The sequence below is a fragment of the Lotus japonicus genome, chromosome 2 (genome assembly GCF_012489685.1).
Source record: "Lotus japonicus ecotype B-129 chromosome 2, LjGifu_v1.2".
NCBI classification, from domain to species: domain Eukaryota; kingdom Viridiplantae; phylum Streptophyta; class Magnoliopsida; order Fabales; family Fabaceae; genus Lotus; species Lotus japonicus.
In genome coordinates, this window is record NC_080042.1 from 317,362 (window position 1) to 378,309 (window position 60,948).

At 39.4% G+C, this 60,948-nt stretch overlaps 6 protein-coding genes across 6 annotated transcripts; 3 read left to right on the forward strand and 3 right to left on the reverse strand.

Moving 5' to 3' along the window:
• Positions 1-23,989: 23,989 nt before the first annotated feature.
• On the reverse strand, positions 23,990-25,552 carry LOC130735151 (uncharacterized). Its single transcript, XM_057587250.1, has 2 exons — positions 25,149-25,552; positions 23,990-25,063 (listed from the first exon to the last, which is right to left on the reverse strand). The coding sequence occupies exons 1-2, from the start codon at positions 25,287-25,289 to the stop codon at positions 24,629-24,631; spliced, it is 576 nt and encodes a 191-aa protein (XP_057443233.1). The 5' UTR covers positions 25,290-25,552; the 3' UTR covers positions 23,990-24,628.
• Positions 25,553-32,775: 7,223 nt separating this feature from the next.
• LOC130735122 (uncharacterized) lies at positions 32,776-34,653 on the forward strand. Its single transcript, XM_057587224.1, has one exon. The coding sequence runs from the start codon at positions 32,776-32,778 to the stop codon at positions 34,651-34,653; it is 1,878 nt and encodes a 625-aa protein (XP_057443207.1).
• A 7,410-nt stretch (positions 34,654-42,063) lies between these two features.
• Positions 42,064-42,800, forward strand: LOC130737355 (uncharacterized). The gene is made up of 2 exons (XM_057589099.1): positions 42,064-42,372; positions 42,467-42,800. The coding sequence occupies exons 1-2, from the start codon at positions 42,214-42,216 to the stop codon at positions 42,680-42,682; spliced, it is 375 nt and encodes a 124-aa protein (XP_057445082.1). The 5' UTR covers positions 42,064-42,213; the 3' UTR covers positions 42,683-42,800.
• A 460-nt stretch (positions 42,801-43,260) lies between these two features.
• LOC130737354 (uncharacterized) lies at positions 43,261-45,039 on the reverse strand. The gene is made up of 2 exons (XM_057589098.1): positions 43,582-45,039; positions 43,261-43,479 (listed from the first exon to the last, which is right to left on the reverse strand). The coding sequence occupies exon 1, from the start codon at positions 44,608-44,610 to the stop codon at positions 43,960-43,962; it is 651 nt and encodes a 216-aa protein (XP_057445081.1). The 5' UTR covers positions 44,611-45,039; the 3' UTR covers positions 43,261-43,479; positions 43,582-43,959.
• Positions 45,040-48,551: 3,512 nt separating this feature from the next.
• LOC130737353 (PKS-NRPS hybrid synthetase cheA-like) lies at positions 48,552-52,190 on the forward strand. The gene is made up of 6 exons (XM_057589097.1): positions 48,552-48,720; positions 48,984-49,126; positions 49,243-50,426; positions 50,530-50,837; positions 50,910-51,778; positions 51,873-52,190. Exons 2-6 carry the CDS (start codon positions 48,986-48,988, stop codon positions 52,065-52,067), a joined length of 2,697 nt encoding a protein of 898 aa, XP_057445080.1. The 5' UTR covers positions 48,552-48,720; positions 48,984-48,985; the 3' UTR covers positions 52,068-52,190.
• Positions 52,191-52,282: 92 nt separating this feature from the next.
• LOC130735152 (protein MAIN-LIKE 2-like) lies at positions 52,283-53,858 on the reverse strand. The gene is made up of 3 exons (XM_057587251.1): positions 53,649-53,858; positions 52,804-53,564; positions 52,283-52,712 (listed from the first exon to the last, which is right to left on the reverse strand). The coding sequence occupies exons 1-3, from the start codon at positions 53,818-53,820 to the stop codon at positions 52,374-52,376; spliced, it is 1,272 nt and encodes a 423-aa protein (XP_057443234.1). The 5' UTR covers positions 53,821-53,858; the 3' UTR covers positions 52,283-52,373.
• Positions 53,859-60,948: the final 7,090 nt, after the last annotated feature.

The window sequence follows — 60,948 nt, forward strand, 5'->3', positions numbered from 1 at the left end:
GATTGTAAGATATTAAGATGGTGATTAGCTTATAAGTCGCTGATGAATGGATGTTAAAAGGGATTGGGTCTAGCGATGCACAAGGTATTAAGACTCACGTCGAGTTTTACTTGAGTGATGACTAAGTAGAAGATTGATCTCATGGTGCGAATGAGGATAGTTACGAAGTTGGAATCGACGTTAATGGACTAGTAGATTCCAAGGGAATAGTTCGTCTATGAGTTATAGAGCGATCGAGTTAAGTTTTGAATCATGAGTGGAGATCACGAGGACAGGTTGAACATTCACTCTGGAATGCCAGAGGTGTACTGATTTTAAGCAGAATTTTTGGACGAACAAAAGTAAAGGATCAAGTGGTTAAGGTTGTGCAATTGCACGTAGCGTCAACCAATGTTATTTCCAACATAGAACCGACACGAGTGGTCGAGCAGGACGACATAGAGCTTAAAGTACTTGTTTGACCAGAAGGAGTTGAACATGAGACAACGACGCTGCATGGAATTTCTCAAGGATTACGATTTTACCTTACAATACCATCCTGGAAAGGCTAATGTCGTTACTGATGCATTGAGCAGGAAGATGCATATCTCATCAATGATGGTTAAGGAGCTGCAACTGCTGGAACAATTTTGAGATTTGAGCTTAGATGTGAGAGCATCTGAGGGAGAACTGAAGTTTGGGACGATCAAGATCACCAATGGATTGATGGAAGAAATCCGAGACCAACAGTTACAAGATGAATTTTTACTCGGAAAATAAGAATTTAGTAATTCAGGGTAAGGACCCGGAATTCAAGGTAGGGAGTGACAATATCCTGCGATGCAAGGATAGAGTGTGCGTACCTAACAACCCTGACTTAAGGAGGTTGATTATGGACGAAGGTCACAAAAGCAAGTTGAGCATTCACCCTGGAAGGAAAAAGATGTATCAGGACTTGAAGGTGAATTTTTGGTGGCCAGGGATGAAGAGACAAGTGGCAGGATATGTAGCTGCATGTTTAATCTGTCAGAAGGCGAAGGTGGAACATCAGAAATCTTCAGGTATGCTACAGAGCTTGGATGTACCTCAATGGAAATGGGATAGCATATCGATCGATTTTGTCGTAGCGTTGCCAAGAACTCAAAAGGGATATGATTCGATTTGGGTAGTCGTGGATCGATTGACTAAGTCGGCTCATTTCATACCTGTGAGAACTACGTACAACGTGGATAAGCTATCAGAGATTTATATAGCTGAGATTGTGCGACTTCATGGAGTGCCAACAAGTATCGTTTCCGATAGAGACCCGAAGTTTACTTCACATTTGTGGGGAGCTCTTCATAATGCTTTGGGAACGAGGCTGAGATTAAGTTCTGCTTATCATCCACAGACTGATGGGAAAACTGAGAGAACTATCCAATCATTGGAGGATTTGCTACGAGCTTGCGTGTTAGACAACAAGGGCAGTTGGGATACCCTATTGCCACTGATTGAGTTCACATATAACAACAGTTTTCATACGACCATAGGTATGGCACCGTATGAGGCTTTGTATGGCCGCAAGTGTAGAACACCTTTATGTTGGTATCAAGATGGAGAGAATTTGTTAGTAGGACCGGAACTTCTGCAACAGATGACTGAGAAGATTAAACAGATCAGAGAGAAGATGAAGGCTTCTCAGGGTAGACAGAAGAGCTATGCAGATCAAAGGCGCAGAACCCTGGAATTTGAAGAGGGAGATCATGTGTTTCTGCGAGTTACTCAGACTACAGGAGTTGGTCGAGCAATCAAATCAAGAAAGCTTACGCCAAAGTTCATTGGACCTTATCAGATTACTCGTCGTGTAGGACCGGTAGCTTACCAGATCGCACTACCGCCTTTTCTATCAAATGTTCACGATGTATTCCATGTGTCACAACTGCGGAAGTATATTGCTGATCCGACGCACGTCATCGAGCTGGATGACATTGAGTTGAAGGATAACTTGTCTTTCGAGACACCGCCAATCAGCATTGGTGACACAAGGATAAAGCAGTTGAGGGGAAAAGAGATCGAGTTAGTGAAGGTTATTTGGAACAAGGACACCGGCGATGCAACGTGGGAGCTGAAGGAAAAGATCAAGGAACAGTATCCAGAACTTTTTACTGACCCTTAAGTTTCGAGGTCGAAACTTTCTTTTTGGAGGGTAGTAATGTAAGGCCCAAGTTTTAACGCTTTGGATAAGTGAATAAAATAAAAGAGTTATTTGATTAAGATAAATTTGGGAAGGAAAGAGGTTCAGGAAAAGTCCAAGAATGTATCGAAAAACCGAAAGAGTTATAGCACGACTAACATACGCTTAATTCTAGGTCGAAGGTATTAGTGAATAGTTAATTTACGCTTTAGGACACGATGGAAACTAATTCCAAAAATCCTCAGAGAAATGTTAGAACTTCTCTTTTCCGTCCTTAAACAACCATTTCGATGCGAAATCCTGGAATGTACGAACGTCAAATTCCAATTCTCGGAAGTTTGCCGAAACGGAATCCCTGATAGTTCGAAAAACCTAAGATCGACAGACGATGAAGACTTTTTCTATCCGGAAGCTCAAACGAAGATTCCACCCGCGTTCTCCTACTTCTCTCATCATTCCTAATCTTTCTTCAGAAGGAAGTTTTCTCATCCGACGATCACTGCAAAAAGTAGTTTTTCGGGATAAACCGACTTACACCGACTTATGCCGATTTTGGATCTTTTGGTTTAATTCCAAGAATTCTATTTTGAGTTCTGGAATTCTGTCGCCAGAACCTATCTTAGAATGCGCAGAGGAACGCGCAGGAAAAATCGGAATCGCAAAAAAATCATTTTTCCGTTTTTTTCCAAAACCTATAAATAGTTGAAAAATTAGATTTTTTTTCACAAAAACCCATTTTCCCCACCCCAAAACCGCGAGTTCTTAGAGAGAGAGAGAGATCCGGATCTTCGTCGATTCTTGCCCGTTTGCTTCACCGTTCGTCACTAATCGAAGACCTCGAGGTAGGTAATCTATACTCTCCTTCGAATCGTCGTTTCTGTCCATTTCTCCTGCGACTTTCTGAGTTCAAAATTTTGAGGTTTTTGAAAAACTGTTCAAATCAGTTGATTTCAGCGTCTAAACTTCTTCCCTGCATGCTCCTGAGCGTGTTCTGCGGATTAGATTTTGTCAAATGTCGACGAAATGCCGCCGGGATCAATTTCTACCCTAAATACCCATTTTTCGGCAAAGTCGCAACCTTTACGCTCTAATCTATCGACTTGGCTTAGTGCTAGTAGGATTTGTCGTCATAAACGTCGTTGTGGACGTCCCCATCCAATTTGTTTTTCAAAAATCCAATTTTGAAATTCTGAGCTAAAAATAATGACCAAACTGCCCCTATATCAGTTTTCGATCCGAAAATTTTTCCGAGCCTAGAACCGTCTTAGTTACGGCTTATGTTAACCTAGGAACCAAGTTTGATCGAAGAAAAATCGACCCTCCCAATTAAGGAAAGTGGCCGAGAGCTATACCAAGGGGGGGAGGAAATCCGACTTTTTCGAAAACTTGTCTTAACGCGTTAGATTGTCGTACCACAGAGTTTGTAATGTACCGTGTAACCCTAGGACTTATTGCTTGCTGAGTTTCTGACTCAATGTGTTGATTTCTGTGATTTTGGCTTAAGGTTCTTTTGAGGAGTTTCCTGGAGATCAAGGCGAGGAACGTGAAGGAGGTTGTGAGGAAAACGCTGGAGGAGTTACAAGTGAGGGCTACTCTCTGAATTACTAGATAATGCTTTAGGTGTCGATGAAATTCGACTTGATTTATGTGTTATGCACCTAATTGCTAAATGTCTGAAATGATTTCTGAGGCTTCGGCCGAACTTGTTGAGTACTTGATGCCATGATATTGTGTGCTAAATGATTCACATGCTATGTGCTACATGGTTAACTTAGGATGTGTTGGAATATGCTGTTTATGCCTATTGGTTGAGCTGTTTCATTGATGTTATTCCACTCGTGCCTATGTTTCTGGAAAGTGAGGATTACGGGCAAGTCATGCCGAATTTTTATGAGATTTTGAGAGAGTTTTGAAAGGACGAACGAAGTTCGGACCTTGTTATATTTTAATGGATCGAGACCTTCTCAGAAATTAATTGGGATTATGGGATCCCTGAAACTCATAGGAAGTATCATAAGACTAAACGAAATCTATTTTCTCAAAGAAAATTCATAAGACATTAATCAATCTCTAAACCCCTTGAACAAATGATAACAACATTTAGATAAGAGCTTAGAGCCTGAATATTAGTCTTGAAGATATGAGAAGTGTCGTCGAGTCCAAGTCTTGAGGAAACTTACAAGTTTCCGAGTATGCTTATACTCTTTCGCTCGATGAGCAGTTTATTGTTTGGCTATCTAAAGTTTAGCCGGAGACTATAAGTTTCCAAGTACTTCGGTACCTTTTCGCTCGATGAGCAGTTTATTGATTGGCTATCTAAAGTTTAGCCGGGAACCATGAGTTCCCAAGTACATTCTTCTTCTTTTGATTAATTCATTTTGTCGCAGAATCGACGGTTGCCTTAGGGTAGGCTTTTTAGAGACAATAAGTTAGCTAGAACACGTGACGACGTGTCGAGTGAGGTCGGAGACGTTGTTTGGCTAATCACTTGCATTCATGCACTCATTTTGAGGTTAATACACGGCGGATTACCGGACCTCGGTGGATTCCAAAATGGTCATAAGACCCGGATTTCCATATTTAGGACACTACGGTGGTCCTCAGTAGCAGACGGAATGGCAGACCTACGGGTTCACTGCTGATCTGACTACTTTTGTGTGGTGTAAGAGACACGCGAGCAGGAAGGTACCCACCGTGGCTGGTGTTAGGGCCGTCTCGTTGATGTCCATCCTTCTTCCGGAATGCATTTTGTTACCCAGCATTGCATTTCATGCAACATACATGCTAACTTAGTTGCTGAGTGTGATTGGTAACTGTTTATCCTATTTTTGAGGCATGCTACTTGTTTTATGGCTCTTTATATTTATTGTGATACATGCAACCCTAGGAAGCTATCCCAAAACTTATAAGCCTGAGAGGCGAGTAATTATTATCCTATAATTATATCTGGTTTTATTAATTATATAATTCTTTGGAGTTGACCCTCGCGTCTGCTGTGTGTGTTTGGGCGGACTACGCCATTTGTCAGATGAGTATGGGGGATTGGTTTACCATGGTCAGCCCATCAGGGGGGACCAGGTACGAGATGCTTGACCAAGACGACCCAGGTGCATGGGTGGTCGATCCCGAGGGCCACCGTGCGACCTACACCGGTCGGATCATGGAGGACCGTGTCGACCGATTTGGACGCTTGACGGAGGGAGTGATGAGGAGGCACATCGTGAGCTTCAACCTGCCTCCAGGAGTACACTGTGGACCCGGCTTGGGAGTACCTCCACCGCCACCATCTCCTTCAGATGATGAGGACCCTTCTGAGGAGTTGCCAGTAGGTGGGGCTTCGACGGAGTCTAGTCCGTCTACTGCTGCTGCTGTCGTTGCGGATCTCGTTCCGGGCCCCGAGCCCGAGAGTCCAGTGCGGGAGCGCATTGGGGTGGACAGAGAGGGCAGTGTTGAGTACGTCGACCTAGTCGTCCTGGATGCAGATTCGGATGACGACCGCGCTAGCATGTAGGATCGAGTGCTAGTGTGGGCTCCTCGGGTAGGGATGGTGTAGGAGTTGTGTCGATGCTCTGACCGTCATGCTTCCGTTTTTGGGGACAGGGTAGTTTTCCTACCGGTAGCTTTTGTGTGGTTTCCTATGGAGATCACAGAGAGCTGGTTGGATTTAGGGGGTCTTTTTCTTAGGCCGCTGGGCCAACTTGCTCTCAGTTTTTGTAGGTTAGTGTTGCGGACACAGTATCTTCATCTTGGACTGTACATATTGCCTTCGGGCGTTACTCTTTTCTGTCACCCGACACGAGGCATGTATATATAGTTGTATAGTAGTTCCTTTTATCTTTTGTTGGGGAGTTTTATTGCTTTCTGTCTTCAGTTATATTGTCGAAAAAAAATAATTCACGTTTTTCCGCTTAAAGTATTTTCTTTTGGTTACTAAAGTGACGCCACCGAAATCGGGGTGTTACAATTGTCGACCCTTCCCGTTTTCCAAACCATTTTCACATCCTAAGTCTTTTCCAAGAAATTGTTATTACTATTTGAATATGTTCTACCTTTGGTTAATGCATTATGAATTTCATTTATGAAATCAAGTTTCGTTTCTCTTTTGTTCCAAACTCTATAAGTACAAAGATCCCAATGAACCCAAGTAATTTCCCCGGGAAGGTCGTGATTCCCTAAAGCAATAAAGGTTCGAACCTTGGTTCGACCTAACAACATCCCCAAAACAAACCCGTCATTGTCATGACAACGGTAAGTGTATTCTACACTCCGAAAGTCGTATCGAATGCACGAATATAATCAGCACAATTTAATCATAAAAGCAAATACATCAAGCTCTATCGAGCGATGAATCAATATTGTAATGCTGTAAACATAACCTTGTCATATCCACTAGAAAGCGATAAGACAGAAACTAGTAAACGGTCGAAGCCTCTCAGAAAACGGAGACACACGTCTCATATAAGTTCACTCGGCCGAAGCCTCCAGAAAACATTTTCCAGTTCAAAGCGATAAACAACATTCAATGCCATCTTCAATATCAAGCAATATTCAAGTCGAAGTTATCGACGCCTACAATACAAATAGCTAGTAAGTAAGTTGCCCTAACCTCGAGTTGTTCCAGTCTCGCGGTGTAGGTCTCCCTCACAAGCTTGTTCAGTCAATCCCAAGGTTTCCACAATTGAACCTTTGAGCAAACAAAGCAATAATGAATCAACACAAGTCTATACAGTCGAAACAATCCTAACTAATGTTCGACAAAGCTCGAGAAGCTTCAGAGTACAACATTTAGGCACGAATGGAAGGGCTTCCCCCGAATGGATGAGTTTTGACTCGATTCAAGTTTTGTACAAAAACACTTTATTCGCTGAAACATGCATAACTCGAGCTACAGAACTCGGAATGACACGAAACCGGCGCCAAAATTTCGGCAATTGAAAGAGCTACGCAATGGCTCAGGTTATAGAGACCCAAAAATTATTTTTGGACACGGTATCCAAGCAAATAGGTTTCGGCCACTATGGAAAATAGGGTTTTCGAACTTTTTCTTCGATCTAAAACAATTCCTAGGTATTCTTAGGCGATATCTAGGCTAGGGAAACTCTCAGAAAAATTATCGGGTCGAAAACTGTCGCAGGGGTATTTTGGTCATTATTTTTAGCTCGGAAACTCAAAATCAAGATTTCGAAAAACAAATTAGATGAGCTCGATCCTAACGACATTTATAACAACTAATCCTAGTAAAGCTAAGCTAAGTCGAGAGTTCTAAGCTAAAAGATTGAGACTTTGCCCCAAAAATGGGTATTTGAGGTAAAAATTGATTCCGGCGGAATTCCGGCGACATTACGGAAAAACTAATCCGACAGAAGTGCTCTTGGGCACGTAGGGAAGATGTTTAGACAGAGAAATCAAGCTATTTGGACAATTTTACAAAAAGCTCCAAACTTTGAGCTCAGAAAAACATAGAAAAAGTCGACAGATCTGACGATCAGAAGTGAGGGATAGTAACTATACCTCGATGTCTTAGATTAGCAACGAACGGCGAAACGATCGGGCAAGGAACGGCGACTATCTTCTTCTCCTCTCCTCCTCCACAAGCTCCCGGCCTCTTTCTCTCAAAGGTGGGAATTTTTTTTGTTTTTTTTCATTTTCCACCTATTTATAGGATTTGGAAAATGCGGAAAAATGATTATTTCGCGATTCCGATTTTTCCTACTGATTCCAACGTATTTTAGACACGATATTCTTCCCGCTGAATCTTCTAATTCTCCAAAGAAATATCAGTATGATTTTTGGTTTTCGAGGCTTGTTTTTAATGTGTAACGACTTAAAAATGCACTTTATGCACTTTATGGTTTTGACCTCGGATGCAGAAACTTCCTTCTGAAGAAAGATTCGGAACGTCGATTAGAGTGGGCGTGCGCGAATGAAATCTTCGTTTGAAGCTCGGAATAGAAAAAGTCTTCATCGTCCGTTGGTTTTAGGGTTTCTGAACTATCAGGGATTCGGTTTCGGCAATCTTCCGAGTATTGGAATTTGACGTTCGTACATTCCAGGGTTTCGTATCGAAACGCTTGTTATGGAAAGGAATAAGAGAAAGTCTTATATTCCTCTAGAAGATTTTGGAATTTATTCCTATAGTGTTCCAAGGGTGGAACATAGTTTTCTTTCCTAAGGTTCTTGTCCTAGGTTTAATGCGAATATTAGTCGTGCTATAACTTTTATCGACTTTGATACAATCCTTAGCTTTTCTTGAACTTTCTCCGTCACAAATTGATTCCAAACTTAAAAACTTGGGTCTCACAATGGAGAACGTATGTGTATAGTGGGTTTTTTGAAAATAACCGTTGTTGATTTAAAGGAAAAAGCAAAATCAACGGTTGAAAATTAAAGACATCATATCAGCAGTTAATACACCAATCACACACAGGAGAGAAGCACATCAACACTCATTACAACAGACTGTCACACGGGCACAAGGAACTATGCATCAGGGTTACTGACACATGTTTACTGTCTCCGCTTCAGAGTGAGCACCAAATGGGTACTTATACTCTAATGGAGTTACCTTCTGGACTAGACATCTTCTGATAAAGAAGTATCGTAGTCAGAGGTTCTGATCCATCTTCATGCTGGACAAAAGTCCATATTCAGATTTTTCAGAATAAAATTAAATCTATCATCTGCTAAGGGCTTTGTAAAGATATCTGCCCATTGATGGTCAGTATCAACAAACTTCAGAAGAAGTACGCCCTTTTGAACATAATCTCTAATAAAGTGATACTTTACCTCAATATGTTTTGCCCTTGAATGTAAGATTGGATTCTTACTCAATGAGATTGCAGCAGTGTTATTACAATAGATTGGGATATTGCTCTCAAGGATCTGATAATCCTCCAGCTGATGTTTCATCCAGAGCATCTGAGTGCTGCAAATTGTTGCTGAGATGTATTCTGCCTCTGCAGTGGATAGTGCAATGGTTGATTGCCTCTTGCTTTCCCATGAGACTAAGTTGCTTCCCAGAAATTGACAATTTCCAGCATAATCAGCATCACAATAACCTGAAAGCTTATACTCTGATGTTTTCTTATACATCAAGCCAATGTTAGTGGTGCCTTTCAAATACCTTAGGATCCTCTTAACAGCAGTTAAGTGGGTTTCCCTTGGATCTGATTGGAAACGAGCACATAAATGAACACTAAACAGAATATCTGGCCTAGATGCAGTTAAGTATAGAAGTGATCCTATCATACCACGATAGAGCTTCTGACAAACTTTACCACTTGCATCTTCCTTTTCCAGAATGCATGTAGGATGCATTGGAGTCTTGGCAATTGTTGATTCTGTCATATTGAACTTCTTCAGAAGTTCTTTAGTGTACTTGCTCTGATGGATATATGTTCCTTCTGGTGTTTGATCTACTTGTATTCCCAGAAAGTATTTGAGTTCTCCCATCATACTCATTTCAAATTCAGCCTGCATCATCTTAGAAAATTCTTTGCATATAGATTGATTAGCAGAACCAAATATGATATCATCAACATAGATTTGCACAATTAAAATATCATCTTTGTAAGTTTTGAAAAAGAGAGTTGTATCTACTTTACCCCTTACAAACTCGTTCTCCATAAGGAATGAGCTGAGTCTCTCATACCATGCTCTGGGAGCTTGCTTCAGACCATAGAGGGATTTCTTCACTTTGAACACATGGTCTGGGTTCTTCTCATCTTCAAAACCTGGGGGTTGATGAACGTAGACTTCCTCTGATATATAACCATTTAGGAAGGCACTCTTTACATCCATCTGATGAAGGACTATGTCGTGATTTACTGAGAAAGAGATCAGCAGTCTGATTGCTTCTAGTCTAGCTATTGGAGCAAATGTTTCAGTGTAGTCAATTCCTTCCTGCTGACTGTAGCCTTGAGCAACTAGCATTGCCTTGTTTCTCACTACATCTCCTTTCTCATTCAGCTTGTTTCTGAAAACCCATCTGGTTCCAATCACATGCACGCTTTGAGGTTTCTTCACTAAGCTCCAAACATCATTCTTGGAAAATTGATTCAGTTCTTCTTCCATAGCCAGAATCCAGTCCTTGTCCTGAAGAGCTTCATCTATGGACTTGGGTTCAATTAATGACATCAATCCTTTCAGACTGATCAAGGTCTCTTCAAAGGGTCTGAAAAATGATCTTATAAATGTTGTTCTTCCTCTTGCTGTTAAACAGAACAGAGCCATCGGTCTGACTTACAGCCCTGCAAGACTTTTGATTGAAAATTGACATCATAACCCTTATCATCTAATTGACTTATAGACAATAAGTTATGAGTTAAGCCGTCTACCAATAAGACATTGTCAATGCATGGACTACTATCTACACAAATAGTACCAGTACCAACAATTTTATCCTTTTCGTTTCCACCAAAGTCAACCTCGCCTCCAGGCTTAAGCTTTAGCTCTTGGAACATACGCCTTTCTCCCGTCATGTGACGCGAGCATCCACTGTCCAGATACCATGATTGGTGTCTCAGTGGAGCTATCAAGGATATCTACAACATAGATAATCTTGTCCTTAGGTACCCACTTTCTGGGTCCTTTCTTGTTAGTTACCCCAGAGGTTCTGATCACCTTGGGTTTCTCAACATGATAATGTAATGGAATTTTAGCATGATATTTAGACATGGAGAAAGTTCCCTTTTTTAGAGGGGTTTTAGCAACTTTAGTAGGTACAGATTCAGGCAATATGGCACCAGAGGGAACAAAGCATTCATATAAGGATTTAGCTTTAGACACAGTAGGCTCATTTCTATCAGGTCTAGAATAGCCAATGCCATGCATTCCATTTTTGCTTACGCCATAGATCATTGAAGCCATTAAGCTTCTATCTACGCTTTTAGCTAGGAATCTTTGAAAAGACTTTTCATACTTGGATTCATTTTTACAATCAGAGGCATCACAAGCAACTACTTCTTCTAACTTAGCAATCTGGTTCTTAAGCACAGAGTTAGAATTTACCAAAGCATGATTATCATTTTTCAACTCAGAAATAATCTTTTCATGTTCAGAAGGTGTAAGACCTGGATTTACAGGACAAGTTTATTTTCCGACTCACGCGTAGAATCAGTGTAAGCGTGACAGGAGATCGTCGTTTGAGAAAGGTTAATGAAGAAGAAAGTTCAGGAATTGCTTGAGGAATGTTTCATAGTTGTTTTAGGAGTTAGTACGAGTCGTCTGCACACCTGCCTTATGGCGAGAGTGTACAGAATAGGCTAATTTCGCTTTTAAAGCAACGTTTAAGTGAGATTTCAAATCCTTGGGAAAATAAGAAGTTCTCTTTATTTTTCCTTCGACCAGTGTTTTATTTCGGAACTCTGGACTGTACGCACGATGGGTTTCACTTCTCGGAAGTCCGACGACGCTAATTTCTTTGCTTCAAAACCCTAAATTCAATCACTGAATGAAGACTTTTTCTATTCGGAGCTTTTAACGAAGTTTCCGTCCGTGTTGCCAGATTTGTTTCGATGTTTCCAATCTTTCTTCAGAACGAAGTTTTGTCATCTGACCTTCACAGCAAAAAGTAGTTTTTCGGGACAGATTAACTTACACCGCTTTTGGGATTTTAGAGATCGTTTTTCCCTAATTCTAGTGATTGGTTTTGGGTTCTGGAATTCTGTCGCCAGAATCTCGCTTAGAATTCACCGATGAACGTGCTACAAAAATCGAAATCGGGAAATTTTCATTTTCCCGCGATTTCACCTTCCTATAAATAGTTGAAAAATCAAAATATCTTCCATTTTCTTCCCAAAGGAGCCGCGGATTGAGGAGAGAAAAGGGAGAGGAGATTTTCGTCGAAACTTGACCGATCTTCGCGTAGTTCGTCCCTACTTCAAGGTATCGAGGTAACTAGCTTGATTCTTACCTCTGATCCGTTTTTCTTGATTTTTTGCTTGGGGTATCTTCTGTACATGCCCAAGAGCCTAGAACACTCGCCGATATTCGCCGATATTGATCGAGTTGTCAAGGATCTGAAAAACTGATTCAAAACCCTTTTTGAGCACATTTCAAAACTTTAATGTCGAAAAGTAGTAATCTGACTTCGTGCCTTTAGGATTAGTTGTTGCAAATGTCGTTAGGAACATCGCTGTCAAATTTGTTTTCCGAAGTTTTAACTTTGAGGTTTTGAGCTTTTATTTTAGACCAAAACGCCCCTGAATAGCTGTATTTCGATCCGATCGTCCGAAAATTTTTCCGACAATTTCTTTGCCTTAGTTTTACCCTAAAACTACCTTGTAAACAGATTAGATCGAAGAAAAAGAGCCGGAGCTCTTTTCTCTTTATGGCCGAGAGCTTAGTCAAGGGGGGGGAGTTTTTCGTTTTCGAAAACTTGTTCTTTCATACTCGATTGTTGTATTCTGAAGCTTCAATGCTTTGTCTATCGTTAATGAGTTGTATTATGATCGAACTAATCGATTTTGTTTGGATTTCTGCTTTGTTTTCTCCGAGGTTCAGTTGAAGGAACTTTGGGATCTACTGAGCAACTGTGTGTGGAGAACCTAGACCGCGAGGCTGGAACAACTCGAGGTTAGGGCAACTTACATATTAGATAAGATTGCATGATAGGCGTCGATAAATTCGATTTATGTATGATTCTGATATTTTTTATGATGATGATTTATTGTTATGATTGTTTTCATAACTTATGATATTGATGTTGTATTGAATTGTGCGTTTTGACGCGACTTCGGAGCGAAGAATCACTGAACTGATTCCTTTTGATCTTTCGGGTTGGATGAACAACCCTAGGCAAGTCCAAACTCAAGGTTTGAGACTTAGCTATCGTTTATATACTTAGACTTTCCCCGGGGGTTACATTTGGTGGGATTTTGGCAAACTTAGAATGAATAGAATCTTGGAAACTAAAAACATTAGGAAACTTAGACTTCGAGAAATAAACTCTAACTTGACTAATCCAATTCGAAATGTTTTTATTAACGAATAAACATAGGGAATCTCAATGGGAAAAAGATTTGCGAAAGACGGGGAAAAGTCGACTTTTGTTGTGGGTTCTGAAGAATTGCTGGACACCAGGGGGGAGGTGAGCCACGGTGATGATTGAAAGTCACCGAGTACTATAGTACTCTTATTGTTGGAATTTGTGTTGTATTGACCGATACTAAACTCTTGGGTTATGAAATTGGGTTTAAGCTAAACACTTGTGTTGTGAGGACAATTCGATGTTTGGCTAACCATATTGCATCATGCATCATTCAGTGAAGAACGGGAATGCTTCACAAGTGAAGAACGGGAATGCTTCACGAAGGTTGGGGAATTGCCTTCATCGAAGAACACCTGGGTGTATCTTCGGCATAGCGGGCTGATCCGACTATGCATGGGTTTGTAAGCGACACCCGAGCGGAAATGGTTAAACACTAGGCCGGTGTTAGGACTGACTCGATGGTGCCCATCCCAAACAACTATCCGGATCATATTGAATTGCATTTCACGCATACATTCACCCTGACTGGAATTGTGTGCTGTTTGCATTACTGAATTATTGTTAGAGACGATAACATGCTAGGAATATATTTATATATATATATATATAATAACATATATATATATTCCCCAATCACATGTTGTTTGTATATCTACTCTATTCCATGAGTTGACCCTAGCGCCTTGGCTTTGGTTTCATGTTTGTGTTTGGGCGGTCGGCCTGCTGCCATATGTCGATGGCGGTTTGGGTTTCGAAGGTCTCTACCCCGGGGGGGGATCAGGTTTGAGTTAGGAGGACCGTACTGACGAGCATGGACGTCTGACGAAGGGAGTTCTACAACGCATGGAGCTGAGCTCTAACCTACCGTCTTCAGTTCGCTGTGGACTTGGACTCTGACTCTGACACTGATGTCGACTACTACGTCGGGAGCGACAAGGAGGAGGATTTGTGAGCAGTTCTGGAGGGTAGATTAAGTGGGCACCATATTTTGTGTAGAGCTCTGTTTCGTTTGTTTTGGGACAGGGTAGGTTCCCGACGCATGACTTTTTGTGTGGTTCTCTTGCTGGAGGATCACAGAGAGTCAGTCGGACTGTAGGGGTCTTTGCTTAGGCCATTTTGAGGCCGACTCTCTCCTAGTGGATTGTAATTATAACTTTCACACTCACACTTCTGGATCTGTATATATTTGCCTACGGGCACACTACTTTGGAGTCACTACGAGTGCGCGTGACGTGGGAGTGCAGCTGAGGCTGTACATGTTTATATATTTTGTACATCGGTTAGTTTAGTTTGTTGGGCTATGTCTTTATTTCCTATCGCTTTAATTAAAAGGAATCAAACGGAAAAAAAAATACATGTTTTCCGCGTAAAGTTTATTTTTGAGTTACTAAAGTGACACCCGGAAATCGGGGTGTTACACTATGGTATCAGAGCTTAGTCGAGTCTTTTGGGAGTCTTTGGGAAATTAGTCTTCTGTGCTAGGTTGTGTGACTCTGCAAAGAGTGAAAATTGATTGTCTGCAGAGCGATTTTCGCTCTAATTGTTTGCGTTACTACTTAATCATATTGAATGGTTTGTCTAGTGCTACCCTATGGTTAGTACTAATTGGACGTTTGATGAGACATAGGATGGTGGACCCTAACCGGATGGCGGAGGCAATAGCTACACTGATCGAGGCAATGATGAACCAGGCTGCGGAAGACGCTTACATGCGCGCTGAAGAGGCTGCACGTGAGCATCACCAACGACTGATGGCGACGGCAATGTATCAACAAAGAGGAATGAACCGAACAGGAGCTGGGGGGACCAATGAGGTCAGGTTCCCAAGGCTACAACGGAAGGGAGAGCTACCATCAGTGGGGACCGTTTCAGCGTCCCAAGGGAAGAGATCTTATCTCAAGAGCGTACAAACCAACAACTGCTGATACTGGAGGGAAGCCAGTTGGTGACAAAGATGTGACATGTTTTCGTTGCGGAAAGTTTGGGCATTTTGCTAACAAGTGCTCAGCGATTGGACGGAGATGCTTCAAGTGTAACCGAGAGGGGCATCTAGCTGTAAACTGCAAGACACTCCAGGGGGGAACGTCTGACAGTAAGATGAAAGGGAATGATGCTACCGGAGGGACAGGAAACAAGACTTCGGGAAAAACAGTGACGTGTTACAGGTGCAGGAAAGTGGGGCACTACAATAACAAGTGTCCAGACGGGGGACCTCTATGCTTCAACTGTGGGGAAAGCGGGCACTATGCCAGTAGGTGCAAGATCAAGGGAAGTCTATGCTTCAATTGCAACCAACCGGGACATTTCTCCATAGATTGCAAGGCACCCAAGGGCGAATCATCAGGGAATGCTGGGAAAGGAAAACAACTTGCTACAGAGGAAAGGATTCATCCCAAGGAGGGAGCAAGAGCTGAGGAGTTGAACGAGGAAGAACGTGGGAACGATGGTAATATTCTATTTGTTTTCTTATTCTAGAAATAAATTACTCCTTTATCTTCGAAGTGAGTGTGACGCGCCTAACTTGTGTTTACTACTTAGACTATGATCTTATGATTATTATCCCTAGTAGGACCTTATTTGAAGTTGCTCGTGATTTAACTATAGAAGTTACACGAGGTATAGGATAGCACGCTGAGCTAGGAAGTTGTTTTACTGATGCGTCGATAAGGAAGCTAGGACCTCAGGGAAATTCCTTATGGGTACGATACGTAGGATTTTAGGGCGTTTAGTTCTGAAGCGGAGTCATCAAGGATCTAGAGGGTAGGAGAGACTCAGATGTGCATGGTATTCCAAAATGTTTCGAGTTGAATTAATCAAGTTATGAGTTTTATTCTTGAAGACTAAGTTCCCTAAGGTCTCTAGTTCCAAGATTCTAGTCATTCTAAGTTTGCCAAAATCCCCCCAAATGTAACCCCCGGGGAAAGTCTAAGTATACTAAAGAAGGCTAGGTCCCCAAACCTCGGGTTTGGACTTGCCTAGGGTTGTTCATCCAACCCGAAAGATCAAAAGGAATTAGTTCAGTGATTCTTCGCTCCGAAATCGCGTCAAGGCGCACAATTTAATCCAACATCAACATCATAAGTTATGAAAGCAACATAGCAATAATTCATCATCGTTTCCAATATCAAAGTAATATACAAGTCGAATTTATCGACGCCTATCATGCAATCTTAGCTAATAGGTAAGTTGCCCTAACCTCGAATTGTTCCAGCCTCTCGGTATAGGTTCTCTTCACAAAGTTGCTCCGTAGTACCCAAAGTTCCTTTAACTGAACCTTGGAGAAAACAAAGCAGAAATCCAAACAAAATCGATTAGCTCGATCACAACACAACTAATTAACGAGAGACAAAGCGTTTGAAGCTTCAGAGTACAACAATCGAGCACGAGAGGACGAGTTATCGCGAAAAACGAAATCCTCCCCCCCCCCCTTAAACATGCTCTCGGCCACTCTCTAGAAATAGGGGTTCCAGCGTTTTTTCTTCGATCTAATTTAATTCCTAGGTAGTTTTAGGGTAAAACTAGAAGAAATTGTTGGAAAAATTTTAGAACGATCGGATCGAATTACGACTAGTTAGGGGCATTTTGGTCCAAAATTAAAGCTCAAAAACTCAAAGTTAAAACTTCGGAAAACAAATTTGATGGCGATGTCCACAACGGCATTTGTAGAAACTAATCCTAAAGGAACTAAGTCAGATTGTGGCTTTTCGACATTAAAGTTTCAATATGTGCGAAAAAGGGTTTTTATACAGTTTTTCAGATCTTTGACAACTCGATCGAAATCGGCGAACAATGGCGAGTGTTCTAGGTTGTTGGGCAAGTATGGAAGATGGATCTAATGAAAAATCGGGAAAATCGAATACTTTTACGTATAGCTCGAAACATTGAGCTCAAAAAGAGATAAAGAAACGCGATAAAAAGAATGATCAAAGGTAAGAATCAAGTAAGTTACCTCGATGCCGTGAAATAGAGACAAACTGCTCAAAGATCGGTCAAGAAACGATGAAGTTCTTCTTTCCTCTCCTCTCCTCCTAGCTCGCGGCCTCAATGGTGGTTGTGGGAGATATTTTGTGATTTTTTTACTATTTATAGGAGAGTGAAATCGCGGGAAAATGAATATTTCGCGATTCCGATTTTTGCAGCAGGTTCATCGGTGAATTCTAAGCGATATTCTGGCGACAGAATTCCAGAACTCAAAACAAATCTCTTGAATTTGGCAAAAACGATCCAAAAGCGGTGTAAGTTAATTTGCCCCGTAAAACTACTTTTTGCTGTGATAGTCGGATGACAAAACTTCGTTCTGAAGAAAGACTGGAAACATCGAAAGAAATCTGGCATCGCGGATGAAAACTTCGTTAAAAGCTCCGAATAGAAAAAGTCTTCATTCAGCGTTTGAATTTAGGGTTTTTAAAGAAAAGAATTTAGCGTCGTCGGACTTCCGAGAAACAAATCCTATCGTGCGTACAATCCAGAGTTCCGAAATGAAACACTAGTCGAGGGAAAAATAAAGAGAACTTCTTATTTTTCCAAGGATTTGAAATTTCGCTTAAACGTTGCTTTAAGAGCGGAATTAGCCCATTCTGGACACTCTCACCATAAGGCGGGTGTGCAGACGACTCGCACTAACTCCTAGAAGGACTATGGTACTATCCTCAAGCAATTACTGAACTTTCTTCTTCATTAAACTTTCCCAAACAGCAAACTTCTGTCATGCTTACACCGATCCTACGCGTGAGTTGAAAAAAAAACATTTATTCCAGTTCTGCAAATCCGGGTCTTACATTCATCCCCGGATGAATGCTCAACCTGCTCTTTTGACCTTCATCCAAGATCAACCTCCTCATAGTTGCGTCATTGGGTACACAAACTCGCCCCTTGCAACGCAGTATGTTATCGTTTCCGATAGCGAACTCTGGTGCCTTCCCTTGTGTAACTAGTTTGCGCCACTCAAGTAATCCTTCATCGGTCTCTTGCTTTGATTTGATCTCATCCAAGAGCCCACTCGACACCGTCACCATCCCGAAACTAAGCTTCCCTGGAGCTATCTTCACATCCAAACTCAGATCTCGGAACGCCTCTAGCAGTTCTAACTCCTTGACCATCAATGAGGATACATGCATAGCCTTTCGACTAAGAGCGTCAGCTACAACATTGGTTTTCCCCGGATGATACTGTAGGTCAAACTCGTAGTCCTGCAGGAATTCCATCCACCTTCGTTGCCTCATGTTCAGATCCTTCTGATCGAACAAATACTTCAGACTCTTGTGATCACTGTAGATCGTGAACGTACTGCCATACAGGTAATGCCTCCAAATCTATAGAGCATACACTCCCCTGCTGAATTTGTATCTTTATAAGTCATCCACTATGCCTGCCCAGCGCTACTCCGCTGTAATGTCTGTGAATGGTCCATCGCTCTCTGCCCTCTCGATCTCCCTAACCTGTCTCTGGCCATTCCTTTGTCTTTTCGCCCTCTTGTGAACCATCTCATGCGTCCCGTACCTTAACTTACTCTTGTCGTACTGACGAACGCACTGTCGTGATGCGTGCCAAAGTATTCTGCTTTGAATGCAGTACAAGGTGATGAATACCATGATCGATCTCACAAGGACTTGATAAATTATTAATTGATATTAGAGTAAAACAAAGCAATTAAAAAGGGGGTCTTTTGATTGATTTGATAGAAGGTAACAAACAGAAATTAAAAGAGATTTAATTCAGATAAAAGAAAGTGTTAGTCCTCAGATTATAACATTCAAGTGCAACAAACCTTCATCGGTTACAAAAGATTAATTCTTCCTTATCAATTCCCTAATTCGTGAGAACTAATTAACTAAGCGAAAATTAATTCACAGTTTCCTAAACTAAGCGATTAAGAAACAATTACGAACTAACATGAACTAAGCGAACATGCATCAACTCTTACTTCTAAAACTACCGGAATTAAGCAAACCCTAGATCAGAAATAGAGATGAAGAGAATTAATAAGAACAAATTCGCACTAAGAATAGAACCTCAAGTTTGCAAACACAGGAATATTAAAAATCCTAAGACTAACTAGGGAGTTTAGCAACTCATATTAGAAAAGAGAGAGAGATATGAGAGGGGAGGAGGTGAGGTGGTGTGATGGTGAGGTGGTAAGGTGGTGAGATCTAACGAAAGCCTAAACCTCACTTATTTATACTAATAAATAAACTTGTCCTCCAAGTAATAATCCTTGTTATCTAAATCTTTTCTAAATCTCACAAAATCGGGCCCACATAAAGGAGTAAGCTGCTGAACAATCAGGCATTCGCGGGTCCCACAAGAAGTAAGAATCTTCAATTGAGGTAAACATGAGAGTTGTAACTCTTTAAGTCAGCTTCGCGGGTCTTTAATCGGATCCTAATTCGGAGTTCTGTAGCCCAAGATATGATCATTTTAGTGCAGACTGTTCCAAACTCGCAAGATTAGCGACAGCAAGTTTGCAAGGAAATTATGACCAAGTTAAAGGCTGATTCTCAAATTGTTCTGAACATGAAAGTTGTAGGGCTTCGAGTTAGCTTTCCAACGACATATTATTCGCCCTTTTTGGATATTGGTAGCTCTAGATGCAACCAATTCTAGCAAAACAGTCACAGAAACTAAAAGTGTAGAATTAAGCACTTTTTCATGAATAATCCAAATTAACACTAAAGGTCAAAACATGGCTAAGTCATAACAATTAAAAACAAAAATGTATATAATAAAGCTTAGAAAGACACACGTAAAGTATATCAATTATGCGCTTATCAAATACCCCACACTTAACCTTTTGCACTCCTGGGCAAAACTTAATTTTAAAGAAAAATCAGAAAATCACTTATGATAACAAGTACTGCTTAAAACCTAAAAACTCAGTTCACACTTATCGAGTGGTTGAATGATGTTTTAGTTCGAATTCTCCTAATCTTTGGTAAAATGTAGTCTGATATTGATAAATAGTACAATTTTCAAGCTTATTTTGCTTCTATTAAGCTGCATTGTTACTGATTTAATTATGTATGTTATTGTATTGAATTGATCAACATATTATAGTACAATGTTCTCTTAATTTTGTGAACATATTATCATGTTTCATTTTTTTTAATATATATATATATATATATATAGATATATGTAAAGCATACTTGAAAAAATAACATTAAACACATAAAAAGTAGTAAATTTATTTTAAATTAAAAAAATTAAATAAAAAAATTGAAAACTAAAATAAAAACTACATCAACTTTATTATTCATTATATTAATTATTAATTGTTAAACTTTTCAATTTCTCACATTTAAAAGTAAATATTAAAATTAAAAACTTTTCAATTTCTCTTATTTAAAATGAAATATTTAAATTATTTAAATTTTAATTATTCATAACAACTTGAGGTGAAGTTTTTAAAAAATAATAATAATTGAAATTCACTACCTTACATTAATGACAATAATAGATTGTTAATAATAATTTGTTTATATTCTTTACATTATTGTTAATAATAATTATAAATCTTATTAGTTATTAATCATAAGTTGAGAAATTTAAAAAAAATAAAAAATAAAAATCTATATATATTAGTAAAGCTCACTTGAGCTAAGTATTAAGTACAAATACACATGAGAACCTACATACATTAATAAAAAAAACTGGTGTTTTAATGAGATAGCTTAGTGAGTGAATGAATGGGTAGTGGAAACTTGTGCACTAATGATTTCATTTTTAAACTTAATAAATATCAAATGTATAAGTAAAAGAGTAACATCTATGTCAAAAGTGTAACAGGCCACAAAGTTATATCTGCAAATGGTTTTAGCACAGTACCTTAAATTAAAATCAAATTTAATGTTAATTTTAAACTAATATCAATTAAGTCCAAGAAAAAAAAAACTATTAACAATAAAGCATACTTCCGCCAAAATTAATCTTGATATGCAATGGTCTTAGTTTGCTGTCCAATTTGCTGCAGGAATATATGTCTATTTTTCTTAAACTCACAAACTCTTAGAATTCCTTAACATAGTAACTCCGAAGAAAAACTAACATTAAATTAAAAATAGTGGCATGATGGCAATACCAGTGTCAAAAATTGAATAAAATTGTTAATGTCAAGAGGCTATTCAACTATCTACATTAAATAAATAAAAAATGAAATGTATTATATTGAACCATGCATCTATTATATCTCTATATAAACAAACCAGTGAAATCACTCACAAACTCAAATTATTCATATTTCTTAGACTTCAGCTGCTGGTGAGAAAAAAATGACAATTATCTCTAACTACTTCAACAAGTATGTCATTTTTAATTATTTTAGTTAATTTCAAAATTGCTTTTTTAAATTACTCATTCTTATTTATTTATTGTAGGAGAAAGATCATCAACAACAACAAGAAACACACATTACTTAGTGATATTTCCCCGTTGCAGATGATTGGAAAATAAAACTGTGAGTTTCACATATATGGTAATTTATTAAACAATTCTTCTCATTCAATTGAAATCATACAATATATGATCATTTCTATATTTATATATGACACAAATCAGTAATAAAGTGTGAGCCACATAAATTTATATACTGCACTAGAAAGATAAGTGTAAAATGTAGTACTCACTATATTCTTGATAAGAAATAGGAATCTTTCACTCCTCAATATTGTCATATTATGGGGAAAAAAATAGCAACTTAATCATTCAAAGGGAATAAATGACGTTCATCCTGCAGTTAGATAGAATTTATTTTTATGTTCGTGAAAGTGATTTTAAAAGAACTCCTATGCCACCAGCAATGGTAAACAACACATCAATCTTGATAAAAAAAATTAGCACATCTGATAACATCACTGCTATGACTAAATCAATATTAGAAAAAAAAATAGTAGACTACCATGTTCATTTCAATACTAATCTAATTAAGTAATTAAATTTCTTTTATATAAAAAAAAAACTACTCTCATTTCAATCTCAATAGAAATCTACCTATTTTTTCTTCCGATGAAGCAAAAAAAAAAAAAAAATCTACCTATTTGATCCTTTTTTCCCTTATTAGAGAAAGAAAGTGTGAGAATATCATAACTCAATTATATTTCATTATACATATATTATAAATCTTCTTCTAAATAATAGTTTTCTTACCTTTCTGCAAATTTAAATATTACAATTAAAAAATACAAATTAAAAACGAACCCGTGCAACGCACGGGTTTAATTTCTAGTTATTACTATTTATTACTTATAAAAAAATAATTATTAATAGTTAATGTCGAAAAAATAGTTGAAAATTAAAAAAAAAGTCTCTAGAAGATATTATTATTACTATATCGAATGTGTATATTATTTGAAAAAAAAAATTAAATATGATTTTTGATCTATTATATAGAAGTAAAATTAACTTGAGGAAGCATGACAGAGAAAAATAATTATAACAAAAGTTGAAAAAATTTAAATTTACTAAATAATATTTTACGATACTAAAATTATAACTTATTATAATTTTTAAGTTAAAATTATTTTATTGTTGATAAAAAAGTATAAAAAAATATGTTATTATAACTTATATTAAAACCTTATTACTTGATTTAAAATATTTTAAATTCACTTAAGGATTTTTCAAATTATTAAATTGGTTTTTAAAGATTAGTTATGATTGAAAAATAGAATAACATATGGGGACAATAACTGAGTATCAATGTTTACAACCGGATATATGATAAATCAGCACCTCTGCAATTAAAACCACAATAATAAACCTAAAAATAGAGAACCCAAATCAATAAAATATATTACAACCAAAGTTTTTAAAATTAATTAAATACTAATACAAAAGAAATTTAATTACACTGTAATAATTTTTATACTATATTAAAAAAATAGTGTAAATAAACTCGTGCAACCCACGGGTATTATTTTTAGTACTAGTAGTATTTGTTAGCTTAATTTGAAACTAGTCATACCCATCAATCACAATAGATTTGGTCTTAGGATCGTGTTTATGACCATCCACTACTTTTCCTCTTAACGACACACACCGTTTTAAAATCACCAAATAAATACTCACGCTGAAATAAAAATTAAAGGCAAAAGCGTTTTGGATTACTCTTTTGACGTTTAACGGCAAAAATTAAAATCACCAAATTTTGACGTTTAACGGTAAATGATAGAAACAAAGCAAAACTGTTTGTTGTTCTTCCTCTTAATTAAAGACCAGATAAAGATAACTGAAGTATAAAGGCAAAAGCGTTTTGGATTACTCTTTCTTCCTGGGTGTTAGATTTGCCACCCAGGCAATAGATCTAACACCCAACTTAAAAGTGGGGAAATACCAAAATGTCCCTCCGTGTTTATTTTCGGTAGTTAAAGTATCGAAATAATTCATTAGATGAAGTACCGAAACATATCGGTCTGATTTTCACTTTCATTAAGTATCGAAATAATTCGTTAGATTAAGTATCGAAACAATTCGTTAGATGAAGTACCGAAACATATCGGTCTGATTTTCACTTACATTTTACTTTCATTCACCATTCACCTCCTCATTCGACCTTCAAGCCCCCTCCACCCCCTCACCGTTCATCAATCTTGGGATTTGGGTTTAACACCCAACCCATTAGGCCCCCCGCCCCACCTTGGGGGGCGAAATTACCAGAAAACCAGTTGATTAAAAACGGTAAATGATTACCCGACTCTATAACGGGTAATCATTTACCGATCGTGTTTAAAACATATAAACACGACAGTTTGGGTTTTGAAACCCATTATTTCAAAACCCAAATTTCCCTCCCTCAATCGCATCCTCTCTCAAAGCTCGGTTCCACCACTTCAATCATCTCAAGGTCGGTTCTAATCATCATCAAAGCTCCCACAAAGACCCATTCCATTACATTCAAAAGGTAAGTTTTGATTTCAATGATTTTCACATTTGAAGTTTGAATTAGGTCAATGGTTGAACACTAGGGTAGTTGATTGATGATTAGAGGTAGGTTTTGTTGTGTTTTGTTGCCTGAAATTCCATGAAACGAGTACGGGCACGAGTGGGGTGCATTTGGGTCTGTTTCTGGGTTTACTGTAATATCGGAAAATCAATTTCCGATATGATAATGGAAAATGATTTTCCGATATGGTAATGGAAAATGATTTTCCGATATGACAGTATGACAGTGCAGACTTCCAAAATTTATTTCCAATATTTAACCATGGCATGTATTTAGCTTCCAGGATTACTTTGCTGATTTGTTGAGAATTGGAAAAGATCAAGATAGATTTGATGTGTTGTGATTAGGAAAGTTGTTTATTGTTTATTGTTTATTGGAAAAGATTAAGCGCTCAAATCATATGCTTCATGTGTTGTAATTAGGAAAGTTGTTTATTGTTTTTGTTTGCTTGTGATGATGGTTGCTTGACCTTAACACAGCTAGAAATTTAATTTAATCACATTCACATGCAAACTAACAACTAATTCTCTATATTTTCCTTTTCCTATGGTTAGTTGCTAAACGATTGATTGGAAATTTCCTTCAAGGACGCCAACATCTTTCTAGGTGGAACCCAAGTCTTAGCCTGATTTATCACGTCCTCCTTCGCCTCACTATTCAGTCTACCAGCGTAATTGTGGCCAACTAGTGACTCAGCTGCGAGATGGATGTGTCTACCGTCCATCACCTTCAACCACCAACCTTTATCATCTTTCGTACGTCGTCCTTTTAGCCTAAAAGGACAACCTGTCTTTTGTGTTGACGTTCCTTCAACAAGATCCGGTTCTCTGTAGGGAATATACGCACCATGCTTCTCACACCCCAGAATGACATATTCTTTTCTTCCCTTCGCACCACTATCAGACTTTGTTGTCACCAAAACAAAATTATTTGCCATAGAAATGTCGCGAACCCATTTCATAAGATCATCTTTCAAAGGGAAACGCTGTTTCAGGATAAACAAGGCATAAGGCATAAAACAAGGCATAAACAAAGCAAACAAAGCATGCAAAAATTTGTGCAATGAGTACCTGATCAGTATGATACAAATGAGAGACATCTATAGATATAATCGGAGGTTCAGCTAGTGATGGTTGCTCCTCTGGATTATCATTTTCCAATCCAGCAGCATGTATCAATTGTGATTCACCAAAGAAAAAGGACTCTGTCATCCCTGGAACAAAAACGGTAAATCAATAACCGACCCTATAACGGTAAATCAAATTCCGGTATAATAACGGTAAATCATAATCCGATACATTAACGGCAATTCATTTACCGATTCGATTCACGATTCAGCAGCCTAAATTACCAACTTAACTAACTAAACTAACTACTTAAACTAACAACTAACTACTTAAACTAACTATAAATAAAGTACCAAAGCTAACACCACTTACCAGAAGTTAAAAGCTTTCCCTTGGTGGTGGTGGTGGTGGTGGTGGAAATGTGGAGATGGTGGTGGTGGTGGGAAGGTGAAATGTGAGAGAGGAGTGGAGTAATGGTAGAATAAGGTAGTTTGGGCGAGTTATGGAGGGCTGGTGGGGGGTTGTTGGAGGGAGGAGTAATGGTGGAGGGGTTGGTGGAGGGAGGAGTAATGGTGAAAAGGTGATCAAATTGCCAGATTACCAATCGGTAAATGATATACCGATATCAATATAAGAATCGGTTAATGATTAACCGATATTGTTCTTCGTGTTCTGGGTAGTGGGATAAAGGTGTTCATACTGAGGAACAATAACGGTCAATCATTTACCGATTGTTATTTTGACATCGGCAAATCATTTACCGATGGGTAGTTTTGGAATAAAAAGAAAATGCTGGGGAGCGTAACCTAAAGGGTGGGGTGCCAAACCCAAATCCCATCAATCTCCAAGACTGACAGATTCGTGAAGAAGACGAACAAGATAACAAGCTCTGCATTCTCACGCCACCCTGCTCTCGTCTCTCACTGTAAGAATCCATTTTCCCGTTCCCTTCTCCTTCTTCTTCATTCCTCTGATTTTGACTTTTTAATTCAAATTTGATTCTCTTCCTGTTACAGAGTTTCCCCTAATTTCAGTTTCCTCTTAAAATCCATGTTGTTGTTGCTGTAGCCTGTAGGCGTTACATTAGGGTTTTACATACTGAATTAGGCATGTGTATTAGGTAAATTAGGGTTTGTAAATGGAAAATTTTGGGGTTAGAGGTTTACAGTGATCGTGGGGTGCTGATTTGGGGTTTCCCTGCCTCCAGTTTGTATGTCCCGAAGCACTTGTTGTTGTTAACCATGTTTCCTCCTTCTTTGGATTGCACAAATCTCCTCTCTAGCTTCTCCTTGTTCTCTCCTCGGATTGCTGTGGAGAGCTTCGACCGTTCTGCATCGCATGCTGCCAAGAGCTTTGGTGTCTTACCAGATCTCTTTCCTGTCACTTGATTTAGGTAAAATTTCTCATTCTGATTTCGGATTTGGGGTTTCGAATTTGGGATTTGAGATTCGCATTCTGATTTTGGATTTAGGGTTTGGTTTATTATTTTGTTTTATTTTTTAATTAATAAAAGAAAGATTATTCCAAACTGTACTGAATTGAAAAATAAACTGAACCATTAAACCGACAACATTCATCAACATCAACAATTAATTAATCATGAGTTGCTTAGAATTGAACTAGATTTTTTTGTTAAGTAGGAAAAGGGAGAACTTAGATTAAGTACATTACAACCTAAACACCACATTGATTTTTGGGTTATGTAGTTCTTTTGATTGGCTGCATTTTGCTCAAACCATGATGTGCAACCATACGTTCCAACATCTGGAGCAACATGGTGGAATTACATATGTTGCTTGTTCAGTCGTTAAAGTCAAGCTTGTTGTGAGGTTGCTATCTGTATGGTGATTCAGAAGTTTTTATCCTATGCTGTGCGTTTTATCTTCTGAAGGCGTGTTTGTTTTAATCTTGGCTGAAGTAACAAGATTAATATCGTGTGGACCAAGTCTATCTCAAATTCTGTTTTACTTGGTTCTGTTATTTTATTCTGGTAAGATTTGATTCCTTGAAGATTCTATCCAGAAGTGTGTTTAGTGGACTCTAGGACGTTCAGCCCATTGAAGATCCAAGCCCCAAGTGAACGTCTATATAAAGGAACTTGTAAACCCTAGCTGCACACGAATTCAGAGATTCAGATATTGATCTTAGGGTTTTTGTTTGTGAGTCCTCTTGTGAGTGTTGTACCAACTTAGTGCTTTAGTTCATCAAAGTACTAAGTTGAATTTGTTTAGTTGAGTTGTAATCTCATCAAACTGTTTTTTGATAAACATGTCTTGATCACTGTGGCAGTGATTGTTAGGAGTTAGAGAAAGTTTTCTCATAGCTTAGAGGAGAAGGGCTAAGCTTGATTCACTTGTGTAATAGTGGTGAACATATAAGAGGCTCTATACTAAGGGGGAGTACTTAGGTATAAGAGGGACTTTTATGTGACCTGAGAACTATTATTTGATAGTGAATTGACTCCTGGATTGGTATCCTCCAGACGTAGGTGATGTTCACCGAACTGGGTTAACAACTCCTTGTGTTTTAACTGTTTGTTTATTTTTGATACTCTGATTGTGTTTTGTTGTGCTACACATTGTTGCAACATTGTGTATCACATCTGTCCTAGGTGAATACGAATTTAAATTGGCATCAGAGCAGGCACCCTGTTCTGGTTGGGTGAGCTCCAGGGAAGACTGATTCGGTTCCAATGGACAACTCAAAGGAAGGTGGTTCTGTGAATAGACCACCTATTCTGGATGGCACCAACTACGACTACTGGAAGGCGCGTATGATTGCGTTTCTTAAATCAATTGACAGCAAGACCTGAAAGGCTATTGTCAAAGGTTGGAAACATCCGGTCAATATACCCAAGGAAGGGTCATCTGTTGGTGAGTTGAAACCTGAGGATGAATGGAATAAAGAAGAGGATGAGGAAGCGTTGGGCAACTCTAAAGCGCTGAATGCTATATTCAATGGAGTGGATAAAAATATGTTCCGATTGATCAACACTTGCACTGTGGCAAAGGATGCTTGGGAGATTCTCAAGACTGCTCATGAAGGGACTTCCAGAGTTAGAATGTCGAGGCTTCAAATTCTAACAACTCAGTTTGAGAACTTAAAGATGAAGGAAGATGAGACCATTTCTGATTTTCATATGAGACTGCGTGATATGGCAAACTCCTCATTCGCTTTAGGGGAACAAATGTCAGAGGAGAAGCTTGTGAGAAAGATTCTCAGATCTCTTCCCAAGAAGTTCGACATGAAAGTAACTGCTATTGAAGAAGCTCAAGACATAAGCAGTATCAAGGTGGATGAGCTTATTGGATCTTTGATGACTTTTGAAATGACTCAGAATGATAGACCTGAGAAAAGAAATAAAAGCATTGCTCTTGTCTCAAGCACAGATTTAGATGATGATATGTCTGACAATGAAACTAATGAAAGCATATCTGAAGCCATTGCTTTTCTGGGAAGAAAATTCAACAAGGTTTTGTAGAGGCTGGATAAACGATCAAGGCCAAATGTGCAAGACAAACGACCTGACAACTTCAAGAATCAGCAATTTCAAAGAAAAATGAAAGATGAAGACAAGGCAGGAAATGGCCGAGGAGTTCAATGTCATGAATGTGAGGGTTTTGGCCACATCAGGGCTGAATGTGCCACATACTTAAAGAAACAGAAGAAAGGAATGGTCACCACTTGGTCTGATGATGAATCTGATACTGAAGGTGAAGATGTAACAGCAAACAAAGTAACATCATTCATGGTTAGATGTGATTCAGATGATGGAGACAGTGACAAGGAAATCTCCGATGAGGAACTTGCTGAAGCCTATAAACTTCTCTACACTAAGTGGAAAGAAGCATGTATCTATGGTCAGCAACAAAAGAAGCAAGTCCTTGACCTTCAAGCTGAGAAGAAGAAGCTAACTGAAGAAGTTGCCTTATTGAACTCAAAAATGGAAGGAATGTCCAAGTCCATTCGCATGATGAGCAAAAGCACTGATATTCTGGATGAAATTCTTGATGTGGGAAAAAGTGTAGGTGATAAGACTGGGATAGGATTTGATTATCGTGCTGTTAACAAGGCAAGTCAGAACATGACCAAGGAACATGTGCAGATTGGAAGGCAATCAAATGTTAAAATGTGGAACCACAGGCCCCAGCAATCGGTTACACATTCGTATGCTCAAGTCAGGAACTATCAAAATTCAACTTGGAGATGTCATTACTGTGGCAGATTTGGTCACATTAGACCATATTGCTTCAAGCTGTATGGATATCCTATGCTTCAAGGTGTATCACGAGAAGATGAAAAGAAAAGTCCAGACAAAAGAAAGTGGAAGCCTAAGGTTAATTTTACTGCTCTCATTGCTCACACCTCTCTGCGCGCATCATCAAAAGAAGACTGGTACTTTGATAGTGGGTGTTCCAGACACATGACAGGAGTAAAAAGTTATCTTGAGAAAGTGAAACCACATGCTAAGAGCTTTGTTACTTTTGGGGATGGAGCCAAAGGAAAGATCAGAGGAATTGGAAAATTGTCTGACACAGGATCTCCAAACCTTGATGATGTCTTGCTAGTTGAAGGGTTAACTGCAAACTTGATCAGCATAAGTCAACTTTGTGACCAAGGCTTGAAGGTGGTGTTCAAACAGTCTGGGTGTGTTGTCAAAAATAAGAACAAGGATGTGCTGATGAGAGGAGCTAGATCAAAGGACAACTGCTACATGTGGACCTCTGAAACAACATCTTTGTCTGCTCTATGTTTGATGTCTAAAGAAGATGAAGTTAGAATCTGGCACCAAAAGTTAGGTCATCTGAATCTTAAGAGTATGAAAAGGATTGTTGCTGAGGAAGTAGTTAGAGGGATACCAAAGTTGAACATCCAAGAAGGAAAGGTTTGTGGTGAATGTCAGATTGGGAAGCAAGTCAAAATGTCTCACCAGAAGTTACAACATCTGACTACATCAAAAGTGCTTGAACTACTGCACATGGATTTGATGGGGCCAATGCAAGTGGAAAGTCTGGGAGGAAAAAGGTACGTTTTTGTTTGTGTAGATGATTTTTCCAGGTTCACTTGGGTAGAATTTCTGAAGGAGAAGTCAGACACCTTTGAAGTGTTCAAAGAACTATGTCTCCAAGTGCAAAGGGAAAAAGGGAGTGGGATTGTCAAAATACGAAGTGATCATGGAAAAGAGTTTGAAAATGGTCAATTCTCTGAGTTTTGCTCATCTGAAGGAATCAAACATGAATTCTCTGCTCCTATCACTCCTCAGCAAAATGGAGTGGTTGAAAGGAAGAACAGGACATTGCAAGAATCTGCTAGAGCTATGTTGCATGCAAAAAATCTACCATATCATTTTTGGGCTGAAGCCATCAACACTGCCTGCTACATTCACAATCGTGTCACTATTCGTCAAGGAGACACAGTCACTCAGTATGAACTATGGAAAGGAAAGAAACCTACAGTGAAGTATTTCCATGTTTTTGGGAGCAAGTGCTACATTCTGACTGACAGAGAACATAGGAGAAAACTGGATCCTAAAAGTGAAGTTGGAATATTTCTGGGGTATTCTGGAAACAGCAGAGCTTACAGAGTTTATAATATCCGCACGAGAGTCATGATGGAATCCATTAATGTTGTTGTTGATGATACATCCAATGAAAGAACGGAACAAGCACATGATGAAGATGATCTACCGTATGAGTGTACTGATGGGGAACCAGATGAGCCAGCAATTCAATTCCAAAATGAACAAGAAGACACTGTCTCTCAACTGCCTTTAGCTACCAAAGAACCCTCTATTAGAATTCAGAAGATACATCCAAAAGAAAATATCATTGGTGATCTGAATGATGGGGTTATTACAAGGTCAAGGGATCTAGTTTCTAATGCATGCTTCATATCAAAAATAGAACCAAAGAATGTCAAAGAAGCTCTGACTGATGAGTTCTGGATTCAATCCATGCAAGAGGAACTGGGACAGTTCAAGAGAAATGAAGTGTGGGAATTGGTTCCAAGACCTGATGATGCAAATGTTGTGGGAACTAAGTGGATATTCAGGAACAAGTCTGATGAAAGTGGTAATGTGACAAGGAACAAATCTCGTCTAGTTGCTCAGGGATACTCTCAAATAGAAGGGGTAGACTTTGATGAAACATTTGCTCCTGTTGCTCGTCTTGAATCTATCAGATTATTGTTAGGAGTAGCATGTGTGCTAAAATTCAGACTATATCAGATGGACGTCAAGAGTGCATTCTTGAATGGTTACCTGGATGAAGAAGTCTATGTGGAACAACCTAAAGGGTTTGTAGATCCAAGTTTTCCAGATCATGTGTACAGATTGAAAAAGGCTCTGTATGGCTTAAAACAAGCACCTAGAGCCTGGTATGAAAGATTAACAGAGTTTCTGATCAACAATGGTTATGACAAAGGTGGCATTGACAAAACCTTGTTTGTTAAGAAAAATGGCAGTGAACTCATGGTAGCTCAAATTTATGTTGATGACATCGTGTTTGGTGGCATGTCGAACCATATGGTGGAACAATTTGTTGAACAAATGAAATCTGAGTTTGAAATGAGTCTTGTAGGCGAATTAACTTACTTTCTGGGACTTCAGGTAAAACAGATGGAAGATACCTTATTCATCACACAAAGTAAGTATGCCAAGGGAATTGTTAAGAAGTTTGGTCTTGAGAATGCTGGCCATAAAAGAACACCTGCTGCAACTCATATCAAGCTTACAAAGGATGGGAAAGGTACTGATGTGGATCCTAGTTTATATAGAAGCATGATTGGAAGTCTTTTGTATCTCACTGCCAGCAGACCAGATATTACTTTTGCAGTTGGAGTTTGTGCTAGGTATCAAGCAGAACCAAAGACTAGTCATCTCATTCAAGTGAAAAGGATCATTAAGTATATCAGTGGTACAAGTGATTATGGCATTTTGTACTCTCACAACACTAATTCAGTGTTAACAGGTTACTGTGATGCGGATTGGGCTGGAAGTGCTGATGATAGGAAAAGCACATCAGGTGGATGTTTCTTTCTTGGAAACAATCTAATCTCTTGGTTTAGTAAAAAGCAAAATTGTGTCTCTCTCTCTACGGCAGAAGCGGAATATATAGCTGCTGGAAGCAGTTGCACTCAGTTGTTGTGGATGAAACAAATGTTAAAGGAGTATAATGTGCAACAAAATGTTATGACATTGTTTTGTGACAATCTAAGTGCTATCAACATATCTAAAAATCCAATTCAGCACAGCAGAACAAAACATATTGACATTCGTCATCATTTCATCAGGGAGTTAGTTGAAGATGGCACTGTTACTCTGGAACATGTCTCAACTGAGAAGCAGTTAGCAGATATTTTTACCAAAGCTCTGGATGCCACACAGTTTGAAAAATTGAGGCAGTTATTGGGTATCTGTTTATTTGAGGAATTATAGCAATTAAAGGGATTTTTGTGTGCCAACGGCTATTTTGTCATTACTACTGAGACACGCTTAATCAGGAATTTCCATTGTTTCTTGATAATCTCTCCTGCAACTTCCACTGTGCAACTTCAAATCTCTGAAACTCACTCCAAAACCGTCCATTCTTTTCTTGAAGACCCGTGTTTCCTTCTGTGTGTCTTCTTCACCATGAGTCAAGATTCTAGCAAGAAACTCACTCCTGAGATGAATGCTTACGGGGTAAAGGTAATGGGTCTGAAATCCAAAACCCCAAAATCTTCAAGGGTTTCCAAATCCTCTCCTCATACCAGTGAAATCGCAATTGCTCAAGGTATCTCTCAACCATCATCTGATCCGCACAAGAAGAAAGGGAAAAAGGCACGATCCAAGTCAGATGCGTCCAAAGCGAAGAGGAAGACGGTAACGAGAGGCTCTGAGGCTACTCAGAGAGTGAATTCCGAGGCTGAAATCAACCCAAGTACGGGTGATGATGTTGCTGACTCTCGTATCACTGAAGTGTTGGAAACTCCTCTCAAGGAAGTTTTACATGCAAATGTAGATCCAATTGTTCCATCACCAAGCAACAACCAATCAAGCCACGGTGTTGATACTGATTGCAACAAGGATTCTGATCATCTTGAGGAAGAGGTAATGGTTCCCATCTCTACTCCCTCTGTTGATAAAGATATGCATGTCGAGGATGTTCAGAATGTCATTGAGAACTCAGAATCTGATGAGGTGTTGCTCAACACCCTTGGTGCTTCTGCTTCTGTTGCTTCAAAGAGGAAAAAGATGACTGTTGTTCGTAAGTACTCTACGCGTTCCTCTGGCAAGACGTTAGGTTTGGGTTTGAGTGAAAACAAGAAGCGCAAGAAGGTCATTATTCTTGATGATGATACTCCTGTTGTCCAGAATGTCAAGAGAAAGGTTCACAAAGACAATGCTGCTCCTGTTGTTGATGAGACTCCAATTGAGGAGTTGGATAAGTCAGATACTGGTCCTGCTGCTCAGAAGCGTAAGATTGGGAAACGAATTCCAGAAAATGTGCCTGCTGCTCCTTTGGATAATATTTCTTTTCACTCTGAAGAGAGTGTTGGTAAGTGGAAGTATGTTTATCAGCGCAGGATTGCTCAAGAGAGGGAATTGACTGGTGAGATTCTGCATTGTCAAGAAATCATGAAACTTCTTGAGGCTGCTGGGTTATTGAAAACTGTTACTGAGATAGGTGGCTGCTATGACAAGTTGGTGAGAGAATTTATTGTGAATGTGACTACAAATTGCACTGTTTCTGGGCATCCTGAGTTCAGGAAAGTTTTTGTGCGTGGTAAGTGTGTCCATTTTTCACCTGAGATCATTAACCAGTATTTGGGAAGGAGCACTGTTGCCACAGGAAATGAAGAGCTGTCATTGAGTGCTATCACTGAAGAACTCACGGCTGGTCAGAATATGGTATGGCCTGCTAAAGGATTGTTGTCTTCTACTTATTTGAGTGTGAAGTATGCTATCTTGAATCGCATTGGTGCTGCAAATTGGGCTCCTACTACACATAGCTCAGATGTTTCTTCAGGTTTGGCCAAATTAATTTATCTGGTTGGAACTCAAACTCAGTTTGATTTTGGTGAATATGTCTTTGCTCAAACTATGAAGCATGCTGAAACTTTTGCTGTCAGGCTTCCTATTGGTTTTCCTTGTTTAATTTGTGGGATTATTTTAAGTCAACATCCTCAAATTCTCCTTGATGATGAGGTTCCTAGCAAGAAAGCTAGTCTTCTCACTATTGATTCCAGGCTGCTAGCTGGTGCCCATGTTTCTGATGTTGCTGATTTGGCTGAGATGACTCAGGGGGAGGGTACTTCCTCTCAGAAGACTCCTGAGACTCCTATTGCTGCGCTTATTGCGGTGTCTAAGATGCTTCAGGACACAATTACTAGTTGTACATTGAGGAAGAAGAATGTGGACACTCTCATTCTGCAGTTGACTAAAGGCAAGAGGCCTCTTGAAGACAATGCTGCTGATGATCAAGATGCTACTGGTACTTCTGATGATGACACTTCTGCTAGTGCTTAGTGTATTTGTTCCTTCTCCATTCAATCTGGTTGTAATATTTTGTTGGCTTCTGCTGACTCTCTGCACCCTTTGACAAATTCTGCTAATAAGGGGGAGAATGGTGTTGAGTGTTTTAGTTATTCAGACTAAGTATGGTATTGGCATTCCGACTCAGTAGTGTGTTCAGTTCATCATATGCTGTGTGCGGTTTTGTGTTAATGGATGAGTATGGTTGTTTTTGCATTGTTTGGCTTTCTAATCATGTTTTAGCAAAAATTTGCCAAAGGGGGAGATTGTAGTTCTTTTGATTGGCTGCATTTTGCTCAAACCATGATGTGCAACCATACGTTCCAACATCTGGAGCAACATGGTGGAATTACATATGTTGCTTGTTCAGTCGTTAAAGTCAAGCTTGTTGTGAGGTTGCTATCTGTATGGTGATTCAGAAGTTTTTATCCTATGCTGTGCGTTTTATCTTCTGAAGGCGTGTTTGTTTTAATCTTGGCTGAAGTAACAAGATTAATATCGTGTGGACCAAGTCTATCTCAAATTCTGTTTTACTTGGTTCTGTTATTTTATTCTGGTAAGATTTGATTCCTTGAAGATTCTATCCAGAAGTGTGTTTAGTGGACTCTAGGACATTCAGCCCATTGAAGATCCAAGCCCCAAGTGAACGTCTATATAAAGGAACTTGTAAACCCTAGCTGCACACGAATTCAGAGATTCAGATATTGATCTTAGGGTTTTTGTTTGTGAGTCCTCTTGTGAGTGTTGTACCAACTTAGTGCTTTAGTTCATCAAAGTACTAAGTTGAATTTGTTTAGTTGAGTTGTAATCTCATCAAACTGTTTTTTGATAAACATGTCTTGATCACTGTGGCAGTGATTGTTAGGAGTTAGAGAAAGTTTTCTCATAGCTTAGAGGAGAAGGGCTAAGCTTGATTCACTTGTGTAATAGTGGTGAACATATAAGAGGCTCTATACTAAGGGGGAATACTTAGGTATAAGAGGGACTTTTATGTGACCTGAGAACTATTATTTGATAGTGAATTGACTCCTGGATTGGTATCCTCCAGACGTAGGTGATGTTCACCGAACTGGGTTAACAACTCCTTGTGTTTTAACTGTTTGTTTATTTTTGATACTCTGATTGTGTTTTGTTGTGCTACACATTGTTGCAACATTGTGTATCACATCTGTCCTAGGTGAATACGAATTTCAGGTTAGAAAAAAAAAACAGGGTTGGTCGGTTTAAGTTAGAGAGTAACAATATAAAAAGTTAGAGAGGAAGGGATAGAAGGAAAAAAATAAATAGAAGAGGAATGTTTGGTGTTGGCCCAAGCTTGGAAGTTCACTGGAAATGCTGTTTCTTATCTGCATAGTATCTTAGAGGATTGTAGGATACTTTTGTCTAGTTTGGGTACTTATTCCCTTGTTCATGTAAAGCGCCAACGTAATATGGCTGCTGACTTTATGTCTAAGTTTGCTGTGTCTTACTCTGATAATGTATGGGTAGAGGAGGGCCCTCCAGATCTAGGACAAATCTTGTTAGAGGACCAATCCTCCTTAATTTCTCTGAGCATTAGATGAAAGTGTTAATTGATGGAGACATGGAGTGTTGCGCTCATTTGAAAGTGTTCATTCATTAAGGAAAACAATGCTTTGATTGCTTTATAGGAAGGAGATGCCACATCTCACATCTCTGATTATTTCAGCCTCTTCAATTTAGATTATGGGTTCTTCCACCTACTCCAAATAACTTGGCATGGTCACTTTGTGATATAACCAAATAAATCAGAAGATTGCACTCTGTACAGTGCTTTGAGCCGTTCTGTTCGTGCTGTGTTTTCTCGCAAACTTGAGAAACAGGAATGAAAGGGTCACGTCGTGGGAGATCATAGGGTGTTTGTAAGACCCAAGTTTTTAAGCTTGTGTCAAGTAAATAGAATCTTATTCACGATTAGGGTTGATGTATCGTGAAGGGAAACCTGAACTAGAGTTTACCAAATGAAACAAATATATGAAGGAGAAAGTTCAGGAAAAGTCTGAGGATTGTATCGAAGTCGATTTAAGTTATAGCACGACTAATATTCGCTTTAAAACCTAGGACAAGAATCATAGGAAATAACACTATGTTCCACCCTTGGAACACTGTAGGATTTTAGTCCAAAAATCTTCGGAGAAATGTTAGAACTTCTCTTTTTCCATATATCAAAATCGTTTCGAGGCGAAACTCTAGGATCTACGAACGTCCGATTCCAATCATCGGAAGTTTGCCGAAACCGAATCCCTGGTATTTCAAAACCCTAGAATCAACCGACAATGAAGACTTTTTCTATTCAGAGCTTCAAATGAAGATTCTACACGCGTACACCCATTTCTCTCGATGATTTCAATCTTTCTTCAGAAGGAAGTTTTCCATTCCGACATTCGATGCAAAAAGTAACTTATCGGGTAAAATAGTTTTACACCGACTTTGCATTAGTCACCTAAAATACAAGGAAACCTCTTTGAGTTTTGGATTTATGTCACCAAAACCTATCTTAGAATTCACGGAGAATGAAGCCGGAAAAATCAGATTCGCGAAACTTTCATTTTACCGCGTTTTTCCAACCTCTATATATAGCCAAGAAATGAGAAAATATCACAAATTTCCACCTTTTCTCTCCAAAACCTGCGAATTTGCTAAGAGGAAGAAGGAAGAAGAGCTTTTGTTCATTTCTTGCTTGATCGTCGAATTAATCAGTTGCTACTTCAAGGTGCCGAGGTATAGTCGCTAATCCTTACCTCTGATCGTTTTTTCCATAGCTTTTCTCTAGACTTTTCTGAGTTCAAAGTTTTGAGGTTTTTGGAAAATTGTCCAAATAGCTTGATTTCTCTGTCTAAACATCTTCCCTACGTGCCCAAGAGCACTTCTGTCGGGTTAGTTTTTCCGTAATGTCGCCGGAATTCCGCCGGAATCAATTTCTGCTTAAAATACCCATTTTTGGGGTAAAGCTTCAACCTTTAGGCTGAAAACTATCGCCTTAGCTTAGTGCTAGTAGGATTAGTTGTCATAAACGTCGTTAGTAACGTCCCTGTCAAATTTGGTTTTTGGGATTTCAGTTTTGAAAATTCTAAGTTAAAAATCATGACCAAAATACCCCTGCGACAGTTTTTGATCCGATAATTTTTCCGAGTTCAGAATACCCTTAGTTACGGCTAATGATAGCATAGGAACCAAGTTTGATCGAAGAAAAATCGAGTCACCTAATTACCTAAAGTGGCCGAGCCTATAGGGGGAGGAGGAGGAAAATTTCCTTTTCCGAAAACTTGTCCTTTCGCGCTAGATTATCGTACCTCGGAGTATGTACTACTTCGTGTAACCTTAGTGATGTATTGATAGCTTAGTTTCCGATAGATTCTGATAGTATTTCTGTGGTTTTGCTCTAAAGGTGATTTTGAGGAATTTCCAGCGGAGCAAGGCTTTGATTGTGAAGGAGCTTTAGGAGATAACCCTGGAGAATCTGCAGGTGAGGGCTTCTCACTGAATCTCTAGTTAATGCTTAGGGTCTATGCTTTCGACATTGTTTACTGTTTATGCACTTGTTTGTGCTTGATTGGAAAAATGTTTTCTGAGGCTTCGACTGACAATGTAGACGATCCATCTACTGAATGTTTTTGAGAGTGAATTACATGCTAAGTGCTAATTGGGTAATTTAGGATGTGTGGTGCATGCTTATATGCTAAGCGCTATGTGGTTATTGCTTAATATGTTGATGTATGACATGTTGACTGATTGTGCTGAGTTAATTCTGCTTTTGTAATGAAATCTGAGTTTCTGTATAGTGAGAATTGCGGGCAGGTCATGCCGATTTTATTTTGAGAGTTTTGAGAAAGTTTGATAGGACGAATGAGATTCGGGCCTTGTCGTGGTGTTGTATGGATCGAGACATTCTCTGGTGTTAGTTGGGGATTAGGAGATCCCGAGAACTTATAAGATTTTGCGATAAGACTAAAAGGATATTATTTTGAAAAGAAAACTCATAAGACATTAAACAACCTCTAAATCTTCAAATAATGATAACAAACTCGAAAGGAAGCTTCGGATGCAAATCTTAGTTTTGGAAAACGAGAAGTGTCGTCGGATCCAAGTGTTGAGTATGTTGATGTTCTTGTGCTGTTGGAGCAGCTGTGTTGAGTATGTTGATGTTCTTGTGCTGTTGGAGCAGCTGTGTGGTTGGGCTATCCTGGGGATAAGTCCGGGGAATTGATAGTTCCCGAGTATGTTGATACTCTTGCTCGTTGAGCAGTTTTGACCATCGGATTGAGATGAGTCGGATGATTTGGAGATCATCATGAGTTATGTGTTGTTGTGAAGTGTGTCTTTTGTCGCAGAATCGACTGTTACCTTAGGGTAAGCTTTTAGAGACATTAATTTAGCTAGAACACGTGGCGACGTGTCGAGTGAGATCGGAGACGTTGTTTGACTAATCATCCTGCATTCATGCAACATTAATGAGGTATTAACACAGGACGTACTCTGGACCTCGTCGGTTTCCAAAATGGTCATAAGACCCGGAATGTCGTGTAAGAGCGTTTGTAGACGACTCTTGTAGCAGACCGAAATGGCAGACCTACGGGTTACGGCTGATCTGGCTACCTTTGTGTGGTGTAAGAGGCACGCGGGCAGAAATGGTCCCACCGTTGCTGGTGCTAGGATTGATCCGTTTGATGTCCATCCGTTCCGGATTGCATTTGGTTGACTGGGTTAACCTGCATATCATTTCATGCAACATGCATACTGACTTAGTTGATGAGTGTGTTTGATACTTGTTAATTCTATTTGAGGCATGTTAACTGTGATTTACTGTCGTTTATATTCATTGTGAAATATGCCACCCTAGGACGTTATCCCTAGCTATAAGCCTAAGTGGCTATTCTATTATCTGTATATATCCGTGCTATTATTTACATAATTCTTTGGAGTTGACCCTCGCGTCTTCTGTGTGTGTTTTGGCGGACAAACGCCCATTGTCAGATGTCTTTGGCGGGCTAGTTCATGATGGTTCGCCCTTCGGGGGGGACTAGGGTTGAGATGCTGGAACAGGAGCGCATCGCGGTTGCGAGAGGAGGACGGATGGTGTACATAGACTAGGTCGTTCTGGATTTCGAATTCGGACGACGATCATGCTAGCATGTAGGTTTTAGTGCTGGTGTGAGCTCCTCGAGATGGGATTAGTGTAGGAGTAGGGTCTTAGCTCTGAACATCATTTGTTTTCTTTGGGGACAGGGTAGTTTCCCACCTATAGCTTTTTGTGTGGTTTCTTTACAGGAATCACAGAGAGTTGGTTGGACTTAGGAGGTCTTGTTTCAGGCCGATGGGCCAGCTTATTCTCAGTTTTGAGGGATGGTGTTGCGGACACTTCACCTTTACTTTCAGTTTGTACATATTGCCTTCGGGCGCTACACTTTTCTTTCCGTCACTAGAGGTTACTCGTGACGAGGTTGTTACTTACAGCGGGGGCTGTATTATATATTGTACATTAGTTCTGTTGCTTTTCGGTTTTTGGGTTTTATCTATTTCAGTCTTGTCTTAGTTATTATCAAAAAGAAAAATATATTCACGTTTTTCCGCATTAAGTTTACTTTCGGTTACTAAGGTGACGCCACCGAAATCGGGGTGTTACAGTGTTAATCCCAGCCGTTGTTTTTATTTAAAATTGAGGGTAAAGATTTGGAGTCAGTTAAAATTCTGACTCCTGGAGTCCATGGATGGATCCCTCCTCAATAGGGAAAATTAATTATACTATATACTGTATATTAATTATACCATTGATGGAAATAAGTTAAAATATTTGAAACAGTCTCTATTCCGATCCATGATTTCAGATTTATAATTTTGAAAAAACCATAATTGAGTAGTAAATAATTGCGAGTTAATGCAAATTACAGATATAACAACAGAGAGGTCGAGCTGGTATGGAGAATAATTATAGCAAGAGGAAAAGTGCAACTCAATATACAGAGGTATGGTTTTTCTTTTCTGTTGATTTGTTTCAATTACTTTCTCAATATAACACAACTCCAAAGTTCCTAACAAACTACACTCCAGTCTTTTTTTAAAATTTTCCACCAACGGTTCTCTTCATTCAGAGGAAGCTTCAGAGGAAGCGAAGCTGCCCAAATCGCCGTACTTCAACTGCATCTTCTTGTGCTTCTTCCTCTACTCCAAAGGTTATGAATCAGAATCAGGTAGGTTAATATCTTGTTTTTGGAAATTTCTTGATACTACTGATGGGAATAGAAATTAGGTTACTTACTTCATGATCATATAGTTTTTGGTCTCTCTCACACAACCTGGATGGACTACTGCAATGGACCAAAAACTTATAAAGCTGGCCACAAAGGCCAAAAAAAACAAAAAAAAGTTTGCGGCGTTTGGATCTGGATCAAAGGACCCATTGAAGCAGCCAGAGGCGTGGAATCTACTGGCACAACTCTTCAACAAGGGCATCAATCACTGTGAAGTGAAAACTGCTAAAGACTTGGGCAAGAGACTTAATTTTTTGATATCAAATTATAACAATGTACGGTTCTCTTTTTTGTTTCTTTACTTCATCTTCATGACATGACACAAGTGACACAAGTGCACCGTTTTTCTTGTATGTAACTTCTTATAACTTGGTATAGTATTTTGTGTTTTATTCTATCAGGCCACAAATGCTGGATGCAACCTGGATGGATGGGAGTTGAACAAACGACTGAGGACGTTGTTGAGCTTACGGCTGGTTATCCCGAGGTTTGTCACGGGAGGTGGGGATAGGAGCAGAAGCGGTGATACGAGCAGAAGTGGTGATGGGGGCAAAACCCTGGTTAGGACCCTCTATTCTAGTCGGCTATCTAGCGGGCCATCTGCACCGGTCACCAATTCGACTTTCGTCCATGATAAACCATCAGTATCTGCTCATGCCCATGCTAGTGGTGCTACTATGGATGTTACCCTTGAAAAATATTGTCGGAAAATTTTGAAGAGGATGGAGATCGATTCTCTAATGATCTCTATCATTGTTGGTGTCCTTGATGGTGGAAAAATGAAAAGCTTGATCTCGGGTGATGAAGAAAGCAGGGTTGAATATGTCAACTATTTGCTGTATGATTCTATCATTTTGCATTATGGACTATATTTGTTTTTTGGCTTAATTCCAGTTTGGGCCCCTGATGTTTCAAGAATGGGCGATCCGCACCCCCCGGGTATAAAAGTTGCGGTCAAGCTCCCCTTTGTTACAAAACTGTGCTAACGAAGCCCTTCCGTTAGCTTCCGTCTGTTGACCAAACGGAAGTGGCTTCATTAATTGACGTGGCGGCCACGTGTTATTATATTTTCTTTAAACAATTATTTTTTCATGAAAATCACCCCCCCCCCCAATTCATAAGACCCGATCCCCCAAATTGAACCCAACTTGAACCCTAATTTCACCATTGTTGAAGAGAAAAGAAAGGGAGAAGAAGATAGCAGTAGTTTGAAGAACCGGTGCGAGGGAGAAGACGATAGCAGTAGCTTGAAGAACCGATTCCCCCCAGGAAGTCGCTGCTGCGATAGATGGAAAGAGGAAGCCAAATGTCAAGTGGAAGCTCCATGACCCATGGGTCTGTTCGAGGAACGACAAGGGTTTGCGATTGTGGGGCTGAGTCGAAACTAGTTACATGTTGGGTGGGTGAAAATGCTGGCCGGCGATTCTATGGATGTGGAAAATATCAAGTAAGTTTTGACAATCGAAACAGGGTTTCCTTTTCATCTTAGTTTGGAAAATATCATTGACAATGTTTGTAATATTTCTGGGTTTCCTTTTCAGGTTTATGGGAGGAGGTTGTGCTCATATTTTCATTGGTATGATGGGGAAGGCAATGTACGTGATAGGAAGGTTATTTCTGGGCTAATCCGCAAGCTTGAAGTGCATAAGAAGAAGGAGATCTATTTGACTAGGTGTTGTGTCATTGGGTGGGGACTTAGTGCAGTTTTTCTGCTTGTGATTGTAATGTTGTTGCTGAAAATTTACCTTAGGAAATAGGGCTCATGTCATGTACTGGTTAGGAATTAAGCCTACTTGGTTATGATGGAATGTAATTGGTAGCCTAATTGCTACTTGATATTCTAATGCAATGAGAATTCTCACAGTTTAGTCTAAAGTCTATGTTTCTATGTTGCTATATTACCTTAATTTTGCTATGGCTTGCTATCTATCCTGATGCATGTTACAAAACAAGGAAACCACATCATCCTTAATTAACACAGAAACCAAATCATGTTCACAGAAACCAAATCATGTCCACAGAAACCAAATCATACTTAATTAACACAACATTTGAAGCTCCAAAGGTATCATGCTTAATTAAAACACCACAAAATACATAATTTAGGTTCATAACCTTCAAAGGTAAGTTAGGAACATAACAAATTACATAATTAAGGTTCCCACAACATCATAACTAAGGTTCACAAAACATCATAATTAAAGGGACCAAAACATCAAAATATGCCTAACTAGTTCCCACTTAATCAAAACACATAATGTTGCAGCCTTCTTCAAGTGAGACTGTCTTAAGTTTCCACAAAACTCAATGATGCTCTTGACCTCTTTTTGGTCCTTGATGTAGTTCCCACTTCATTTCTTGAGCTTCCTCCCTGTGATGGAACTTCTTGAGTCAAGACACCAACATTGAATTGTGCTCCTTGAGGTGGTTGCTGAGATGCTCCCTGGGGTTGTTGCTGAGATGCTCCATTAGTTGGGTTTAGGGGTGGTTGCTGAGTTGTTGCTCCCTCAGTTGTTCCACTGCCACTTGCCTCTTTAGTCTTCTTCTTCTGTTTCTGTTAGTTCCAAACATGAAATAACCAGAGCTGAAATAAAAAAAGTTGGAAAGGAAAATAAATTTAAAACAAATTAATAAGTTAGTTGTTGCAAATCATTACCTTATTCCCTCCTGGTGGAATAACAATATCAGCAGCTGTTTTTGCCTTGCATGATCTGATGTTGTGGCCTGCCCTTCTACAGTTGCCACAAAAGACAGTTGATTGAAACCTTTGCAGCTTATGTGGATCTCTGGGCTCATCAGCAGCCCTCACCCTTTTTTTCTTTGGTCTTCCAGGAGCCCTCCTCATTGCTGGTGGGATGATTGGCAATACATTATTCCCAGGATTAGGCCACAAGTCAGGACCATTTGATGGTAGTATGATATTTTCATATGTCCTCAAAAACGTACTTTTCCTAAACACATAAATGAGATGATATCAGTAATACAAGATATGCAACATACAATTTCAGTAATACAAGATACAACATTAACACAATTACCAGTAATAAGGGTCTACAAAATCCTCAGGCCTGGTGTTGTTGTACCATATGCAAGCTACAACATGGCAGCAAGGGATACCAGTTAGGTCCCACCTTCTGCATGCACAAGATTTAGCATCCAAGTTCACTGCATACTTCCAAGTCCCATTAGTTACTTCAAAAAGTGAATTCCTAGGGTCTCCAGCAGATAAAGGAAGCCATGCAGCAGCGTCTCTCTTAGACACCTCTAATTTCTTCTGAATGGTTGGACATAGATCACCCTGGTACCTAATAACCATATCCCTTTGCTTCACAATCCTGTTGGTAAGATAGAACTTCAATCCTTCAAGCATGTTGATTATAGGTTTATCCCTATACTCTAGGATTGCTCTGTTGAAGGCCTCACACATGTTATTAACTTGCAAGTCACATTTTGGGTATGTGCTATAGCCAGCTCTGCTCCATTGTTTGATAGGTATCTGCTTCATGTCATTCCAAGCCTCCTCATTCAATTCTTTCAACTTATCCATTGTCTTCTCCCAATGTGACATAGTATTTGCTCTTGCAGCAGACCAAAGTGCTCCTTTCATTTCCTGTCCAGGGTATTTCTTCCTCCAATTTCCATAGAGATGTTTAACACAGAATCTGTGATCAACATTCTCATCCATTGCTGCCAGTGTAGGAACAAGCCCCTGTAATTCAAGACATTCAAGTACCAACAAGTAAGAATGTAATTAAAATTAGTCTTAAAATTAAAACAACAGCTCAACCAACATGTAAGAATGTAATTAAAATGCAGTAATATATACCTTCTGCTGGTCAGATATAAAGCACCATCTCTTGCTCTCTATACTGTCTAAATCTGCCAGTAACAAGTCCACAAACCACTCCCAAGAATCTTTTGTTTCAGCCTCTACAACTGCATATGCTATAGGATACATCTGATTATTACCATCCTTTCCAACAGCAGTCAAGAGTTGCCCCCCATAAACTCCTTTGAGGAAGCACCCATCTAAACCAATGAGAGGTCTACATGTGGTGGCAAAGGCTCTTTTGCATGCAGCTAGGCATACATATATCCTCTCAAATACTGCTACACCAGCACCTGCCATGGTTTTGATTTTGACAGTGATTCCTGGATTGCTTCTTCTAAGCTCTTCACCATAACTCCTGAGATGCTTATATTGCTCCAAGGTTGCCCCTTCAATCATAGCTAAAGCCTTCACTCTAGCTCTAGATACTTGATATCTGCTCAACCTCACACTCCACCTATGTCTAGCTTCCTCAGCTAAAGCTTTCAGTTTCATATGAGGGGTGTGCCTTAGAAGGTGCACAAACTTCTTAGCAAGAAAACTGGGCCTTGCTTGTCGGTTTCTATTACTCAAATAGCATGTGTGCTCATCCTTAAATGTGACAATCTGAAAATAATTATTTTGTTTATACTTGGAAGCCCTCAAGTAAAATGGACACTTTTCAGTGCATTTTATCACAATCCTCTTTGTATCATTCTTATCAAACACAAGATCCTTCTTATTCTGCAAAGCATAGTTCCTCACAGCATTTCTAAACAGATCAGCATTTGTGAATATCTGGCCAACCTCAAATTTGATCACAGAATCATCATCTCCAGCCTTGAACTTTGGAAACTTCCTCTTTACATTGTCAATTTCTTCATCACTATCCTCTGCTGGACTTTCTAGGTCTTCAGAACTCCCATTCTCATCCACAAAATCTTCAAAATAGGCAACAATTGGGCTTTTGCAAACAGCATTAGGGACTTTGTAATCTACTGGAAGAACTTGACTCCAGTCAAAGGCTTCATCATAGTCACTGTCATCAAGGCTCACGTCACTGTCATCTTCAACTTCTTCAGAACCGCCATCATAATCTTCATCTTCGCTTGAAACCTCAGGTTCAGACCTTCTCACAAAACTAACATCAATAACAACTTCAGCAGTTTCAGGTTGACTAACCTTCTTAGTTTCAGGTTGAGTAACCTCAGCAGTGTCAGGTTGAGAAACCTCAACACTTTCAGGTTGAGTAACCTTAGCAGCAACACTTTCAGGTGGAGTGACAAACTCCTCTTGAGTAACCTCAGGTGGAGTGACAACCTCAAGTTCAGGTCCAGTGAGAAGCTCAACTTCAGTGACCTCTGGTGGAGTGACAACCTCAGTTTCAGTTCCAGTGAGAAGCTCAGGTTGAGTAACCTCAGGTCCAGGGACTATCTGAACCTCATCATCATCATCAATTACCAAGCCTGATAGAGATCCAGGAACATCTGTCAATGTCTCAATGTAGAATGTAATTTCATCAGCCCCAATGTGCTCATCCAAGAACCTCACCACATCACTATCACTTGAAAAGTGTCTGCACCCATGTTGAAGGGAAAACCCAGGTTGAAGGTACCACACTTTGAAGGACCTGTAACCTAGACCTCTGGCTAATTTTACCAACTCAATTGAGTTTATGGTATCAACATCACACTTCTCAACACTTTCACAGACCCCATCAATATAGTCATACGTAGGGTGAGTCACAAACTTTCCCCCATGCCAAATATGTACAGTTGCCAATCTAGATTCCAACAACCACAGTAAATTGCAATAAATTAAACACCCTGAACCATAAAATATACAGGAAACTACAGAGAGGAAGGGAAAAGGTACCTCGAATGGCCAGCAGTGTGGACCACATGCGGAGCTTCACTATTCGACAGCGAAGGGGTTTGCCTCGGATTCCTTGCTCCAGCCGATCCACGCCGTCCACGACCTCTCCCTCTCCTTGCCATGCACGAATCTTGGTCTGCAACCGTTCGATTCAGAGATAGAAACCCAGGAACTTGAGGGATTGAAGGCGCACACTTTCTCTTTGTTCTAATGGTGAATTTAGGGTTCAATTGGAAATATAGGGTTCAATTTGGGAAAAATTTGGGGGGAATCGGGTTTGGTCAATTTAGAGGGAATGTTTTTGAAAAAAATAAAGGTTTAAATAAATTAAAAATACACGTAAGCCACTTCCGTTTGGTCAACAGACGGAAGCTAACGGAAGGGCTTCGTTAGCACAGTTTTGTAACAAAGGGGAGTTTGACCACAACTTTTATACACGGGGGGTGCGGATCGCCCATTCTTGAAACATCAGGGGCCCAAATTGGAATTAAGCCTTGTTTTTTTCTATTATTGTTAATTCTGCATGTTTTATATGCTTTTGTATATATATTATATTCTATTATATATGTCATTGTTTTAATTGTACCATGTTTGCAGAAAGAAGATCTAGAGTAGACTAAGCAAGGCGCAAGAGCATGAGCATAAGGCATCCTGCTCATCATTGGCATGTGAAATGTTGGACTTTGTTCCCGAGATTTCAGAGAACTAAACTCTGATGTTTTTCCTCATCCATCATTCTTTTATGAAGTATGAGTCTCTTATCCCTATCGAATATTCTTAACACATATGATACTATCCCTATCGGATATTATATTCTCTTGTGTTGAAGCTTATATTTTTACTCTTTGGTTATAAGCGCTTTGTCCATTATTGATATTCTAGTCTTAATAATTCTTGCATTTCTATTAATTGACTAATGCTATCCAAGTGGGACCAGCCACATCTGCAAAACGTTCTGTTGTTACATTTTGGGTGAAATCAGAATGGGTGAGCTTTTGATGCAATCAGATGGGCTGTGTGAATTCAAAATGTCAACATTTGTGTGGGGATGTGGCTTGAGGTTTATTCCTTGAGATAGTCCCTGTGTGGCTGTGTTGTTTGCTTTTACATAAATTTGAGAATGTTAGAACAATGAGTTTGGCTCTCTTTTTCTTTTTTCTTTTCTTTTTTCCATTTTCTGATCATTTCCTTTTTGATTTTTTTTCCAAATTGAAATTTCAAGAAACCTCTTGAAATTTAGAGTCATTTGCATTGGTCCAACGAAACTATAACAAACATTTTGGCTCAGTAGCATTGTTTGGTGTTAATATGTTAATATACATGAAACAAAATCGCTTCTTTCAACATTGTTTTCCCCACTAGCAGGTACTACTAACTTACTAAGCCATGCAATGCACTAGACGGCTTAAATGCTCATTCAAAACATGCAGGTTCTCATTCTATTTGAGCGCGTGTTATATATCAAACTGATCAAGCTAAATCTGCTCAATTAGAATATCAATGTCTTTCTCTTCTTCACTTTATTATTTAAGTTGGGGTCCCCTAATGTGCACCACTTTAATAGTGTTGTAAAATTGCACCAATACTTTTGACCTGATGCATAGGTTACTCAAATAATTTAATGTTTTTATTTTATGAATTAATATAAATAAATTTACAAATTAATGTTTTTTATTTTATGAGTTAATGTAGATAATAAGATAAATTTACAAAAAAAGACATGGTTGGGTTTGACAGAGATGGGGAGTTGGGTTTGGGGCCCCCCCTATGGGGCTCCGCGCCCCACCTCTTTTTTTTTAACCCATAAATGCCCTACGGAACTTAAACTTCCGTATTCAATAAAATAGAATACGGAAGTTAAAATTCCGTATTATAACTCTGACAGTCATCACCTTTTCCACCATTACTCCTCCCTCCAGCAACCCCTCCACCATTACTCCTCCGTCACCAACCCCTCACCAGCCCCCTTAACCCCCTCAATGCCTCCAGACCACCCTCTCTCTCACCCTCTCCTACCTCACTTTCATCCTCACTTCCATTCTTCCTACCACCACCACCAACTCCTTCATTGGCAAGCTCTCCACCATTGGATGCAAAAAGATAGCATTTGAGGTAAGTGTTGTTAGTTGTTTGTTGTATGTTGTTAGTTTAAGTAGTTGAAGTTGTTAGATTAAGTAGTTAGATTAAGTAGATTAAGTAGTTAGAATGATGATTTTCTGAATTCTGAGATGTGTTAAAATACGGAATATAAAGTTTCGGAGTCTATACGAAAATTAATATACCGTATTCAATACGAATTATAAATTTCCGTATTAAATACGAATTATAAAGTTCCGTATGCAATATGGATAATAAAGTTCCGTATTCTCTTCCAGGGATGACAGAATCATTTTTATTTCATGAATCCCAATTGATTGAAGTTGGATTGAACAATGCTCAACCTGAAGAGGTGCCACCACCAGCATTTGTACCCCCGTGTATAAGTATAGATGTCTCGCATTTATTTACAACTGATCAGGTATTCTTTGAACAGATTTTTGCATTGTTTTGAAAGTGTAATATATCAATTCTTATTATGTCTTGATCACCCTTGTTTATGCCTTGTTTGTGTGTTGGGTATGCATCATTGAACAGATTTTCCCTACCCGTGATGATCTTATCAATTGGGTTCATGGAATTGCGATTGAAAATGGATATGTTGTGTTGATCACAAAGTCAGATAGCGGTGGGAATGGAAGCAGAAAAGCTTATGTCATGTTGGGGTGCGAGAAGCATGGTAAGTATGTTCCCTACAGAGACCCTGACCTTGTTGAAGGAACGAGAACACAAAAGACAGAATGTCCTTTTAGACTAAAAGGACGACCTATGAAAAATGGCATAGATAGAGATTGGCGGCTAAAGGTGATGGAAGGTACACACAACCATGAACCAGCTAGGTCACTACTTAGCCACAATTTTGTTGGTCGTCTAAATTCCGAAGAGAAGGAGCAAGTGGAAAAAATGTCAAAGAGTTGGGTTCCACCGAGAAAGATGCTGTTGACTTTGAAGGAAAACAATCCTTTAAACTTGACTACCATATCTCAGATTTATGGTGCTTGCAAGAGGTTAAGAAAATCCCTCCGCGGGTCATTGACAGAAATGCAACACTTGTTGAAGAAGTTGGACGGTGACAAGTACGTCCACTTTGAAAGACATGAGCCTGGATCGGAAGTCATTAGGGATGTATTTTGGGCTCATCCAAATGCTATCAAACTGTTCAACACATTTCCATATGTAGTGATTATGGATTGCACATACAAGACAAACAAATATAAAATTCCATTGCTTGAGATTGTTGGACTGACTTCCACAGATAAGACATACTCCATAGCCTTTTGCTACATTGTTAATGAGGGCACAGATGACTACGTTTGGGCACTGGAGTGTATGAAGTCTCTATTAGCTGATCAAGCCATGTTGCCTAAGGTGATTGTTACTGACAGGGATCTTGCCTTATTGAGTGCTGCTAAGCAAAGCCTTCCCAACACCAGCCATTTATTATGCTTGTGGCACATCAACAAGTGTGTTTTGGCAAAGTGCAAACTCTATGTTGGTACAGATGATTTTGCTGAATTGGTTATGGGGAAGTGGGGAGAGGTGGTGGATGCTGCAACAGTTGAAGAATTTGAAGTTCAATGGATGCAATTGTTTAATATGTGCAAGGACAAATACAGCAACTTTACCTCCTATTGTTCTACTACATGGTTGGTCCACAAGGAAAAATTTGCCAAGGCATGGACAAATCATGTGATGCACTTTGGAACAACAACAAGTAACAGGTACAAAAATTATATGAGCTTAATTTATGCCTTGTTATATGTTTTTCATTTGATAGATTGTTTACATTGGAGAGTTAATAAGATATCTGTTTGTTGTTTGCAGGGCTGAGGGTGCACATGCCAGTTTGAAGAAGATGTTGCGGGATTGCAAGGGTGACCTAGCCACTTCTTGGGATGCGTCGCATAGTTTGACATGTAATCGACATACTGAAATATTAGCATCGTTTGAGCGCAGTATTCACAGAATTGATCACATTTTCATGTTCCCATTTTACACAAATATTAGAGGATTTGTGTCAAACAAATGCCTGCAGCTCATCGACGATGAACATATAAGAATGAAGTCCTACGGCGGATGCGATTGCTTGTTGAGAGAGACTCATGGACTACCTTGCGGTTGTGAACTTGCAGGTCACCGGTCAACCACTCTCTTGTCAATTAATTCTATTTGTTATTGAAAGTGACACTTTTGTGAACTTGCAGGTTATGAAAGAATTCCATATGAGTCAATTCATCCATTCTGGAAGAGACTGAGTTGGGAGCATGTACCTGAACCTGTTGCAGATACTATCAGCAACCATATTTGCGGCATGAACCATGGAGATATGCAACCAGAAGTTGAGGCATTGACACATTATTTCAGTTCTTTGGATACTGGAGGGCAGAGTATGGTAAGGAGGAAGCTTCAAGCTATCTATTGTCCTGAAAGCAGTTCACTTTGTACTCCTGAGGTTCAGATAAGGTCCAAGCGCACTCTTAAGGCGAACGAAAGAAAACCACCCAAGGTTAAAGCAATAGGATCCTTGACTCGTGATCCTTCAGGTTTTGAGCATGTTGATAGGGAGATCAAAGAGGCAAAGAAGGCTTCGCAACCACCAAAGAAGAAGAAGCGTGTGAAGAAGTCTGATACAAGCTATTTCATGGGTCATTTTCCATCCTTTTTCCACCCATATATACACACAGTTCAGAATGTTGAGGACGATGGAAACTGTGGCTATAGAGCCATTGCTGCATTACTGGGACTACCATCAGGTGAGGAAGGTTGGCCATGTGTTAGGGAAGCGTTGATAGACGAACTTGAACGACACAGAGGATTGTATGATGAAATGTGGTCCAGACATGTGGTTAATGCCTTACATTCTCGACTCACTCTTCCTCCTGGTCATCCAGCTACCGAGGATAAATGGATGCAACTGCCAGAGATGGGATACCTTGTAGCAACCAGGTTCCAAGTGGTTTTCATATCCATCTCTTCTCAGGGTTGTTGGTCATACCTTCCACTAAGAGGAGAAGGTCCACCTCCTGTACATCGTGTTATAGCTGTTGGTCATGTGATAAATCACTTTGTACAGGTATTTTTTTATTGCGTACACTAATATCCAGTTTGTGAATTAATTTGTTGTATTTGTAAGTTATCTAATTTTATTGTTATTCTCTATAATGTAGCTCCATCTAACTCCTGGACATTCTATGCCGCCAATTGCTCTCCAGTGGGAACGGTATGTTGATCCTATATCAGTAAGCTGGTGCGTCCCATTTGTTACACGTTTACACAGGTTCACATCAGAATTAGAAGCTTGGTTTGTTACTTTTGGTGTTCCTCTTAGTCACCAAAGCTATGTAGACATCACCACAGACTGACACCACACTTTGTGTAATATTCATTTGTAAACGCTCTGTAATATTAATCTGATGGGCCTTGCCCTTATGTTGTTCATTGCTGCTTTTAATAATAGTAATTTGATGGTCATTGGTATATTGATGGGCCTTATGTTACTTATCTTGCCTTTCATTATTCACGGTGTAGTTATACAGGTTATTTTTCATTATAAGAGTCTAAACATAATAAGTGGAAATAGAAAGCGTGGTTAATATAAAAAGAGTCCATACAATGTCGTCACATGTCATAATATAAAAGTACACAAAAAAATATATACAAATATACAGTCACTCGCCCCGACCCCTACCGCCACCCCTACCGCCACCCCTCCGACCTCTAGGTCCACGAGCTCTGCCTCCACGAGCGCCCTCTGCAGGTGCACCCTCTCCACGGGCTCTGCCTCCACGGGCTCTGCCTCCACGCGCTCTACCTCCACGACCTCTGCCTCCTGCAGCTCCAGCTCCTCGGACAGCAGCAAAGGCTACTCCCTGGGTACCGATGAATGCGCTGGATCTAATAAGATCCAGCGCCCTCTCAGTGAGGGATCGGGCATGCGTGCCAACTGCAAGAGCATCTGGCACCTCCAGTGACTGCTCCAACAAGTCCACGACCCGACGCACAACCGTCTGCAAAAATAATGTACATAAATGTGAGTGTACAAATAAAATATCATGAACAAAAAATCCCAATTGCATGAAAAATAAAATTCAAACTTACCACAGCACTGAACTCCTCCCTCCTATCATCAGGGATGATGAACCGATGGGACACACCGCCATACCACCTCATGTACTCCTCCACAGCCTCTCCCGAATGAGTAACAGGGATCCCCTGAGGGCGCAGGTGCGGCACAAAATCAGCATAGGCAGCATCTGCGGTCTCAGCAAGGGACCCAGTCGTCTGGATCTCGGAGGGGTGTCGAGGGACATCCTGGATGTAGCCAAACTGGCGCAGAACCCTCTCTGGTAGATGTCGTCGAACAACACGGCCAAATGGCGTCCGGATGTAGCCAGAATACATGGCCCTCTGATCCCGTGGTCGATGAGCCCGATGGTCCTCAAATGGGGTCCATATAATGTCATCCACCGTCAGCTCATCGAGCATGACTCGCCTCTCATCGAGGCCTGCATGCCCGACCCGGGACATAACCCACCGCCGCGCCCTAGGCTGGTCCTGCGAGTACTCCGGATCCGCCCTCCGGATAATGACGCGATCAGAAAGGTACTCGTAGGCCCATCCTAGCAAGAGTGAGCTGAAACCTCCCATCTGGGCCGTCCCCCTCCTGGACGCTCGATCAAGCTGGTCGTACAACGTAGCGAGCGCAATCGCGCCCCACGCGTACTCGGACACTCGACCGAGATCCTGCAACATACCTATCCAGTAGACGGTCGTGTGGTATCCACCGCTCTTGCTAGCAAAGAGCGTCGCGCCTAGCTGGTTCACCAGCCAAATCCGTGCAGCGTCCTCATATCGGTGCTCTACAATGAAATGAATTCAGTTAACAGTTAATAACAATACAATAATAATAGATACTATTTAATCAAGTAATAATTAAGACATACCCTCCAACGCAGCATCATACAGGGTCTGCAAGACCCCAAAGCGAATAGTCTGGCTCCTGTTCTTATCAAACTCAGCATGATAACGAGCAACAGATCCTCCCATCAACTCAGCACATAGCGCTGCACACTCGTCCCTCTCCCCCCTCCCAGGCGTATAGAACCTCGACCCCATTGGGAGATGGAGAAGAGCCGACACGTCGTCCAGGGTGATGGTCAAGATCGCACTTATGGGTGATTACCATTTGCAGCAAATTACTAAAGATTTTAAGACAAAGGGAAAAGTTGTCAGTTCCCACCACTTAGACCAGCGACTGGAGCTATGATGAAGCAAACTCACTATGCGAGTTTGAAATTTTTCTTATAGTCATGTACTTTTTTTACATTTTTTATACCATTGGGCATGGACATCAATGAATAACAGCACACTTTTAACATGGTACGTCTTTCTTGTAATTTGTAGTAAAACAACCATTGGTGGACATGCTTTTAGTATGCAGATATGCAAAAAATGAAAATGAAAAACTATTTGAAGCATAGATCCATCAAAACCATGGTCAATTAGATTAGAAATTGTCTTCAAGACACAATACAAGCCTCTTAGTATAAATTGCATAAAACCTCAAATGGTTCAAAACAGTAATCAATTTCAATAATAATTCATGAACACAAAAAGGAAGACATTAAAAACACTCATTTTCCTACAAAATTCTTGTGGATTTTACTGAGAATTTAGCAGTGGTTTAAAACACCCGCAAAGCTATTTACTAAAAAAATTTCTTAGAAAATTTTTAAATCAAAACTTTCCTGCAGTTTTACTTACAAAATTTTCCTGCGAATATTTTTGAAGCCAAATCCGCACGTAATTTGAAGAAAAATCAGCAAGAAAAGGGGTGTTTTTTGATGCCTGTCCAGTTGATGTGTTCATGAATTATTATTGAATCAATTTGACTTCTTGCACATTTACAAAGGTTAAAGTTCTAGTAGTACATCATATAAAATTAACAGGTCACCAATCCTCCATCTTAGCCAACACAGGGTAGACAATATCTACATCTGCATGTATTTAGATGACAAATAATGACACGAAGAGTCTTTACAATTTTAGTTGGACGTAGCAGCTGCACAAATCTTCTTAAACGCCCATGTCCAAAATGAGAAAGGAATGAAATGTGACATGTAAACCATTGAATTAACCATCAAGCTTGACATACAAATCTGAAAGAGCACAGAAGAGAATGGCGGCAACAGGTGGTCAAGCAGCAAGCTAGGAAGTATATCTGTTGCAGTTATAGACTGGCTGCCATAAAAACAACAATTTTCTTGAGTGTGAGAAGTGACCGTACTTCCTTCAGGTGAGCATCCAACAAATGCACCTTCAATTCATGTAGAAAAAAAAATGTGCTCTTGACTTTAAGTATGCTATTAAACTTCTTCCTGAATTTATGCCCATATCAAAATCCATTATTTGAATGAAGGATTAGCATTCGAAACAGGTAAAAAAATAGAACTGAAATACAAAGAAACATGCAGTAGTAGACATAGGCACATAGCTCATTATAATGATTTCAAAACTAAAATTAACTGTAAAAAATATAGTAGGATAAGCTTTTGAGCTCCTAAAAATATTGGTAAATCTATCAAAGAAGAAGTATTTTAATGTTAAACTTTTAACAGAAGTTTATTAAACCTTTCAAAGCTCAAACAAACAATTATGAACTACAATTATATCACCTAGTGTATGAGTTTGGTAAAAGCTATGCTGCCCATTAGTTACTAGTCCACCAAAATCTATCTCCCCAGCAACAAATGGTAGAGGAACACCTTCAATTGAACATACGAACATAAAGGAAAATGAAGATCTCACAAACAAAAAAAAAACAGGTTGCAAAAGCATGTCTTCTAAAGTCGGGCAGACTAGGTAGTTTAATATATATCAAATTGGATAGTGATACTACCGCAAAACGATTCATATATAGGTTGAAGAGCTTAGAAGACATACTTGGTGGTGATTCTTGAGCTCTCAGTCACATTATGAAACTGAGGTAAATCACAAGCAATGTAAGCAAATCATATTCTATTGGTGTATTTTAAAATTGGGTATGATCAACTTGAAAACTCTACACAGGAGAGGCTTTCATAAACTGTAACTTCAACAACTTGAACTGTTTAAAAATTGAAACATCACATCAGATAAAATGTACAGGGTCATAACAGAAGAAACCAAAGTTAAAACCATAGAAACAAAAGGGACAACTACATGTATATATAGAGTGCTTGACAGGGCTTAAGCAAAGGAACATGTGGTATGTTAAGTTAGATTTATCTCTTGATAAAACATTGAATGATCCCATCGCGTGGCCAAGCTGAAAAGTGAAAGGAGCAAAAGATAAGTGTTTTGTTGCATCCAACTATCATTCTTATCCCCACAAAATATGTTGCAGATTAATCAACAAAGAATGAGACACTAATGATAAGTAATGAAGCTAACATGCTTCAGGGACACAGGGAATGTAAGCACATGCAACAACATGCTTTCGAGCAGGCCATGTATTCTCACTCTCCTCTAGCCGTCTAATGACATCAAATAGTAGTTCTGGGGGTAAGCTTGCCCAGCAACTAATTTGAGTTACTAGAGGCTGGTCATGCAAATCCTGTAGCGAACCATGAGATTTTCCTCTATGATGGCCAGTAAGTCTGACATCAAAACTACCGCCTAGATAAGCTCCCAAAACTGTCCCTCACATCACGAACTACGCTGCAGAATGACATTCTGCACTGTGAGCATATGGCTGCCATAAAATAAGAGTTTCAGATCAACAGTCACATCACATTTCATTTTTATTATTTGAATACAGGTATTACTCCTCATCTATCCAACTAAGATACTATATATGTTACTATTATGACCCATAATAGACACCATCCTATATTTCAATCAACGTTTTCAGACTCTCCAATTAAAGTATCCATATATCCATCCATAGTCATGAATCAAATGCAAGAGGTGTTCACCATAATGAAGACCCAGATGAAATGAGCGAGTGAAAACACCAGATGTTTGATCATCACCTACCATTAGAAAGGATAGCTTGAAATGGCATTATCATGATGAAGTGATGGGAGTAGCAGAAGTGAAAACATCCACAATTTCATGAGGAAACATTAAAACATGCAACCTACCAGAGCTATACATTTATCTTCATCACCTCCACCTTGGTTAGCAAAGAGAATAAACACCTGTGAGCCTGGCCCAAGCCTCCTGAGGTAGGTAGCAGAATACTGGAAGCTGCAAGCCGTGATCTGCAATGGTCTTGGAATTTTTGAAGTGTTTCCTTTAATCTGAACACAGGACAATGGTAATGGGCTGAAAGAAGGGAAATGACCACCAATTAACAAAGGCATAGTTTCAAGTCCTCCATAGGCAGCAAGAAAACATTACTTAACGCATGACAGGGGCCCAAAAACCAGAATTGAAGAATACGATGGAAAATACTAGGAACAAGAAAAAATCTGCAATGGAGAAGCCACTGTTCTTTTAGCTTAATGTTTATAAATCTGAATGCCCCTTTTAATTCTACCTTTGCTCCTACTTAAGCTAAACCACCCTTTTTTTCCTACACTTCTAAATAAATAATAATCCTAAGTCCTAACTAGCTATTAATGATCCACTTTCACTCAAATTTCCAAACATTAAAATAAAACTGGATATAGAAGATATACAGAAAGACCAAACAGATGGTCAGAGGAAATACCATAACAGCAGTTAGAAGGCAATCAGTAAAAAGGCCAGAACCTGCTCCATCACCGATGTAAGAGCTGGAACGGGGGGATGGGTAGCTCACATGGTTGAGCTAAGGGAACTGGTCATGGACAAGCACTTCACCTTAGACCAAGAATCATTCAATTAAATTAGATCATCTGTCAAATCTTTGCTCAAGTTATTTCTCTAAAAATATAGTTAAGCATGAATGAAATTGAACATACAAGCTCACGTTAAGGAGTTCTCAAAATTTCAAATAACACAAATAATCACCAACTGAATTTTTCTTACTTTTTTTTATCCAAGCTCTACTTACCAAAAAACAAATAGACTCTTAATCTTGGACCAGCCAAGAGGGAGGCATATTTACTTAAGAACTTATGCTTTCTTTAACAAAAGAGATTTATGCAGTTTTCTATTTCCACAAGCAAGTCATTCTGCTCCTTTTGGAGGTGCAGAATTAACATTGACAAAATAACTAATTCCACTCAGCAACCACAGTAGGATAAAAATTACATTGGTTTATGAATGAAAAAATAAAATAAAATAAAATACGATGCAAGAGAGCGAGCTACATGTTAAAACCCTAAAACAATCAAATGGAGGAATATAACCGTAAGGGGCCATAGAGTCGCGACTGGGGAATGAAATTTGCATGTCCGTGATGTAACCACGAACCTTGGACCTCAACACTCCAAAGATGCTGCTTCAAGGAATGCAGAAGGCTTTATGCTCTCTCTGCAAACTTGTAAGTGTTCATTTAGAAGTAGCATGAACCTGGAAGCAAACCTGAAATTAATTAAGAAATTACCATCAAAGGTTATTAATTAGATCAAGCTTATAAAGCAGAACAGATCACAAAGGGTTGAAAATCGAAATATGCATGAAATAAGAAGAACACCTTTGTCCTTGATGAATTTTTTTGCATTACCAGCAGTAGCCTCATCAACTGATCACTGATGAAACTGTCTCTACCCAACCCAAAATCCCCAAAACCCCTCTCTCTCATTTTCTTAAAGGCATTCAACAATGAGAACATTCCTCGTAGACGATAACCACAGTGAAGAACACTATCCTCCGATGAGCTTGCAGCGGTTGCCGCCGTTCTTCTAAGCACCACCGAGGTATCACCGCCACCGTCGCCGTTCACTATCGTCATCGCAAACTTTTCACCATCAAACTTTTCACCATCAAAGATTGGTGCTCTGAGTTGATTGTTGTTGTTGTTGTTGTCAGCGGAAGTATTGGCTTGGGCCATTGTTTGTTTTTCACACAAAGTTCTGGATCACTAAACACTGTTAGGTGTTAAAATCAGAACCGGAGCTCTGATGCCAATTGAAGGTGCGAAAAACACTAGAAAGGGGGGGTTTGAATAGAGTTTTTGAATCACGGTTATACTTTTAAGCTTTTTCAAAACTCAAAGATAAAAACTAAGTGCTGAATGATAGGAAGTAAAGCACGCAAGTATTTTATCCTGTTTCACTTGAGATAAAAGCTCAAGCTAGTCCAGTCCACCTGTGAAGGTGATTTCTTCCTTCTTCTGATGAAGGCAATCCACTAAAATCAATGAGTGTTACAACTGCACTTTGCAACCTGCTAAGTGACTAACAATACACTGATTTTCTCACTAGTATCCTCTTAAGAAGCTGATCTACCGATCCTCTTAAGACTAGCTGAATACTGAATCAGTCTTGATTCAGTCCTCTCAAGATCCGACCAACCTTGGTCTCTTGATGAACTTTACAATGTGATGTAAAAGGTTTCGGGTTTACAATAAGTGCTTCTAACAAGCGAATAGTAAACTCAGATGTTTAAGAACAGTGAAGAAATAATGCTAAGAGATTGGTTCGTATGTGTTGAATGTTTTTCAGCAAAGTTTCTTAACTTCTTTCTTCTTTCTTCAGCCTTTATATACTCCAAGACTTGTGATGTAGCCGTTGCTAGGGTTTTATCCGTTGGAGTGGCAATTCTGTAATATCAGACTGCTAGGCTGTACAAGGTAGGTGGCGGACAGACTGAGACTTGTACGACGTTGTACAGTGATAGCGACCTGTCCTTTCACCGGTTGACTTGTGATCAAGGAGCTTCAGATGAACGTTGATGAAGCTTCTGATCATCGTCAGATTGAAGCTTGGATTCTTCTGACCTTGCAACTTCTGCTTCTGAATAAGTTCCTCAGAACTTCTGATCGTCAGAGCTAGAATAGCTTGAGTCTTCAGAACCAACTTCTTGCAAGTCTTCAGAACTTGAGTCTTCTGCTTCTGGACCGTTCCACTGGAACATCTGGTCTTCAGAACTTCTGACTTGAGTTCTTCAGAGCTTCTTGAGAGCTTCCATCTTCAGAGCTTCTGAAGTATTTGCCACTGTTCAGAACGAACATGGTAGGTTAAAGAGCTCTCTTTTTAGTAACCCTTGGTTCTTCTTCTTCTGAACGGATAGGCTTGGGTCAGATTCAGAACCTGTTTGTCACAACTTAAAAAGACAAACGTTAGGGTACCACAATTGTTCATCATCACAAACCTTAATTGTAATCATCAAAACATAGAGATGCAACCACTGATCAAACCTTGATCTTACATTCTCCCCCTTTTTGATGATGACAAAACAAGCATTTTGATGAACAATTTTTACACAATAAACTGAATACACAAGAGAGAAAAGATTAGAAGTTAAACTTATCCTTGTGTAACTGTTTGCATTGCTCTTTCTGAATCTAGGATAGCACCTGATTCTGAGCAAGGGTCTTCCCCTGACTCCCCCTGAATCTATGACTTGATGAATTGATGAATAGTCTAGATTCGGAGTCTGGTTATGTGATCAGAATTTACGCTTGAAGAGATGTATACTCATCAGAATTGATGGTTCAGAACATAGCGTATATCACATTATAACATAGAGTCTTGTCCAGATATAATTGGAATAAGGCGTCAGAAGCAAGATTAGTTCAGAATATGAACAAAGTGTATTCCTTATCTGAGACGCTTGACAATATCTATGTGCTATAAGTATTGATACTTGTTCTCCTCTACTGGTTTTATATAATATAAAAGTTTATCAAAACCATTTTATGTACTCCCCCTTTTTGTCATAATCAAAAAGAGTGAAAAACAAAACCAACAATAACAATAACAAGAAGGTGATGCAAATAAGAGATGTTATTATTACTGAACGGAGAAGAAGTACAGAGGATTGGGAGGAATGAAGAAGACTAATCCTAGATAAAGAGGAAAGCTCGAGAATTCTTCATGGAGAGAAGTTGAAGGTGGAGGGGACGAATGTCCTTATCAATTGAGGCCAACTGAGTAGCCAGTTCTTCCTTCAAAGCAACATTCTCCTGGACAACCTCTTGATCCGCTTCATGGTGATCTTCTTCATATTCCAGAAGTATACAAATGCCCTGGAGCTGATCTTCAACGTCCTTCCGGCGAGCGGTCAGACGGAGGAGGTCATTCAGAACTTCTTGAAGGTTCTGAAGACAGTGAGTCTGATGAGAAGTGAGCCAGCATTTCAGAAGAGTCTCAATCTTCTCAAGTGCTTGAG

Coding starts and splice junctions, on each gene's coding strand:
- LOC130735122 (XM_057587224.1), top strand. CDS start 32,776: ATGAGTCAAGATTCTAGCAAGAAACTCACTCCTGAGATGAATGCTTAC.
- LOC130735151 (XM_057587250.1), bottom strand. CDS start 25,289: ATGACAGAGTCCTTTTTCTTTGGTGAATCACAATTGATACATGCTGCT. Junction 25,064..25,148: donor ATTTGTATCATACTGATCAG/GTACTCATTGCA, acceptor ATCCTGAAACAG/CGTTTCCCTTTGAAAGATGA.
- LOC130737355 (XM_057589099.1), top strand. CDS start 42,214: ATGGAAAGAGGAAGCCAAATGTCAAGTGGAAGCTCCATGACCCATGGG. Junction 42,373..42,466: donor ATGGATGTGGAAAATATCAA/GTAAGTTTTGAC, acceptor TTTCCTTTTCAG/GTTTATGGGAGGAGGTTGTG.
- LOC130737353 (XM_057589097.1), top strand. CDS start 48,986: ATGACAGAATCATTTTTATTTCATGAATCCCAATTGATTGAAGTTGGA. Junction 50,427..50,529: donor GGAACAACAACAAGTAACAG/GTACAAAAATTA, acceptor TGTTGTTTGCAG/GGCTGAGGGTGCACATGCCA. Junction 50,838..50,909: donor TTGCGGTTGTGAACTTGCAG/GTCACCGGTCAA, acceptor GTGAACTTGCAG/GTTATGAAAGAATTCCATAT.
- LOC130735152 (XM_057587251.1), bottom strand. CDS start 53,820: ATGGGGTCGAGGTTCTATACGCCTGGGAGGGGGGAGAGGGACGAGTGT. Junction 53,565..53,648: donor GTATGATGCTGCGTTGGAGG/GTATGTCTTAAT, acceptor ATTTCATTGTAG/AGCACCGATATGAGGACGCT. Junction 52,713..52,803: donor GGGAGGAGTTCAGTGCTGTG/GTAAGTTTGAAT, acceptor TTATTTTTGCAG/ACGGTTGTGCGTCGGGTCGT.
- LOC130737354 (XM_057589098.1), bottom strand. CDS start 44,610: ATGGATGAGAATGTTGATCACAGATTCTGTGTTAAACATCTCTATGGA.